This window comes from Prunus dulcis, chromosome 1 (assembly GCF_902201215.1).
Source record: "Prunus dulcis chromosome 1, ALMONDv2, whole genome shotgun sequence".
NCBI lineage: Eukaryota > Viridiplantae > Streptophyta > Magnoliopsida > Rosales > Rosaceae > Prunus > Prunus dulcis.
In genome coordinates, this window is record NC_047650.1 from 11,013,019 (window position 1) to 11,082,434 (window position 69,416).

The 69,416-nt window shown below is 36.8% G+C and overlaps 7 protein-coding genes and 1 pseudogene across 18 annotated transcripts in view; 5 read left to right on the forward strand and 3 right to left on the reverse strand.

The window, feature by feature from the left end:
* Positions 1-11,835: 11,835 nt before the first annotated feature.
* LOC117629566 (cullin-1) lies at positions 11,836-17,841 on the forward strand. Its single transcript, XM_034362091.1, has 20 exons — positions 11,836-12,201; positions 12,612-12,788; positions 12,900-12,999; positions 13,379-13,564; positions 13,844-13,891; positions 13,976-14,179; positions 14,272-14,349; positions 14,492-14,581; positions 14,690-14,770; positions 14,902-14,964; positions 15,064-15,099; positions 15,174-15,260; positions 15,349-15,498; positions 15,612-15,667; positions 15,762-15,882; positions 16,000-16,161; positions 16,270-16,413; positions 16,552-16,770; positions 16,865-17,032; positions 17,132-17,841. Exons 2-20 carry the CDS (start codon positions 12,649-12,651, stop codon positions 17,231-17,233), a joined length of 2,235 nt encoding a protein of 744 aa, XP_034217982.1. The 5' UTR covers positions 11,836-12,201; positions 12,612-12,648; the 3' UTR covers positions 17,234-17,841.
* A 2,536-nt stretch (positions 17,842-20,377) lies between these two features.
* Positions 20,378-22,372, reverse strand: LOC117614100 (protein SRG1). Its single transcript, XM_034342793.1, has 4 exons — positions 21,873-22,372; positions 21,534-21,781; positions 21,112-21,439; positions 20,378-20,862 (listed from the first exon to the last, which is right to left on the reverse strand). The coding sequence occupies exons 1-4, from the start codon at positions 22,128-22,130 to the stop codon at positions 20,614-20,616; spliced, it is 1,083 nt and encodes a 360-aa protein (XP_034198684.1). The 5' UTR covers positions 22,131-22,372; the 3' UTR covers positions 20,378-20,613.
* A 1,516-nt stretch (positions 22,373-23,888) lies between these two features.
* LOC117614693 (pentatricopeptide repeat-containing protein At4g15720) lies at positions 23,889-25,805 on the forward strand. The gene has a single exon (XM_034343582.1). The coding sequence runs from the start codon at positions 23,960-23,962 to the stop codon at positions 25,766-25,768; it is 1,809 nt and encodes a 602-aa protein (XP_034199473.1). The 5' UTR covers positions 23,889-23,959; the 3' UTR covers positions 25,769-25,805.
* A 222-nt stretch (positions 25,806-26,027) lies between these two features.
* On the reverse strand, positions 26,028-37,922 carry LOC117628849. 8 transcript variants are annotated; one of them, XM_034361427.1, is made up of 14 exons: positions 37,358-37,922; positions 36,146-36,218; positions 35,907-36,031; positions 35,427-35,819; positions 34,036-35,318; positions 33,307-33,740; positions 31,205-33,198; positions 30,952-31,109; positions 29,209-29,369; positions 28,807-28,964; positions 27,404-28,224; positions 27,181-27,292; positions 26,669-26,765; positions 26,028-26,348 (listed from the first exon to the last, which is right to left on the reverse strand). In XM_034361427.1, the coding sequence occupies exons 1-11, from the start codon at positions 37,466-37,468 to the stop codon at positions 28,006-28,008; spliced, it is 5,109 nt and encodes a 1,702-aa protein (XP_034217318.1). In that variant the 5' UTR covers positions 37,469-37,922; the 3' UTR covers positions 26,028-26,348; positions 26,669-26,765; positions 27,181-27,292; positions 27,404-28,005. The 8 variants fall into 8 exon arrangements, with proteins under 8 accessions (XP_034217318.1, XP_034217298.1, XP_034217320.1 ...); XM_034361407.1 differs by having other exon boundaries at positions 26,587-26,765; XM_034361429.1 differs by lacking the exon at positions 26,669-26,765.
* A 4,538-nt stretch (positions 37,923-42,460) lies between these two features.
* Positions 42,461-42,579, forward strand: LOC117616838 (annotated as a pseudogene).
* A 7,323-nt stretch (positions 42,580-49,902) lies between these two features.
* LOC117613974 (sucrose nonfermenting 4-like protein) lies at positions 49,903-56,473 on the forward strand. 4 transcript variants are annotated; one of them, XM_034342621.1, is made up of 14 exons: positions 49,903-50,093; positions 50,302-50,517; positions 50,654-50,741; positions 51,181-51,363; positions 51,790-51,924; positions 52,043-52,102; positions 52,594-52,683; positions 53,044-53,178; positions 53,892-54,036; positions 54,113-54,286; positions 54,709-54,772; positions 54,892-54,961; positions 55,326-55,440; positions 55,700-56,473. In XM_034342621.1, the coding sequence occupies exons 2-14, from the start codon at positions 50,393-50,395 to the stop codon at positions 55,789-55,791; spliced, it is 1,476 nt and encodes a 491-aa protein (XP_034198512.1). In that variant the 5' UTR covers positions 49,903-50,093; positions 50,302-50,392; the 3' UTR covers positions 55,792-56,473. The 4 variants fall into 4 exon arrangements, with proteins under 4 accessions (XP_034198512.1, XP_034198511.1, XP_034198513.1 ...); XM_034342620.1 differs by having other exon boundaries at positions 50,651-50,741; positions 55,700-56,405; XM_034342622.1 differs by having other exon boundaries at positions 50,430-50,517; positions 50,651-50,741; positions 55,700-56,405.
* Positions 56,474-57,288: 815 nt separating this feature from the next.
* Positions 57,289-58,688, forward strand: LOC117633943 (uncharacterized ENTR1 family protein). Its single transcript, XM_034367815.1, has 5 exons — positions 57,289-57,568; positions 57,640-57,794; positions 57,904-57,968; positions 58,081-58,182; positions 58,306-58,688. Exons 1-5 carry the CDS (start codon positions 57,459-57,461, stop codon positions 58,366-58,368), a joined length of 495 nt encoding a protein of 164 aa, XP_034223706.1. The 5' UTR covers positions 57,289-57,458; the 3' UTR covers positions 58,369-58,688.
* A 1,051-nt stretch (positions 58,689-59,739) lies between these two features.
* Positions 59,740-69,416, reverse strand: part of LOC117633929 (protein ALWAYS EARLY 3) — an 11,103-nt gene continuing 1,426 nt past the window's right edge. Inside the window, exons 3-20 of one of the 2 annotated variants that reach the window (XM_034367804.1) lie at positions 69,136-69,234; positions 68,983-69,045; positions 68,261-68,338; positions 67,167-67,356; positions 66,241-66,506; positions 65,776-66,148; positions 65,277-65,351; positions 64,505-64,692; positions 64,338-64,391; positions 63,599-63,928; positions 63,334-63,512; positions 62,939-63,221; positions 62,172-62,342; positions 61,456-61,614; positions 61,157-61,300; positions 60,798-61,013; positions 60,353-60,643; positions 59,740-60,126 (exon numbers count right to left, since the gene is read on the reverse strand). In XM_034367804.1, the coding sequence (XP_034223695.1) occupies positions 59,962-60,126; positions 60,353-60,643; positions 60,798-61,013; positions 61,157-61,300; positions 61,456-61,614; positions 62,172-62,342; positions 62,939-63,221; positions 63,334-63,512; positions 63,599-63,928; positions 64,338-64,391; positions 64,505-64,692; positions 65,277-65,351; positions 65,776-66,148; positions 66,241-66,506; positions 67,167-67,356; positions 68,261-68,338; positions 68,983-69,045; positions 69,136-69,234 (3,324 nt within the window). In that variant the 3' untranslated portion in view covers positions 59,740-59,961. Of the gene's footprint in view, positions 60,127-60,352; positions 60,644-60,797; positions 61,014-61,156; positions 61,301-61,455; positions 61,615-62,099; positions 62,343-62,938; positions 63,222-63,333; positions 63,513-63,598; positions 63,929-64,337; positions 64,392-64,504; positions 64,693-65,276; positions 65,352-65,775; positions 66,149-66,240; positions 66,507-67,166; positions 67,357-68,260; positions 68,339-68,982; positions 69,046-69,135; positions 69,235-69,416 lie in introns of both variants that reach the window. The other variant, XM_034367795.1, reaches the window with a different exon arrangement.

Genomic DNA, 69,416 nt, shown 5'->3' on the forward strand with positions numbered 1-69,416 from the left:
TCATTCATCTTAGGTTGAGAAGAGTATGATATTCCATGGTTTAGCTAAGGGGAAATTTCATGAGAATGCTAAATACATTATGGTGTCCGGCAAAGGATATGGTGACATATCTACCAAAGTATTCTTGAAAAAGCTTTATTATTACTTAAGGCTTCTGGCACTAGCCATTGTCAATTGCAATCCATATGGATTTCAAATTCTTTTTCATTACAGATTTGGTTCGTCTCACAAATCATTTGACAGCGTTAACATAGCCACCCCATACATTAGATTTAGAAAAATACAAAATTAATGTGGAAGGCAAAGATTTGATAAAGAATGTTGCCTCTGCAGCAAAAAAACTTAGTGGAACAAGATTTAGTTAATTGAACGACAATTGGGTTAGTGAGATAAAAACGATGTTGGAGATCAGAAAAGGCATAGATATTAATAGTTTGTATTGCAAAGGGAATCGATATTTGTAAATGGAGTTCTTGCCTAAGCAACTATTGTATACAATGCTTAAAGACTTATTTTGAGAATTAGAAAAATCTATTTTGACAATGTCGAAGCGTGATAAAGATGTCCCCGCCAACAAGAAGTTACGTTTGTCCCTTCACTCCATAGTTCAAGATTATCTTCAAGGAGACGTATCAACTCAACCAGAGTTGCAACCTAACATTGATCTCGAATTCATCGAGAAGAACATTAAGGATAATGAGTCAGATTTTGCCCCTCTGTAAGGGTTGTATTTTTCCATGTATATTGTTTGGCTCTTCTTTCTTTCTTGAGCCGCTCATTCCTTAAGAGATGTTGGTCTGTCTTCTTTTGAAAATAGAGTTATTCAAAGAATCTATATATTCTCAATTGGCTGATGTTTTCTTTGCAACTCACTCATGCATTGAAACTATTTTTCTGCTACACAAGTTATATTCTCTGCATAAACAGTTTCATAAAAGCTTTTGGAAAAACCATTTCTCTTCCTCAGCCAATGTTTAAACTCTTGAGGGTTATGTGAATGAATGCATACACATAAGTTCTTCCCCAAACTGATTTTCACTCTTTAAACGGTTGAATATTTCCATTGCTTTAATTACTTCATTAATGTTTCAGTTAGTTTATGTTACTTGTGGGTATGCGACTGGTTGTATACATATAGCTTTCTATAAGTACATTTACAAGATTTCGGCTGAACGTTTATTTATTCATTATTGTTATGTTGATTTAAACTATATGTTTCATGAGTCATTGCTTCGAGTTTAAATCATCACAACGCTCAAGTTTCATTTGTCTAGCTTAATTATAATTTATGATTGAGATAGATGAACCAGTGAAACCAAAACTCACTTCATACATCAAACTACATGCAACTTGAGCTTGGTGCTCTTGAGAGGATTTGCTGCTAAGAGATAAAGAAAAGGTGTTTGCTGAAAGGTTGGGTTGTAGCCACCTATAAATGATAGATTGAGCTACATCTTCTTTCATTTCTCTTGTATTTCTTAATTAAGTAGATTGGATCTCTCCTGGCTTGATGCTTCCAGTTTTTCATCCTGATGGGTTTTCTGGGTCAACAATTCTCGTGTGTTATTTACATTCCACTGTTACTATTTTTAATTTATTAACCACAAAATTGTTTGTGTTTGTGCTTATGTGCTTTAAAGAACTTAGAATCTAAAAAGGTAGGTTTTTGTCCCATAGCCTACTTTACTGCCCTTCTGTAGGCTTTTAGAGTTTAAGGCCTAGTTTTACACCTTCTCCCACATTTTTCAATACAAGAAAAATAAGTATATGTTGAGGTGTCCAATATTCTCGAGAAAGATGTGAATTTTTTTTTAATTATTAAAAAAAAAGAATTATGTCATCTAATCCTTTCAAGGAAAAAAAAAAAAAAACTTTAAATTCAATGCGCCTTCTAGAAGTAAGAGTTACACAGTCTTCAAGCATCACTTAGGCCGTAGGTTGCTGACCAAGCATAATACAAAACGTTCCTCCTCTGGCACAAATTCAGAGTTATGCATGTATATCCTTTTCGTTTTGTTGACGATCTATAAGCAATGCTTCATTGGTAAATCACAATACATAAAGAAGCGTGAGATTTATTATACGGATACTAACCAATTTAAGAGTGAGTACGATGCATATGGAGTAATTGATTATGTATTATGCGTGCTAATCCACATAAGGCTGAGTCTTAGGGTCATTTCCGACTCAATAGGTAAGGTTATTGGGCAATTTACCTTCGTGTGCGATGATACTCCTCACGATTGTTCTTCGAGTGCTGAGGAGATCGCGTCTTGTTATCGTATAGTCTGTACTAGTTTCAACAGTTGTGATGCATCATTCATCTTATTAGTTGAGAAGAATACGGTGTTTCACGGTTTAGCCCAGGTGAAATTTCATGAGAATGCTAAATGCATTATGGTGTCCGGCAAAGGATATGGTGACAGATCTACCAAGGTATTCTTGAAAAAGCTTTATTATGACTTAAGGCTTCCTGTAATAGCCATTGTCGATTGCAATCCATATGGGCTTCAAATTAACTTACATATTCAATAAAAATAAACCTCAATAAAAAAAAATACTCACTTTATAAAACTTAACCACAAATACTCACTTTCCGACCTAAAAGTAACAAAGTACCCTGCATATAAATACTTCAATATTGACCTTTTATCCCCTAAAAAATTTATTTGGCTAATGTCTACACTCTGAACACATCTTCTCTCATAACTCTCATAAACACAGCACGTTCAAGTTCATAATATCAATATGAGCCCAACTTTCCCAACTCTTTTATCCTCTATCTTAGTCATCCATTTTTTGAATGCCAAGTCTGAAGGTCATGCTCTAATTTCAAGCTTGTGTCCTCTGTCGTCCTCATCCTTGAACTAAATTTCTTTTCATCGACTGAAGTTCTTATCTTTTCAATTTCCACATGTAAAAACTTTGCTCTTTTGGTTAACCACTCGAAAGTTTGATCAGTCAACTGGTTGTGGTTGTATATATGTAGAATAACTCATTTTGTTATTCTTGTTTAATAAATTTGGAGAAAATTGAATCTAGATATTGATTGGGTTTATGAGTTTGGCTCTTCACTTGCAATTTCTACAATTGGGTTTCTTGTTTGCTATTTTCTGTATTCTTTTCTTTTCTTTTCTTTTTTGGGTTGTTTCAATTTGAATGATTTCTTTGTCAAGATACTCATTTTGTTTTTGTTTGGACAATGATTTGTTGGGTAGGATAGCGCTGGAGAAGTTAAAATTTGTATGAGTATTCGTAGTTTAAGAAGCTTTCATGGGTTAATGTGTTTCTGTTCTTTATTTTAGGAAAGGAAAGGTATTGAGGTTGCAATCGATTTGTTTACTATAGTTGTGTATTGTTGTTTGTTGTGAGTTTCGTTTTCATTTTTCTATATACATTTTTGTTTGGTTTATGGGAAAATTAAATTTTTTAGTTTTTATTTTTGCCTTGGTTGGTTGATTTGGTTTATATTTTCAATTGTATTGTTTGATATTTAAAGACGGTGTTTTACTGAATGCATTTCTATTTACAGTCGTTACAAGAAGTCAATATATCAACTTAAATGACGGAGGTGCATGCATACTTTCGTATATACCAAAATCCAAACAAAATACTCTAGTTAGTCATGGCCTTGATAGATTATACACATCATAGTTGATAATAACTTTTCTCTTGGAATTTTTATGTACTTGCCATTTCCATTTTGTAGGTTGTCCTCTGACAACCAAAGTAATACAATTGGTTTTGAAGGCCCATAAAGAAGTCATGAACTGGAAAAGCTTGCAGCAGTAGTTCTTGCTACAAATTGGGTTGCTTTGGAGATGTTGTTTACAACATAGTTTGTTAACAAACAACCTATGAGTTCAATTGTACTTTATCAGTTATAACTATGTTATTATATGGATTATATGTTGGAATTTTAAAAAGGTTTTAGTATAAACTGCTTAAATGCATATTTTGAGATTTAAAAAAAAAAAAAAAATCTATTTTGACATTGCCGAAGCGTGATAAAGATGTCTATGCAACAAGAAGTTATGTCTATCCCTTCACTCCATGGTTCAAGATTATCTTTAAGAAGATGTATCAAATCAATCAGAGGTGCAACGTAACATTGATCTCGAACTCATCAAAAAGAACATTAAGGATGATGAGTCGGATTTTGCAACTCTCCCACCTTTTTTAATACAAGAAAAAGAAGTATATATTGAGATGTCCAATCTTCTCGGTGAAGATGTGAATTTTTATATATAAAAACAATCGACTATACCATACATTCCTTCCACACAAAAAAACTTCGAGTACAATATGCCTACTAGAAGTAAGAGTTACACGGTCTTCAAGCGTCACTTAGGTTGTAGGTTGCTGACCAAACATGATACAAGACGTTTCTCCTCTGGTACAAATTCAGAGATATGTATGTCTACCCTTTTCGTTTTGTTGACCATCATTGGTAAACAACGATACATAAAGAACCGTAAGATTTATTATATTGATACTAACCAATTTAAGAGTGAGTACGATACATATGGAGTACTTGATGATGTATGTTACATGCTAAGCTCCATAAGGCCGAGTCTTAGGGTCATTTCTGACTTAACATGTAAGATTATTGGTCCATTTAACTTCGTGTGCGATGATACTCCTCATGATTATTCTTCTAGTGCTCTGGAGATCCCATCTTGTCATCGTATAGTCAGTACTAATTGTAAAAATTGTGAGGCATTATTCATCTTATTGGTTGAGAAGAATGCAGTGTTCCACGATTTAGCTCATGCGAAATTCCATGAGGATGCTAAAGGCATTATGGTGTCCGACAAATGATATGGTGACAGATCAAATAAGGTATTTTTGAAAAAACTTTATTATGACTTAAGACCTCCGGTACTAGCCATTGTCAATTGCAATCCATATGGGCTTCAATTAGTTTTTTACTACAAATTTGGTTCGGCTCACAAATCATTTGACAACTTTAACGTAGCCACCCCCGTACATTAGATGGTTGGGAGTGAGAACGCGACCTATACTAGGCCGTCGGGGCAAGTGCCAATCCCCGATGAGTAAGAAGACGTGGTAGTCGCTACAAAAAATGGGGCGCCAGCCCTGGCGGAGCGGCCGTCAGTGTAGATCTTGGCGGTAGTAGTAAATATTCAAATGAGAACTTTGAAGGCCAAAGAAGGGAAAGTTTCCATGTGAATGGCACTTGCACATGGGTTAGTCGATCCTAAGATACGGGGGAAGCCTATCTAATAACGTGTCTCGCGCGAACTTCGAAAGAAAATCGAGTTAAAATTCATGAACCGGGACGTGGTGGTTGACGGCAACGTTAGGGAGTTCAGAGATGTCGGCGGGGGCCTTGGAAAGAGTTATGTTTTTTATTTAACAGCCTACCCACCTTGGAAACGGCTCAGCAGGAGGTATGATCCAGTAGCTGGAAGAGCACTGCACGTCGCGTGGTGTCCGGTGTGGCCCCAGCAACCCTTAAAAATTTAGAGGACCGAGTCCCATTCAAGCTCGGTCGTATTCATAACCACATCAGGTCTCCAAGGTAAACATCCTCTGGTTGATGGAACAATGTAGGCAAGGGAAGTCGGCAAAATAGATTTGTAACCTCGGAAAAAGTTCTGGCTTTGAGGGCTGGGCACGAGGGTCCCAGTCATGAACCCGTAGGCTATCGGTGGACTACTCAAGCTGCTCCTGCGGGCCATCGAGTGTCTGCCAGGGGACAGACTAGGAGCATTCCTTTAGGGACTTTCCCCAGGCGTCGAGCAGCCGCCTCAAAACTGGTACGGATAATGCTAACGCAATGTGATTTTTGCCTAGCGCTCTGAATGTCAAAGTGAAGAAATTCAAACAAGTGAGGATAAACGACAGAAATAACTATGACTCTCTTAAGGTAGCCAAATGTCTCGTCATCTAATTAGTGACACTTATGAATGGATTAACGAGATTCCCGCTGTCCTTGTCTACTATCCAGCGTTCAGATTTAGAAAAATACAAAATTAATGTGGAAGGTAAAGGTTTGGGAGAGAATATTGTCTCTACAGCAAAAAATACTTATTGTAATAAGATTTTGTGAAGATGGATGACAATTGGGTTAGTGATATAAAAAAGATGTTGGAGATCGGAAAGAGCATAGATATTGATAGTTTGTGTGGCAAAAGTAGTCGATATTTTTCAATGAAATTATTGCTAGAGAAACTAGATTCAAAGGATTAGATGTAGAGGAATAGTATATATGCAAAGGCGTTTAGGGAGTGTGTTGGCTCTGCTGGAAGAGCTATATATTATTGTTACTTAAGAATGGTTCAAGCCGCAAACTAGCTGCTTGATATCAATATTGTGGACTTATTGTTTACTATGAGCGTTGTTAATTCTAGATAGAGTAGAAAAGTTAGATGTATTTGATTAGTACTATGGGGGCATAATCTAAAGCTTAGGTTAAAGTTTGCCAGTAATGGGCCGCTGGCTCGTCTATCTGAAACTTAACATGGTATGAGAGTGGGTTGATTGACTCGGCCTAGATTATTTGGCCTTTACCTTTACCCCTTACCCAACATGTGGTGTTTACATACTGGACTTGAATGTTTACCCTTACTCAATATGTGGTGTTCACATGTTGGGGTTAAATGATTGACTTCGATGTTGACTTGGCTCCACTTGTGGCCTACTATGTGGCGGTCTCCCGTGAGGAGGCATGTTGAAGAATATAAAGTCTCACATTGAAACCTTGACTAAATAAATAATTAAATACCCTGAATGCATATTGTAGTCGTGGAAAAATAAAGGTAGTTTTTGCACCACTAGCCACTTTACCAAACCACTTAGGGCCAATTCTCACATGTTTTGCTGAACATAAATCTTCCATTTCAAGTGCTCGAAAGTTTTCATTTGGAGGCTTCGTTTTTAGGGAGATTTACTATTATACCTAATATAGGAGCCTAAAGTATAAAAAAAACTCTATATAAAATGGACTTTAGAAACACATTCAAAACTCATTTACAACATAACAAAAAGGCTTTTAACTTCTTTTAAATTACAAAACTGCCATTGATTTTTTAAAACAAACCCAACCCAAAAACCTCATAAAAAAACCCAAAACACTCAATAGGGCATCAAAGTAATTTAATAATTAAAATTAAATTCAATAGGACTAGTTGTCATTTTTGGATTTTTTTTTTTTTAGGTTTGTTTATAGAAATTAAATAGTGTAGAGTTTATTTATTGTTTTAGTGTTAAGAATGGGTATATGACTAAATATCTCTTGTTTTTATTGACAATAGTGATGCTGATTGTGCACCTAGAGAAAATGAGGACATTTGTAGGTTTATTAAGTCACCATGACTTGGAGTATTTGTGCACTTGTGTTATATTTTTTTTAATATTTTCTTTTATGCTCTATCAAACTAAGTTTTAAGTAATCTTATCTTGATGGAAACATCGGGCTTGGGCCATTTTAACAGATTTAGGGCCCGTTTGATAACCATTTCAATTTTAGTTTAATTTTCATTCTTTGTGCTAGAGTATAGAACAAAAAGATGAAGAATGGAAGTGAGAATGAGAGTGGAGATGGGATTGAGAGAGAACGTGAGAGGAGAGGATGAGAGAGAAGTAACAAAAGTTAAAACAAAAACAAAAAACTGAAATCTATTTGAAAGTGTTTTCACCTTCAAGTTTTTGTTTTCACTTTTGTTACTCCTCCCTCTCATCCTCTCTCTCAATCTCATCATCACTTCCATTCTCACTCTCATTTTTCTCTATACTCTAGCACAAAAAATGAAAAATAAAAACTAAAATTGAAATGGTTATCAAACGAGCCCTTAATTTTCATGCTTGATTTGGGCAATTTTCTCTAGTATATTTCTTCTCTTTGAGTTTGGATATTTTGCCTAGAGTTTCGTGTGCTCTTATTTTGGGATAGAAATAAGTTCTGATTTATTTCTTATTTTCACTGAGTGATTTTTAGTTTTTATTGGTTTTATCCATTTTCTTGTAGTTGAAATTTTCACCCAAAAAATAGATGATGAACCACCAAACTTTATCACGAACCTCTTAGAGCATTTCCACCAGTTAGCCCCTTGCCATGGCAAGGGGAGCCCTAGGGCAGCTACTATTCATGTGAATAGTGGCTGCCCTAGCCCCCTCTAGCAAAGTGTGTTTCCAGCAATTTAGGCTTGCCATGGCAAATACTATTCATTTTTTTTGTTTTTTTCACAACTTTGTTTACTTAAACAATTAATTTGGATAATATTTTCGGATAAGATTTTTGGGTTCCCACGTGTCAATACTATTCATATCGGATAAGATTTTCGGTTTCAAATTTCAGATAAATTTCAAATTTCAGATACATTTCAAAATTCAAATTTCAGATAAATTCAAAATGTCAAATTTCAGATACATTTCGAAATTCAAATTTCAAATAAATTTCAAATTTCAAATTTCAGATAAGATTTTCACCCTTTAAGATTGCGCCGCGTGTCATATCTATCTGTGTACATTTTTCTATAAAACCAGAGGTTCAGCTCATACCTCCCACACCAGTTCTTCTCTACATTTCCATTTCTCATATTTTAGATTTCATTCTCCATTCTCAATGGCAGACATGCAAGAGGTTTTGGAGAGGCAAGAGCGAGAAACTAGAGAAAGAATGCGTAGACGAGCTGCAAGCAAAAGGGCGCAGAGAGAACTAGATGAGCAACTTGGCATAGCAGTTGCTTTGCTGGAGGAAGAAAACCAGAGTCGCCGTGGTTCACGAGAAGGCCGTGGCCCAAATGTGGACAGACATAGACATTCTCGGGGTAAGAATCTTATGGAAGATTATTTTATCTCACAATCTCTGTACTCTGATGTTCATTTTCGAGGGAGATATAGAATGCAACCCCATTTGTTCAATAAAGTCATGCATGATATTTGCAATTATGATGAATATTTTGTTCAAAAGAGAAATTGTGCTGGAAATTTGGGACTTCTTCCAGAGCAGAAGTTCACAGCTGTGATATGAATGTTGGCGTATGGGTCATCTGCTGATCAGGTGGATGAGATTGCTCGGATGGGGAAGTCCACTATTTTGGAGAGCTTGGTGCGATTTTGTGATGCAGTGGAAACTCTGTACACCAGAGACTACCTCCGCAGACCTACGCCCAGGGGCCTGCAAAGGCTTCTCCAAAAAGCTGAGTCTCGAGGATTTCCTGGCATGATTGGTAGCATTGACTGCATGCACTGGCAGTGAAAAAATTGTCCAACTGCTTGGCAAGGGGATTACGGAAATAGAAAAGGGCAGAAAAGTATCATCCTGGAAGCAGTTGCTGGTTTTGATACATGGGTTTGGCACGCCTTCTTCGGAGTTGCCGGATCTCAAAACGATTTGAATGTCCTAGGTCAATCCCGGTGTTCAATGATGTTTTGAGAGGTGAAGCCCCAAATATCACATATGAAATTAACAATACCATCTACCAGACCAGGTATTATCTAGCTGATGGCATATACCCGAGGTGGACAACATTTGTGAAAACAATTCCACATCCCCGATCCCATAAGCAAAAATTTTTTGCTCGCTATCAAGAGGGGTACAGAAAAGATGTTGAGAGGTGCTTTGGTATCCTTCAAGCCCGGTGGGCTATTATAAAGGGTGCGGCACGTCTATTTGACGAGGAGGTGCTTAGGAGTATAATGATGACTTGTATCATCCTCCATAACATGATTGTGGAAGATGAATATGATTACGATGTTGATGAAGTGTATGAACCAAATCCCATGGACACGGCCCTAACACGAATTTATGAAAAACCAGTGGGGCCAAATGGAGAACCAGTGCAGCATGAACCGTTGGTTAGAGACGGTAGTTTCATGCCCCGTATGATTGATTGCTACACGGAGATGCAATCGTCGTATATTCATGAACACCGTCAAGTTGACTTGATGGAGCATTTATGGGCGGTGAAAGGCAATGAAGGTGAATGAAGTGAAGTGAAGATGTTTTTTTTTAATTTATTATGTTTATGTTGTATTTTTAGTTATGCTTTGTTTTTTTTTATGCTTTAATATTTTTAGTTGTGGGTTGTTTATTTTTTATGCTTTGGTTGTGGGTTGTTTATTTTTTATGCTTTGGTTGTGGTTTGTTTATTTTTTATGCCTTGGTTATGGTTTGTTTATTTTTTTTCTTTGGTTGTGGTTTGTTTTTTTTTTTTGCTTTGGTTGTGGTTTGTTTTTTTTTTTTATGCTTTGGTTGTGGTGTGTTTTTTATGTATGGAATGTTTTGAATAAAAAAGATTTTTGTTGAATATTTTCTTTATTCACTAAAAGAAAAGCAATACAACTAATAAAATAAAATACATGAATTAAACAAAACAAAAAATACAATGAAATCAAAGGCAAGTAAACTAAGACATGAAAGGAAAGCAAACTATTTTAATGGTTTTCATCATTTAACCAATCCGTGTTGCTAGGTCCATCGTCACGAAAAAGTCTTCCTCTCATAACATCCCTTCGTTCTAGCTTCCAAAATTGTTTTGTTTCAGGGGACATATGGCTTGTATCCATGGCCATGGTTTCCCGATTTTTTTTTTTCAATGTTTTGTTCGCGTACATACTCCCTTTCTTTGCGTACATACTCCCTTTCTTTTGCATATTCTAGTTGAATAGCCATATCGTGCTCTTGTTGTTTCAAGTCCATTTCAATTCTCATGGCTTGGTGCTTTGAAAGTTCCTCCAAAAATTTAGATGCATTCTTGCTAGAATTACTCCCTCTCTTCGCCTTCGCCGCCTTCCTCCCAATAGGCCTTGGCTCCTTTTCAATGGGTGAGTCTTGACTCATCGGGGAATCCATAGGTGAATCCGATGCCGGCGTCTCATGAAGTGGAGTCTCGTTCAAGACTACCGTCGGACCGGTTGGAATAATTTGGAATCTCTTACAAGTCTTCACCACCTCCCAACAATGGGTATGGTTGAAACTTTTTTTTCCCTTGCCCAGTAGCACCAAACCACATTTGTGCTTGCATAATCTATAAAAAAAAATTAAATGGAAATGCAAGAAACTTTAAAAAATATTGGCAATGCAACATGTAAAAAAAAACTAATGCAAATTCAATAAATTTTGCAACATGTATAAAAAAAAAAAAAAACTAGAGACATATTAACAAAATATATAAATTGCAAGAAACATTTAAATAAAAATTAATATGACATAGAAATTAATAGAAGGAAAATGACAAATAATTTACCTCATTGCATTTTCTCCGCATGGTTGTCCATCGCTTTTGCTAAGGCATTTCTCCATTTCGCCAACTCTTTATTAAGCTTTCCACCTACTGGATAATGCCATTTCTGCCAATTGAAAAAATGCTTGATGAATTTTTTTCACATATGAGAAAATTTAATCGCCCGTTACGGGATGACTAACTTGGACTCACACAAGCTAACATCTTCCATCATGCTCGGGAACCCATAATATGATAGACAAAAATCAACACAAAAAAAAATTCTATTTTTTTAAAAAAAGTTCGATTTTTTTTAAATTTTTTATTGCAGAAAAATTGGCCCGTTGGATTGAAGGAAAAAAAAAGAATCGGAGAGCAATAGGCTGCCAAATGTAGCCATTGGCGTACTGTAGCGCGTCGTTTGAAATTTTTTTTACCGTTGGCGCATGCATGACGCCAGGCTGGCGTCAGCCATGACGTGCCCTCGGCTTGCTCGGGCCGAACTCCACCTCGGGCCAGCCCAATCTCGTAGCCCCCACCTGCCTGGGCTGCCTTCTGCTGTTGAAAACCCATTTTTTTCCCAAACCCCCCAACCCGAGTCCACCGCTTGCTGCTAGACTTGCTCTTATCCTGCTGCCACAAACAATAAGTCCGAGAGGGGCTTTTAGACCCAAAAAAATAAAAAAAAAATAAAAAAAACATTTATTGAAAAAGGAAAAGAAGAACTGGCACCAGAACAAAAAAAGGAAAAGAAGAAAAAGCGAATTTAAAACAAAAAAGAAAAAATAAACACGATTGCAGAAGTAGAGGCAGTGGATCCGACACCGAAAGAGCTTCACATCTGAGATCACTTTACACCGCCAATTACCCAAACTCTTTTGTCACCCATTTTCCCCCTTTCTCATCAATGCTCTATCGGACTTCGTCGTCTTCGTTCACCCTCTTCTTCTAGCCCTCTGCTCCCTCTCTCTGTCTCCTCCGATTAGAGTTTCTTCGCTTCCTAACTCAGGTGAATCCGTCTACTTACTTGTGTATATCGTGATTCTTGATATTTATTCGGATCATGAATTCATTTATATGATTTTCTTCAACTTACTGTTAATTGTGAACTTGAGCTTGTCAGCATTGATTGGGGCTGTGTTTTTATCAATTTTGATGTTGGAGTTCGATTCGGGAGGTTTGGAGTCTTGAGCTTTGTTTGATTGTTGAGAAATCGTGGGAAATCACTGTTTTTGAAATCTCTCCTGTGTTTTATTGGCTGCCAAACAGAGCATTTAGGGTTTATGGTTCTCCAGCTTCAAATTAGAGGGGAAGTTGATTGAACTAGTCGATTTAGGGTTTATTGTATATCTTTGGTTTATGTATTGGGAAATTTGACTTTGTCTCAGTCTCTGACAATTCGGTGATTGAGTCTTGCAGATTTTCGTATTGCGGTTGAGAATTTGAGTGTGGGAAAATGACGATGAACGAGCGTAAGACAATCGATTTAGAACAAGGATGGGAGTTTATGCAGAAGGGGATCACAAAGCTGAAGAACATTCTAGAAGGATTGCCTGAGCCGCAGTTCAGCTCAGAGGACTACATGATGCTCTACACGTAATCTTTTATCGATTTTGTTGTGGTACTCATTGTCATTTTTGTTGGTTCTGTATGCTCCAAAGATTAATGTTGCTGATTGTGTTTTTGTTGTCTTTATTTTATTTGCAGAACCATATACAATATGTGCACTCAAAAGCCACCACATGACTATTCACAACAGCTCTATGACAAGTATAAGGAGTCTTTTGAAGAGTACATTACTTCGACAGTGAGGAAGCTTTTAGCTATTTTTGTTTTGTTCAATTCCCAACTCTTCCTACTGTGTAATATCGGTTGCATTGTTTACACTGTCACGAGCTCTGTTTTCTTAGGGTTTAGGCCTCAGATTGCATTGTTGTTTTGTTAAATTCCCAACTCTTAACCCTTTTTAAGCCTCAGATTGAGATTCTGTAATCTCCTGTCCTAGAACTATTAGAATTAAATTTATATTGATATGATATTCAATGTGATATGTGTAGTAAGGGCTAATGTCTGCCTTCCCCAACCCCTAGTGTTTGAGATATTGGACAATAGTTTTTTCCTTCTTTTCACTTACGGATGCTCTTCGTGATGCCTATTTCTAATATAATTTAATGTTATATGCTTAGGTGTTGCCATCTTTGAGAGAGAAGCATGATGAGTTCATGTTGAGAGAGCTTGTGAAGAGGTGGACAAACCATAAAATCATGGTTAGGTGGCTCTCTCGTTTCTTTCATTATCTTGATCGCTACTTTATAGCTCGAAGGTCGCTTCCTCCCCTAAATGAAGTTGGACTTACTTGCTTCCGAGATCTGGTAAGTCATGTTGGAACCCTTACTCATCTTAAATCATGTTCTTCAGTGTATTCTTTGGATTGCCTCTTGAACCATAACCCAAACTGACTTCCATATACCCATTTTGATACTCCCATGTTGATACTTTCTTTTCTCTACTATCTGTTCTCCTCCTTTATCCCTAACCTAATTTTAGTAAAATTTGAATGAAAGATGTCCTCCAACCATCCTTTCACAGCTTGATGAGATTTTGTTGTGTAATAGATTGTAATATGATGGACATATGATTGTGGTTTTCAGGTCTACCAAGAATTAAATGCGAAAGTAAGAGATGCTGTAATATCTCTGGTACGTTTTCAATTTTACCAGAGCTGCATGTCCTACTAGTGAAGTTGTGGAATAAATATAATTGACCGTATTTTTTCAAATCAGATTGATCAAGAACGTGAAGGAGAGCAGATTGATCGAGCTCTATTGAAGAATGTTCTGGATATATTTGTTGAGATTGGAATGGGACATATGGATCACTATGAAAATGACTTTGAAGCAGACATGCTTAAAGACACTGCTGCTTATTATTCGCGGAAAGCTTCCAACTGGATCCTAGAAGATTCTTGTCCAGATTATATGCTGAAAGTAAACTTCATTATGCTTGTTTTATCACGTTAAAATGTATATGTGTCTATATGAAATTATCACCAATGGACTTTGTTCTTTCGAAATTTCAGGCAGAAGAATGTTTAAGGCGGGAGAAAGATAGAGTTGCTCATTACTTGCATTCTAGTAGTGAGCCGAAGCTGCTTGAGGTTTGTACTTTATTATTTCTTTAAATTCACCTTGTACGTATATCTAGTCTTTTGGAAATTGTAATTCTAGGTGATTTGGAATACAGTTATCTGTAGAATATGAATACTGGCTGTTAATATTGTTATTATTTTCTTAATGTAGAAAGTTCAACATGAGCTGTTGTCTGTGTATGCAACCCAACTACTTGAGAAAGAGCATTCTGGATGCCATGCATTGCTGCGAGATGACAAGGTACTCTCTGAGTCTGTTAAATTTATGGATTTGTTGATTAGATCGAAGAAAATCAGAAAAACCAGACAAATGTTGCTTTCTTCTTATCATTTTTCTTCTGTGTTTTAGGTGGATGATTTGTCAAGAATGTTCAGGCTATTTTCTAAGATCCCTCGAGGCTTGGATCCAGTTTCAAGTATATTTAAGCAGGTTAGCGCTCTTCCTTTGTTTTTTTCTGGGTTATCTGGTGTGATATATATATATATATATATATATATATATATAAAATTTTCTGTCTTTTCCTTCATTTTCTAAACATTACACGGCGTGCCATGATGCAGCATGTTACTGCTGAAGGAACAGCCTTAGTCAAACAGGCGGAAGATGCAGCAAGCAACAGGAAGGTTTGTGCCCTAACCTTCATTTGGTATAGATTATTTGCGTATGTCACGGTAATCGACAGTTAATTGTACTTGAATGCTGACTTCTTGTTCCCCCCACAGGCGGAGAAAAAGGACGTGGTTGGTTTGCAGGAACAGGTAATTTCATGAACATTGCACATCTAGAACTTTTGATTTGCTTGAGTGAAAGCTAATATGATTGTACTTTTCAGGTTTTCGTTAGAAAAGTGATTGAGCTTCATGACAAGTATCTAGCATATGTCAATGATTGTTTCCAAAACCATACTCTTTTCCACAAGGTTGGTATTTTAACAAGGTATTAAGGTTCTTATTGTCTCTACTGACTACTTGTGCATGTCTGACGGTATTTTTTTTGCCAATCTGTAGGCCCTCAAGGAGGCTTTTGAGATCTTTTGCAACAAGGGTGTTGCTGGAAGCTCAAGTGCGGAACTACTTGCCACTTTTTGTGATAACATTCTTAAGAAAGGCGGGAGTGAGAAATTGAGTGATGAAGCCATTGAGGAGACACTTGAGAAGGTCTGGACTCTTGATGTGCCATTACATTTATTTATGTTACATAGAAATATTATTATTATTATTATTTATTTTGGATAAACAATATTCATTAATAAATGCCAATCAAACTACAGGTAGTGAAGCTGCTGGCGTATATTAGTGACAAAGACCTATTCGCTGAATTCTATAGGTATCACTTCTATTTTTCAAATTGCTTGATTTCAATCAAATATGTTTGAAACTAGAAAACATTAGATTAACTTTAGATGTTTAATTGATGGCAGGAAAAAGCTTGCTCGACGTCTTCTGTTTGACAAGAGTGCTAATGATGACCATGAGAGATGTATCTTGACAAAACTGAAGCAACAATGTGGTGGTCAATTTACCTCAAAGATGGAGGGGATGGTCAGTTGCATTTGCTAATCCTTCGAGAAATGTTGTTTTGAATGTTCTGTTCATGTATTTCTGGGTTGCTACTGGGGATCTGACCAAAGAAAGAAAAATTGGTTGTTTTGTTTGCAGGTTACAGATTTGACATTGGCTAAGGAGAATCAAGCCAGCTTTGAGGATTATCTGAACAGTAATCCACAGGCGAATCCTGGTATTGATTTGACAGTTACTGTGTTGACCACTGGCTTCTGGCCAAGCTACAAGTCTTTTGACCTCAACCTTCCCGCAGAGATGGTACACAGATTCTACTGAGAAAATTTGAATTTTTTTTCCTAATAAAATTTATATCTGCTGGGTTAAGTATCTGATGATGTTGCTAACTTCGTATCACCCTTGCTTTAGGTTAAGTGCGTTGAAGTTTTCAGGGAATTCTATCAAACGAAGACAAAGCACAGAAAGCTTACATGGATGTATTCACTGGGTACTTGTAACATCAGTGGAAAATTTGAACCCAAAACCATAGAGCTTATTGTGACAACTTATCAGGTGATGTGTTCAACATTTTATTCCAACTTTCCTAATCCATAGATCTATTTTTCATATTTTCTTTTTGGGTTCTGAGATACAGTTTCTAGTAGAGATTTCTATATTTTCTAAGACTGATTTCTCTTAATCTTACTTTAGGCATCAGCCCTGCTGCTATTCAATACCTCAGATAGACTGAGTTATTCAGAGATCATGACTCAATTAAACTTGACTGATGACGATGTTGTCAGACTGCTCCATTCCTTGTCATGTGCCAAGTATAAGATCCTTAACAAGGAACCAAATACAAAAACTCTCTCTCCTACTGATTACTTTGAGTTCAACTCTAAGTTTACTGACAAAATGAGGAGGATCAAGGTACTTGGATCTTTTCACTGTCTCGTGTTCTTTTCTTGTCTTTTAATTTTGTGGTTTATGTGAGTGATGAGTTATCACTGTGTTCACCATGCAGATTCCCCTCCCACCTGTGGACGAGAAGAAGAAAGTAATTGAAGATGTTGACAAGGACAGGCGGTATGCCATTGATGCCTCAATTGTGCGTATCATGAAGAGCCGTAAAGTTTTGGGTCATCAGCAGTTGGTTATGGAGTGTGTAGAGCAGCTTGGTCGCATGTTCAAGGTTTGTGTAGTACTTATTTTTCTGCCCTTATAAGATATTCAGATCTTTTTTCTTGGTTCTAAACCTTTGGTGTTTATTTCACTCTCCCTCTCCTTTCAGCCCGACTTCAAAGCAATAAAAAAGCGGATTGAAGATCTAATCACAAGAGACTACTTAGAAAGGGACAAAGATAACCCCAATTTGTTTAGGTACTTGGCATGATGTGGTCTAGTGGATTATCCTTGAAATGAAGCGGTACTTTTTTCTGCTATAGTTTGCCCAAGAAGTGGGTCAGGCGGTTGAAAAAGCACAATCACATGTAAATGCCGGTGCACCAGTTACTAATAGTGATTGCTTAAAGCAGGAGCTGAGACTGCTCTGTACATTTTGCCCTTGGAGCAAGGTATGGCTGGCTACTATAGATAGTGCACCCTTGCTGGAGAAATTTGTAATTGACTTCATAATACGGTCCAGTGTACCACAGGACTGTCTGGTATCTTTGTTTAATTACCGCGATCTCCGTCGTCCCATGACTACATTTTCCGTTAATTGTTTTTTCACCCCCACTGGAAGGAAAAGTGTACTTTCGTTCCCAGTATGTCCACTTGAGTTGTGCAATCTGACGATGGAATATAAAATTGATCAGGTGGATGCGTTCTTCTTTGATTGCGAAACGCATGGCTTGTAAACTCTGAATTTGTCTATAATCACCAGATGCTTATGCACTTGTGCTTCACGAGTTCTTTGGTCTGACTCGTGTATATTAGTTCCGGTGATGCTCTTTTTTCTTTTCTGAAGTTGATGAATTTGAATAAGAATTTTCTCAGGAATGTTTTCGTTTTTATTCAGAAAAGTTAGACTTGGAAGATAATAAAATCTCATATTCGGTAGGGATAACCCGTTTGGACTCTTCCGCGGATAATCCCAAAATTAAAAACCACTCATAATCTCAATCTGCAATTGGTTCCTCAAGGCTTAATGCTTGTGAGAGTTGAGTTAAAAAAATATAAGCAGTGGGGTTAAAAATGATTGCTAAAGGAGTTGATGTCATAATATTTGGCATCATTTCAACCCCGACATTGGGAGAGGTGGAAGCACCTTTCTCTGAGAGATTTGCATTGTTGGTCATAATATTTAGAACATGAGTGCTGTTTTGACCAAGTCGACACGCAATCAAATCTTAATATTATATAAGCACTGGTGGGAAGCCGAACAATTAGGTTACGCAATAAATCAATATGCATTAACGGGCCCAGTCTTTGCGTCCGGACGAATGATGCTAACATCATTTATAAATTATATGACAAAAAAAAAAAAAAAAAAAAAAAAAAAAAAGAAAGAAAAAAGCAGGCTTTTTTCAAGGAGGTTCAATGAATTCCCATACCAACAACATGCCAAAGTGCAGAATTTTTTCAAGGTTCAATGAATTCCCATACCAACAACATGCCAAAGTGCAGAATGGTAATGGAAGTGGAGCTAAGCAAAATGAGCGGTTCTCTTTCACAAAGGGAAAACCAGAAGTTTTTCTGATGAATGCCAATTTGGGTCCCCATCCCTACACTAGTTCTGAGCTTCCTCTTCCTCTCATCCCACTGGTGCTTACTTTTTTTTAAAGGCTGCTCATTCTCAGTACAAAATCACTTGTTTAATCATGTTTGCCATTTGCAACTCATAAAGTTCGCCAAACTTGGATTTTGGGACCAATTTGCTGAGATCACCCACCCACAATTATGCTAACCAAACAAAGGGTTTCTTTGAAAGGATGCATAATTGCCTCGGGGGGGAAAGAGGGGGTGAAGTTTCCACAACTGCTGATGGTAATGGCCAAGTTAGAAAGAAACAGAACAAAACTTGCGTGAGCACTGAGCACTTTTGTTTTTTTTTTTTTTTGGGGTTTGTAGAGAATGTGGTACCAACCTTCGAATCCAAGACCACTAGGAGTTAGTGCAAGCACACTCTGGTTATTAGTACTTAGTGCTTAGTGGGTTTCATTTTGTCGAAACTCATAAAATGTGGTTAAGCTTTGCTTTTCTTTTGCTCCTCAAGCATGAGTCTAGGCATAAGGTCACAAACTCAGACATTTTCTGTAAACTTACGGCTCTTGTCAATCTTTTTCTCTATAATTTATTTAATGGGTTTTCTGATCAATGTGGAAGGGAGAATTGAACTTAAGACATCTTCTAACAAATATCATGAGATTAAGAGTTAGTTGGACTTTTAGGTCTCCATTTTTTAGCCTTTTTTTAAGGATATGAACGATATTGGAGGAGGGGGGGAATCGAAACTAGGAGCTCAGATGCAGGAGTATATGATCTGAATCACTTGAATTACAAGCCTCTTAATGTCTTAAATAACTTGTTACCAAATGGTACTTCCTCACTCATTGACTATTCATTGATAAGAAGTTTGTAATAAAAGATCTATAGAGGGTTTGATGAAACTTAGAATAAGAACACTTATTGGCACTTTAAAAAAAATCATCATGCTTTCGTCCAATATTTATTATTATAAAGAAACTATACTTAAATAAGTGCATGATGACTTTTTTAAAGTGCCAATAATAGTTCCTTTCTGAATTCTTTGAAAATTACATACAACCATTAAATTGTATATAGAAGCAAATGGGAACAGATTCTTGAATGTGTACAAATGTCATCAAACCATGTCTTGGTTGGTTAATTAATTTATTCCACTAAACAAATTGCATCATCAATTTGCTTTTCTTAGTGACATTGTTCAAGTTGCATAGGTCATGCTTGATTTATTGGTCTGAATTTTCTCGCGCAGGTACTTCCTTTGCCAAGTAGGTCTCCAGCTTTGTTTTCACTTTAGCATTATTTTATTTACACAAAGAACTTTGTAGTGGGTACAGAGCAATTACAAGCAGGCAGCAAACAAACCTTGTGTTCCTCTGTTTACCTCACCTCTCATGTCATGAATGTTTGAGCTTAGCTCTGTGCCCTACTTGTTGTTAGCACTCACTTGTCATTTCAGCTTTGAATCAACCAACAAAAAAAAAAAAAAAAAAAAAAACCCATCACGACACAACTTGCTTAGTGCTTCTTCCTTCACCCCAATAATGTGAACAGAAAATTTTTCCAGACATTTCCCACCATTGAGAAAAAGCTCACCCTCTTTTCCCTTCAACAATGGAAGACCGATAATTGTTGTCCATTTTCTTTTGGTGTTTGGTCTTTGATTCCTCCATATGATTGCATTGCATGCTTCTTTTTTTGTATATTAAGAATCTTATATAGAAAACAGTAAAAAGTGACATTTTCCTGTTTGATTCTTGTTTCCTTGTGCTTACAAGTACTGCTAGTTCAATGAGGCCATCAAAGACACAGACAAATTGACAAGAAAAGCTTGTAAACACAAAGACCCCACGAGGCTTCAATTGATTGGTAGGCTTGTACAAATTGTGTTGCACATGAACAGTGCAGCTCAATAATTTGTACTTGTTTGACATACATAAGCGCCAACTAGCTTTTTCTTTTTGGGCCTGAAATTTACAAGATTTGGTGAACTGGGAACAGATTACAATGATACAGTGTGTACAGAGTTTAATAATGGGGTGGGGGACTAAATGGGGCCTTTTTTAACTAGTTTGAAATCTTGGCAAACTCCAAGGTTTTCTTGCCTTGCAACTTGTTGGTTACATAGTGTTTACTGTATTCTCCATGAATGTATCTTCTGTACTTGCATGGGTTGTTTTCATCCACCAGTTCTTCCATAGGTCCAAGCTCTATCTCATAGCTAGGAGCATAAAATGTCACAATTGAAAGGCGGTCTTTCTCCTTATTAGTCACTGCTCTGTGCTCCACACTCTTATATTTCCCATTTGTAAGAACCTGCATTTACTTTGATCTTAGAAACTAATATATCCCAGATAAATCAACGGGTCTAGCCCAGTGAAAAATAGCAGACTTGCAGACAATGGTTTTAAATTTGAATTCCCATGACACCTTGGGGTGTGTGTGTGAAAAAATCCCCCTTATCTTTGTAGTTTAGAGAATCGCTTGTATAAAAAAACAAAAATCATAGATACCAAAATTTGAAAAAGAAACTATAACAAGATCAAATTGAAGATATTTTCTCACTTCTGTGGTGTCACCAATGTTGATTATGAGTGCATTAGGGATGGGCTTAACAGGAACCCATCTGTCATCTTTGAGAATTTGAAGTCCTACTGACGTGTCCTTCCCCTGCTGCAGCACTGTGAGGGCACTTCCATCTGAATGTGGGCTTAGACCTAAAACAAGGTCAGGTCTTGAACATGGAGGGTAATAGTTCATCCTTATGGCTTGCACAGTCTCCCCAAACATCTTTTCAAACACATCACCTTTTAAGCCAAGGCCCATGGCTATGTATTTCAGCAGATTCTGGCACAGTTTCCTTACTTCTTTTGAGTAAACCTCTACAGTTCCACTTCAGTGGAAGAAAAAGGTTCAGAGTTTACACTTCAGACTTGATTAAAAACAAGAGACTATAATAAACTTCGAAGCATAGCAAAATTTTTTACCTGAACTTTTCTGGTTCTGTTGGCCATAACATGGGGTTCCTTATAAAGTTGGGTTCAACCCCAAGAGCAAACATGTTGCACCAATCCAGTTTTTGGTCCTCGGATAGCACAAAAGCCTGCCCATATCCCTGAACAGTCCCAGGAGCCATTGCATACTTCTTTTTCTCTTCCAAAGGTAGCATGAAGAAGTCCTTGGCCACTTTCTCCATGCTCTCAAGCAGACTCAGATCAATCCCATGATTTATCACCTGTCATGTACAGTCACCACAGATCATTAGCCTCCATTTGACCATGTTTTTCAAAGCCAGTTACATAAAAAACTTTAATGTAAATTTGTACCTGGAAAAATCCCCAGTGCTCACAGGCAGCTGCAAGCTGAGAGATTTCACTTTTGAGTTCATCTGTGCTTCCTTTTGAAAGCTTTGAGAAGTTGATTGTGGGAATGTCACTAGAGCATGGCATGGCAGGGGCCAGAGTTGGCCTCTCAGCCATGTCCCTTACAAATCTGTCAGGAATTATGGTGGGCTTAGTCTTTCTCAGTTCTTGAACATCATCAATGTCTCCAACCTTGATGGAGGAGATGGGTATTGGGGCCATGGAAGCACAAAATTTTTAGGCAACAAAATTAATCAAATTCTATTGATTGCTAGTTCTACTTGGTAGCTCAAGTGTTGTGGAAACCTGTATTTATAGGGAGAGAAAAAGCATAGATGTAGGCAGCTTTGTTTAAGGGGCTTCTATTTAATATTGGTATTGTTGTTGCATCAGAAATTGGTTGTGTGTTTTTGGGGACCTACATTATGCACTTTACAAATTAAGTCATGCATGTATCCCATTAGACCAGAGGCTCAACCATTTGATATTAACCAAATGGTATTGGTTAATATCAAAGTTTAGGTACGAAGATTTGATGGACATACTAACGGAGGTATGAAAGTTGTAAGAATATCATATTTTAAGTATAAAGTAGACACAAAAAAAATCTTCATATAGCAAAGTCCGAATTTCGTAAAACTTGCGGATAGTATAATGAAATTTACTCTATTTATTTATCTTCGTTATGAAACATGTGATGTGATGCAGTAAAATCTTCTTCTGAGAAAAAGGAATCTGACAGTGGTGGTAGTACACTCAATTGTCTGTTGTGGCAGAATTATATGGGAGGTAGTAGTAGGGGCCTGTCTCAATTGCTATTCAGATGCCTTCATTTTTGGCAGACCAAAAATACAGTCTTGTCATAATTTCTCTCTCCACCTCCTAAACTTACGAATAATAATTTCACATATATATATATATATAAAATTTTAAAAACATTTTTTTTTTTGGCAGTAATTTGCGGATAAGGAGGAATGTCTCCTTCCAGATGAAAGAGACAAATACTTTTCTATTTATTTTATTTTACTAATTTGGGTTACTCAAGGCATTGTAGTTTATAGGAGGCAATAACATACAAGAGGTCTTTGTGTTAGTTTTCGTTTTTGATTTGTTTTTTTTATTGTAATGATTCAACGTGACCTGAATCGGATTCTCTTGTTAGTCCATGACATGTGTGGTACTTTTTTCTTCTTTAGGGTTCGTCCCATTAAGTTGTCCTAAGAAGATTTTAACAAGACCACTGTATCATGTCACTCTTTGTACGTCTTTGGTTGTATGAATGAATTCTCTTTCTTGAAAATGGTTAAATTTGGTGAATTTGAAGAAACCATTTGGACTCAAAACCCTAACTAGGAACTAGATTTCAGTTTTACACATTTTCAAATTCTAAATGTGCCCAAGATGAAGTCCAAAAACATAATGAACAAAAAATTGCCCTAGCAAAATTTTAGAAAAGGAAAGTGGATGAGGAATTGAGGAAAACGTATAGGGGAGAAATTCCAAAGCATACATAAATGGACATGTATCTATTATACTATGCATCGCTGACTCTAATGGGTTGCTTTATTTTTTTTAGTTATGGACAGCAACCTACCTTTGGAAGATTGTGCATTCTTCTTTTCTGAAAAGATAGAAGACTTGGGCACTATCAATCAACCTCCAATTAAATGATTAATCTTGTTGTTTGCGCAAGCATTGTGAGCCGGATATATCAAAAGCTAAAGGCAAGGTAAAGTTTCACGTGCTTCCAACTCGGAATTTACTTTTTCTTTTTTGTCGTTGGAATAGATACTTTATTAAAAAAATTATAGAATATGGCACAATTCAAAATTTATCTGTTTACGCCTTAATTGTGTTATTTAACTTTATTTAATAAAATTTCTTTAATAAAGATATTTTTAAACAATAATTGAATTACGATCCCATAAATTAAAACTTTTCTCTTTCAAAGGCAAGGACAATATAACAGCTACGATCAATCCGTCGTCGTTTAGCTGTAATACGATAACATAACCCAGAAAGAGCTTCCATTGCGAGGGCGCGCGAGACAGATGAGAAAGCCGTTAAACCAAAATCTCATTTCTGCCCTCACCGCCTCCAACCTTTCCCGCCAAAATCAATTGTCACTTTCTCATCTCATACAACAGCTCCGGAGCTGCAAAGATTCCGATTCTGCAAAGTCGTTACATTCCAACGGTATAAAGTCTGGGTCTTTATACGACACATTCACCACCAACCATCTCATCAATTGCTATGTCAGACTCCAAAGAATTGACCTTGCAAGCCAGTTGTTTGATGAAATGCCTGAACCAAACGTTGTGTCATGGACTTCGCTCATGGCCGGTTACGTCGATACGGGTCAGCCCAGAATGGCTCTGTGGCTCTTTGGGAAAATGCCCGAGTGTTCTGTTCTGCCCAATGAGTTCACTTTTGCCACTGTGATTAATGCGTGTTCGATTCTTGCTCACCTTAGAACTGGCAAAAAAATTCATGCGCTTGTTGAACTTTTGGGATTTCAATCCAACCTTGTTGTCTGCTCTTCGCTGGTTGATATGTACGGGAAGTGCAATGATGTCGACCATGCCCAGCGGGTTTTCGACTTGATGGGTTGTAGGAATGTTGTTTCTTGGACTTCAATTATTGCTGCTTATGCCCAAAATGCACAGGGTGATGAAGCGCTCCAACTTTTCAGAGAATTTAATCATTTGATGTTGGAGCGTCCGAATCATTTTATGTTAGCTAGTGTTGTCAATGCTTGTGCAAGCTTGGGTAGGTTGGTTTCTGGGAAAGTTGCACATGGAGCGGTAATTCGTGGTGGTTATGATTCGAATGCTGTCATTGCCAGTGCACTGCTGGACATGTATGCTAAATGTGGGTGCGTTGAGTATTCTGACAAGGTTTTCAGGAGAATCCGAAATCCCTCTGTAATACCCTACACTTCAATGATTGTGGCTGCTGCAAAGTATGGACTCGGGAGAATGTCTCTTCAACTCTTTCAAGAAATGATCGATAGAAGAATAAAACCCAACGATGTCACCTTCATTGGGGTCTTGCATGCTTGTAGCCATTCAGGGCTTGTTGATGAAGGTCTCCAGCAGTTGGAATCTATGCATGAGAAACATGGAATAACCCCAACTGCAAAGCACTACACATGCATTGTTGATATGCTTGGTAGAACTGGCCGGCTTAATGAGGCTTACGAACTAGCCAAATCTATCCAAGCAGAGGCCAACCAAGAGGCCTTGTTGTGGGGCACACTTCTTTCAGCAAGTAGGCTTCATGGAAGGGTAGATATTGCAGTTGAAGCTAGTCGACGACTAATAGATTCTAATCAACAAGTAGTAGGTGCATATGTTACATTATCAAATGCTTATGCCTTTAATGGGGAGTGGGAAACTGCTCATGATCTTCGGTCAGAAATGAGGCGTACCGGGGTGCAAAAAGAACCCGGTTGCAGTTGGGTTGAGGTGAAGGATTCAAGTTATGTGTTCTATGCGGGAGATGTGTCATCGTGCGCACGGGGGAGCGAGGTTGTGACTTTGTTGAGGGAGTTGGAGGGAAAAATGAAACAAAGAGGCTATGTAGGAGGGAGTAGGGGATTGGTATTTGTTGATGTGGAGGAGGAAGCCAAGGAGGGAATCGTAAGTCTGCACAGCGAGAGATTGGCATTAGGTTTTGCGTTGGTAAGCATACCAAAAGGAGTCACCATTAGAATAATGAAGAACCTGAGAATGTGTAGGGACTGTCATGAGGCTTTCAAGCTCATTAGTGATATTGTTGAGAGGGAATTCGTTGTTAGAGATGTAAACAGATTTCATCACTTTAAAAGTGGTTCTTGCACTTGTAGGGATTTTTGGTGATGAACATCCGATTTCTGTGTATATCCTTAACAATCTCAATGGCAGTAGGAATATTTACTGTTTAATTAATTCCACAAAGGCCAAGAAACTTTGAAAAACCCATGAACAGATTTGAAAATGAAACAAAAAAGCACCATTTTTTTCTTCTCAAGTTGTCATTTTAATCAAATACCTGAGTGGAAACCCTGGGAAAATCTTCGTAAAAGACAATGCGGGTACATAATTAAATGAACAATGATAAGAACAAATAACTCGAAGGTTAAAGAAAGCCTGATAGCTCTATTATTACTTTAATCATTATTGTTCATGAATGATACATATTGCACAGAATTCTGGAGGCAACTCAGCATATGCTTTTTATTCAGCCCGCACTGAAAAGAACATTGAATATTGGAATAAAAACAAAAAAGCAAAAGTGTACAGAAAATACGTTATGTCAATAACAAGCAAATGCTGCTGCCTGCAACGAAGTCAAAGCACCCATATCCTCCTTCCTAAACCAACCAAGATACCGCTTTCATTGATCAAAATCATCACAATAACACCGCTTCAATACCTGTATGATCCATTGGAAAATATCCTGCTTCCCCATGATAAAAGAACAAATTTAACAACAATAATAATCATCTTAAAAAGGATGTCTTATCATTTCAAGGCAAAACTGAAATCAACTAACTATTTGCCTATCTGGTAAGACTGGTGTATTAAACCTACAGAGCAAAATAAAAATGGGCATTTTCAAATGACAGTAAAGTAAAACACCACTCCCCACGGCCCCACCCCAAAACCCACGGCCCCACCCCAAAAAAAAAACTTACTTAAAAGGACTTGCTACTTTTAGCATAACGAACTGGCTGTATATAATCGGACACAAAATCAGAGAGAGAGAGAGAGCACCACCATTGAATTACGGGCGAGTGATTAGTGAAAGCGGTGTATATGATCACCCTCCTCGAGGCAAGCTGCCTTAAAACCTATTGTTAAAAATTGTTGTGCACTGAAATTCAATGTAAAGCAGCCATAAGAGTTACCAACATACATAAGATCTACAACATCATGAAACATATTCACCAGAACCTCATTCCCTCATTATAAATATAACAATGATAACTCAAACAATCAAATGGCATATATTAGCACAATACAAGCTTCTAAAATCAACGAATGACACTGCATGAAATATCAGTGAAAAAACAGTATGAAAACCAATCACTAGAGTGCCTGGAAAACAATTGAGCATTTGCACTCAGTTACTGCATGTATAACTAAACTGTCCAAAATACTGCCACCCAATAAGCAAACCAATCTGACCAACACTAGGACCAAATAAGTGAATTGCAGTTATGGTTTATGAACACAGCATATAAATCTTCTTACTGAAAATTAAATAGCAAGTATATACTTGAACTCACATGCAATGACGGCCCTAGAGTGCGTATTCCATGTAGGTCACAAGTCTGAACTTCTCAGCAACTGCTCAGAGCCCAAGTAAAACAACCGAAGCTCTTTAATTATCACGGTCACCTACACTAACATAAAAAATCCCATGGTAAACTCAACATACTGAAAAGTTTATTATGGGAAAGAGATTTCCTCCATTATTGCCTATAGATGGTGAAGTAAAAGATTACGTACCTGAAGATTAAATTTCACATCCTTGGAAAGCTGGCACAATCTATACACAGAAAGCTTAAGCTTGATGATTTTCCTACAAATATAAAGGCAACCTTGTCCAAGAATTTGGTTTCCATTCCATCAAAATTTTAATAAATAGCAACAAAACAGAAAATGCTTGATAGAGCATTGACCAGTGACCACTATATCAGTAGTCAACCTCCTCAAAATGGTTGCCTAAGAGTATCATCCAATCTCTATAGATATTTTTTTTCTTTTTTACCCTCAAGCTCCGAATCACAGGAGCCAAAAAACAAAAATAACTTAACTATTACATAATCTCTGAGTTGTGCTGGCGAACAATTAATTCATTTCCTCTTTTTCCCAATCCATGAAAACTATGGGTGAGCATGCTGTGCCCTTATCCACGTCAAGAATAGAGTTAACTTGCAAAAAAAATACATTACAAAATTTGCTAATCAATCTCACTTTGTACACATGTACAGAAGGGCAATGAACTGTCAGTGACTCGCCTCTTTGCAGATTTCAAGTGACAGTCCACGTGGGCATCCTGCCTGCTTAGGAGAGAAACCATAAAAATGTCCAATATATACAGGGTTGACTTAGTTTCTAGCACCACCAAATTTGGATCGACTTATGGCCTCCATTGCAAGCTTAACCAGACGGATGAGTTCCTCTAAATCTTGGAAGCTGAAATCAATGACCCTCTTAATAGAACAAATACAATCATTCTTATGTGCATCTTCCAGGGTTGCGCACGCAACTGCAAAAGCATTCTGGGACTTTCTTGTCGCTTCCATTGCAAAATTTACATCCTGTGTCTGCAAAATAATACATACTAATCTTACCCTCTTGTAACACCCTGGTAAAACTATGTCAGACAATCATCTGTGCGTCAATATCTTACTGGTCCTACATGAGATGCCTATGACTTCATAATCCAACTAACCATGTAAAAAATGGAAGCAAAAGAAATCCAGTATGAGCATCAAAAGCCAACCAACTAAAAGTCATAGACCTGCATTAAATTGGCTGTCCAGAAAGAAAGTTCATATACCTGAAAATAATTTTCATGATAATTGCAAGTCACTCAAGAGGCTTGTATGTTTTTTTTTAAAAGAAAAAAAAGGGTCAACTTGGAGGCTTTCATGCATTAAAAGGTCTTTTGTCCGCTGAAACTCCAATAACAAACAATGGCTAATCTAGGACAACATGCACTAGCCAGTAGCTGGCAATTCTCATTCAGATTTCTCGACACTGACACTTTTATCCAGTATATATCCATGATTCATAGTACTGACTCCTTAGTCCTGAATAAGTGAATTTAATACCTTGAAAGAACAATTCTTTAGGAAGTTAACAATATTCATATAGAGACTGAGTGCAAGATCAAATCAACTTACAAAGTCAAGCAGCCTGACAAAATTCGGGCGGTTTCGAGCAACAACAACATGGGGTCCAGAAACATGAGAACCAGTACCCTTGGACAATACAGCCTTTTCTGCTATCACTTGGTTGTTCAAGTTATCCACATCTGATGCAGAAGACGATGGAGACTCACCTAAACAGTAAAGGGTTTTAAAAGAGAAAAAAAGTGTGAGTTGCTCGGTATTCCATTCTCAGCGAAAAGCAAGAGGAACTACATGATTGTTTGGAAATATCGATGTTTAAACTAGAACAAATACAACTTCAAATCGCAAGCATCTCCTAAGGAAAGAACAGAAATGAAACTTGGAAACAAAATCAAAAGATCATCACATAAATCAGCCAGGAATCCTGAATATATTCATAACCTGCTCCATTACCTGGAGGAGCTATATTGAGAGTAGCTTGCAACTCATGCCGATCTCCGTTTGTACTAGAATGTTTACAGTAAACCACCCTCATGTATGCCACCTCCATGCATTTATAGGCCAGGGCAGCGGAAGCCACTTCGTTGCGGGTTTCATATTCATGGGCACATAATCTGTGAATTCAAAAGGTTCAGCACAGAGCCAGGCACGGGTATAGCAACGAAGAAATGAAAACTTCAAAACAGTATAGTACGTTACATATTAAGTAAAGTTATTACATATTACATAAAGTTAAAAGAAACCATATCCAAATTAAAAGATAGCTAATTGGGCTATTGACAAGTCAAATAAATAATGAAGAACTAATATGAAACTCATAAAAATAAGCCGAATGTATCTATTATATATTAGAAATACACATATCCATATGCACATGGTCAAATTTAATAAGGGCTTGCATCTCAACTATTAGATCATATATAAGCAGCCGAGTGTAATGACTGAGACAGTCTCAGTCCTTGTTAGACACATCCATATATGCGTGTGTCTATAGAGAAACCCTCTACTTCTTAAGTCTAACTTGTTTCTCAATCGTTAGATCAGATATGGATAATTGAGAGGCTTGTTGCATGCAATACATCTCAAAAGTCCATTTTTGCTTTAAAAGCTAATAAGCAAGACCTCGTTTAAGAACTTTATTTAAGCACCCTAAGAGATATATATACTTCAAAGCGTTTTATGGCGCCTCACCACGTTGGGGCGTGAGCCTTTCATGCTTAGAAATATTATAATAAATATAAATATATATTATATATAATGAAAAACAAATAATTCAACAACTAAGGTTTGTCATTTAACCAAAATTCTATACCAATCAAGCAAAAAACATTATTTCAACAAGATCCACCAAACTTAAATTTAGGGGTGATATGGAACTGGTGCAAAATTCCCTTGAATATGCCGAAATCTATAACTATATGGGTGATACAAAATTTTTAGGGGTTTTAGGGATAATTTAGGGGGAAGAAGTCGCGCACAGCAAAGAGGGGAGAGAAACTCATGCTTCAGTCTGCGAGAGGAGAGTTTTTAAAAATTGAGTCAAAATGACGTTGTTTTGGCCCTGGAAACCTTTTTCTAAAATAAAAAAGGGGAACAAAACCCTAAAACGCAGCGCCATGTGCCTCCGGCGTGCCTCCAGTGTGCCTCCGCCACGCCTCAATTGCATTGTGCCCTGCTTTGGACGCTTCACTGCATTTTTCGAATGCCTCGCACTGAGGCATGCCTCAACACAGGCCTTTTAAAACATTGTTATACTTAGCTCTAGTAAGGATCTAAGGACGCAATCCTGAGCTGTTAGATCTCTTTTATAAACAAGATTAAAACACTGAAAATAGGGACAAAAATGGGCCGATGCAAGAAAAGCCGTATACAAGTTGCTTGGGTTTGGCTTAGAAAATGGAGTACCAAACAAGGCCAAGCATGGATTAACAAAGGTCGCTTGAGCTCTGATCAAAAGAAAAAACTCCAACAGTGGAGTAAGCATGCTTTGTGTACCTCACAGATTTGAAGAAGCATCTACTAGAGTCAAACTTATGAGTAAATGGACCCTCTTCAGTGTTAATATTTTCTTAAAACTCAAAACCCAACAAGTTAGTATTAAAGTCAACTCAATCAAGGAGAAGAGTTTCGACAATCTAATTACAGTATTAGAATGAGAAACAACTATGTTTCTTAAACTTAGGGCATTTAACTTACTCGCAAAGTTTAGCTGTAGTACTGTACACTTGCAACTGAGTCATATCTCCATGTTTGCCATTCTCACTACTGCAACTTTCTAAAAGCACGGCTCCTTGGAGAAACTTCAGAGCAGCTTGGAAGTAAGCCTCACTACTTTCGAAATCAAACCCAGAGTCCTACAAAACCATAGTATGGATTAAGAGAACAGAAAAACAACATCGTATTAATCCTGTAAAGATAAGCTAAAAGCCAAATAAGAACAAGAAGAAACCTTAAGATAATCAGCATAGTCTCTGAGCCTTTTAGCTTCTTTTAGGGAATTACTAGCAGTCTGGCCAGAGGAGCTTCTCACAGGACTTGACAAACTGACATCTGTTGCTCTCTGTTGATCAGGCATGAAGTGTACCAAATTGCAATTAATTCCATTCTTGTTAGCCGAAGTCCCAGACAGTTTTACTGACTTCGATTCATCACCATTGACAGTGGCATTGACTGGAAGCCCCTGAAACACCACTTCTCTCTCGGACCCTGCAACAGGTCGGGAGCAAAGAGATGGTGTTTCTTCTTTCCTTTCACCTTGGCAATGTGAAAACAATTGTGGTTTCCCGCTTCTTGGGTCATTTTGAATCTGACTGTCCCCATGATTCTGAATCAAGTTCTGTCGGGCACCCTTCCTATTAGGGCTCTGTGTAGCGCTAAACTTCACATCTGACACATCATATTCTTTTCGTCTCAGTTGAGTTTCCACTCCACTGTCACTTGACCCATTTCCTGCATTATCTCCCCGACTAACATGATAGTTATCATCCTTGACCTTGACCGACTTAGTGCTACACTTTTTAGGAAGATTGTGTCTAACATTATTCCCTTTTCCAAGAACAAATGCCTGATGATTGCGTTCAATCTCAGGCTCATATCTTTGACTCTTCTTCGAGTGATCATTCACTGGATCAGAAACTTTCACCTTGTTCCTATCTAAATCAGAAGTGCAGCTTCTAACATTGTCCTTTGACTGCAAACAGGAACCCTTGCCAGATTTCTGCACGCAAACTGCAACTTCGGTTTGCTTCTTGTTCTCTCTATCATCATCGTGGCAACGATCCATGCCATGCTGATTACTGAGGCACTGACCATGTGGTTCCAAACTATCATTACCACTAAGCAAATGGCTACCCCAAACTTCAGAAGAAGGTTTGGCTTTGACACTGAATTCACCATTAGCATCTATATCATGGCAGCCTACTGATGAAAATTTATGAGATTCAGGACGAGTACTGCAGGAAATCTTCTTCTTCCGGGTAGTCATAAATTTATCAATATTACCAGTTTCATCCCCATCCCAAAATCTTTTGGGAATATTTGATGGAGGGAAATCACCATAAACAGCATCATCTTTCCCGAAAGCATCTCCCCTAGATGAAGTAAGCCTGTCTGAATGGGAGGTCCTCAAAGGAGATGATGAAACTGATTCCACAGGTGAGCCTTTTACTTCTTCAAAGTTAACTCTAGTTTTATGGGAACCTGAAACCTTCGAAGAGCTTGAAGTGGCAGCCAAGGAAACAGACCCCAAATCCCTTTTTAATGAATTTACACCATCCAATGTTTGTTGAGATGCATTCTGTTTACTATGTTTCCCAGGTTGCTGGTCTTTCACAATACTCCTATCCTTTTCCATAGCATCAATTGAATGAACCTTTGTGCCTGACATAACAATTTGGGTCACTCTGTTTTTTCTGTTTGATTTATCATCTCCATTACTAGTACTGGACTCTTTACCATCAGTCTTTAAAATCCTCGACTTCTTTTCCTTCCGATATCCACTTTCACTACTTTCCTCCTTGCTATATACCTTCCCTTCATGCGCAAAATTTTGAAATGTCTCCACATTATTCTGAGTATCCTGCCAGTCTCTCATTTTCCTTTTCTTCATGGAACTATCGCCTCTACTGCATTTTCTCACGTCCAAAGACCCACCAGGGCATGACACCTGAGTTTGGTCTCGCAGTTTCTTTGCAGAAACTTGTGCTATGTCCTTCACTACATCCTTTGTAGCTTCAGAATAACAGAGGTCATTGTATTTGACGTCCTGACCACGTATCTGGGTCAGCAAACCAGTACTTGAACCAACACCAGCCTCCCCAAGGTCAATATGAGCATTCCGATTTTTATCACCATGCCACGTCTCTTCTCTCTTGAGTTTCTTTGAAGCTCCACAAGTATATTGATCAGCCCCATTGTATTTCAATCTTACTTTCTTGGCGTCACCTGCAGATATATAACAACCCAAATAAATAAATACAGGCACAAGTTACCTAATTTTACACAAATGTGTTATGGTGTTAGGAAATGGAAACTTCATAATGAATTACATACCTCCACTTGTGTCCTTCTCCTTCTGCTTAGTTGTGCCTTTTTCCATTCCCAAGTTTTGCAGCTTGCTCATCTGTCGAGAACCAGATTTCTTCATCGGATTTGATTCTAAAGGAGGCCGGTTTATGTCCTTTGAGCTTATACTTTTCACAGCTTCTTGAAGGTGGTTCTTTGTAGGGTTCAAGAGACCACTACCACTACCTGTATTGGGTATTTCCTTTAAACCATGTTTCTTTTTCCCTTGATTAGACATGGCATGAGAACTGAGCTTCTGGTGATTCTGATCAAGGTTTAAGACATCGACTGCAGGTACTGCAGATGCTGTTCCATTAGCATGAGCCTGCAGCTTGTTTAGACTTTCTGAAGATGGTTGGTACAATGCATTGAGTGCTTTTGTAGTTTCCTCTTCACTGATGTCACATCGGTTCATCCCAGGCCTACAGGACAGTGTCAATACTCAATACCACAGTGAAAAGGCACCAATACACACGCACACGTATGTAAATGTTATTATTTGATTATTTACACATAAACCCAAAGACTTAAATGTGTGTGTGTAAGAGAGAGAGAGAGAGAGAGAGAGAGAGAGAGAGAGAGAGAGAGAGATGAGAGAGAAAAGGCAAGCAATACATTATTAAATATTCAAGTTAGGGTCTGGCCGCAACCATAAATCAATAAATGTGATAGAGCAGTTGTATAATGCTCAAACCCAAGAATGAAAAGGAAGCTTACAGCCAATTTAGCATGCTACACAACCATTTCTCAGGGAGTTGCTCTGGCTTGGTACCAAAGGGTAGAAGCCGCCACTTCTGACACTTATCACAACATACCCAATTTTCTTCTATAACAATAGGAGCTGCAGCTGCAGCTGCAGGTACGACCTCTGAAGCAAGTCCATTTTCCATTGTAGGTTGGCACGAATGAGGAGCATCTATTGAAACTAACCTATTATCAATCTTTTTACCACTCAATTTTTCCTTTGGTTTATCCAAACATGCCTTCCATTTTACTTCAATATCATCAGCAGGTCTTTCTGCTAGATCCATTTTATTCCTTTGTTCCAAACTTTTGCCCCCAAATGAATCTCTTTGATTATCTATGACCTTATCCTTCTGCGACTTTAACTTACGAATTTTTCTCCCAGAAGGAGGAACACCATGACCACCACTCAATTCATCTTTTGGTACTACACCCATTTCAAACCCCAAGCTTTCCTTTGTTGAGACAGTAGGTGGCTTTTCATTGCTTTGATTTTCCTTTGACTTAATCCTGCCCTCTAATGATAGCTTTGCCCTCTTACCAGGAACATTAGTTTTTTCTTGCTCATGTGATGTACATTTCTTTCCAGCATTGTGTCTGTGCAGGTCTGGCTCTTCCTTGACTTTGGATACATCAGTATCATGTTGTGGGGCTGAAGTTTTGTAACCCTTGCACTTGCCATCATCCCTGAGATGAACTGGAACATCCTTCTGTTCCCAAACCTTTTCCGCTGAACCATACCTAGAATTTTGCTTCTCATTCTTGACACATCCCTGACCAGATATCGACTCCAACGATTCTTCCTTCATTAATTCAGAGGAAGAAAATCTTCCTTTCACTTCATTCTCATTGGCTTCCCTCGAAGCTTCTGATGTCCTACCAATCCCTTTCGGAGGGTCACCAACATCACATACTAAGTTGGACAAAGGTGTTGCTCTCAAGTCATTGGGCAGAAGCTCCTTGCCTTCTAGGGTCTCAGTTTCTGATTTCTTTTTCATAAGAATTCTCGTGCTATTCTTGATACCATTCTCAAGCTTCAACTTAACCAAACTTTCACCTTTCCCTGCTACTTTAATTTTCGTCTCCTTTGACACTTTCCTACTGCCCCGTGTGGAAACTGACTCCTCTACAGACAAAGAAGAATGTTCTTGATGACCCTTAGATGAAGGCACCTTTCTCTTTCTTATTAAGCAAAGAAGACTGTCATGAAGTGGTGATATCAACGCATCTCCAGGAACAGGGAAAGAAGTCATAACCTGTTACAACAACCAAAAAACAAAAAAAAACAAAAAATTGCCCATGAATGCAACCAGATCATAGTCCATCTACAGAAAGAGGAACTGCACTAAAACATCTGACCTTACCTGAATAATGTTAGTGGGAGACTCGTCCACAGTCACTTGAGATGGAGGTGGCATATCTCCACTTTCCTCAGGGCTGTTCTCCAAGGATGAAGATGGGGAGTTAAGCCCAAGACCACTATAAATTGCTACATTCTTCTGAGTTGTGTTATCAGAGTTCATTTTGATTCGAACCTTCAGTGTCCTTAGATCAGTTGGATTGCCAGGTTTGTTTAAAGTTTCATCTTTCAAGGAACACCTCTCAGCTACTTGAGTAGATGGCACACATGAATCCTGTTTAACTGAAATGTCCCGATGGGGGACTCTTGAATTATGTGACAACTGAGCACTGTTAGCAGTACCAAGCCTCGCAGTTGGGGGTGCACTTGATGAAGCTTTCAAATTCTGAGTAGCACCCTGTATGGTCACATAACCCACAGTGCTCAACTAAAATATACTCCTTCCTACCAAATAACAAATACGAAGAAATTTTTTTCAATATACCTCCATTGAACTTTTAGGAGATCTTGATGTGTTGTAGCTTTTCTGCGGTGTCTTTGGATGAGACCAAACGGCAGAAGACCTTTCATAGGATGGTAAAAATGAGCCATATCCACCATATTTTGGCCCTGACAGAACAATAAAGTCAATATACCTGATGAGCTATTAACAACTAAATTTTCAAGTACAAAGATGAACTTAGCTTCACTCTGTGATCTATTACTTTCATGTATGTCACTTACCCAGACTCTCAGCAAAAGCCCCGCCCTCAAAATCCTTCTGGAAATGGCCCAGAGCATGTTGAAGTCTCTCATCCTTGCAAAAATCAGAAGGTAGTGTCATTACATACATGAGATCAGAAATATGAACAATAACCAAAATTTCTGTAATTGACAGCAACAACAGGTTTTGCTAGGCACATATAGCGTAAAAGAAGAAAATCCCACTTCAACTTTTCTTTTCTTTTTTTTTAAAAGAAGCCAATGATGTGAACTTGTTTTGGGATACTGATATCAATTTACTGCTTATTTTATCAACATAATTGGCAACCAATAAGGTTGAGTCTTGAGACTGTCCTGGAATTTTTATTTTATTTTCGTGAATGGTAAAATTGATAGCCAAGAAAACAAAAATGAGGAAATAAAAACAGAAAGTTATTAACTTTCATTGTTCAGAGAAACATTTGGCACACTGAACTCAATTCAGCTGCTCAGGATTTGGAAATTTATAGGGGGGATTAAATACTTTGTTCTATCAGACACTGAACAAAACAAGTATTGAGTTCAAATTCACTTTTGTTTTCCTTGGATCAACAACCAGATAATCATCAATAATCTATGAAGTATCAAAAAAGAAAAGACAAAAAATGAACTTAAAAACTCTGAATACCAGAATTTATTGTACATAAATGATAGCTACAGAACGCCTCCAGAAGTTTACTACAACAATGTTGTTGCATAATCAATTATTCAACATTCGGCCAGGAATGTGCACTTTTCCTATACTTATATCAGAAAATAATCTACATTGTTTCCAAAACCAGCAAAATATCCAGAAACTTCACTGGTAGTTTCCAAAGCCTTTTGCATATTACGCCCCATTGGAATACAGCACAAACTAAAGCAAGAGTTTTAAGAATCTTAGTTATTGCGTTTCGTATTTGTTTACTTTCCAAGTGATCAAAAGTTCTACTTCACCAAGCCAAACAGTTGTCTGCAAGTCTAAGATTCCTGTTTTAACTCAATTTCTTTGTTATTCTTATATGTTCTTGGAAACGAAAACAAGCAGTTACAATCCACCATTGTATTTAATTTACAGATATATCAAACAAAATAGAAACTCAGTCTTAAGAACATTGTTAAGATGACCATTGTTAATTAACTCCAAAGCTGTTAAGCAAAATTCCGACGAAAAATTCAAACTTAATTGAATCAATGACACAAAGATGCCCTTACAATGTAAGAGAGATCGTTGTCCGGGTCAACGTTTTCCTCGTCATCCTTGTAATAGCAAGAAGCCTCGCCTTCTTCAAGCTCAGTATTATTCTCCTCCATCTCCAACCCCATCAAACCCTAACCCTACCCCTCCCTAACCCTAAAACCCTAACCCTAACTCCTTCCACAACAACCTTCTCTAAAGTCCAGCATCAGTCCAATTCCCAGAAAACGCTCGCCGACCCACCAAAGCTTTCACAAAACCCAACAAAACCCAGAAACCAAATCTCCGATAACCGGCTCTTACAGTGGAAATTTCACAGGCCCTCTATGAAATAAATCCCCAAAAATATCAAATAAAAATTAACTGAATTCATTTATGTTAAAACTCTTTCCCTTGAACACGACGATCAGGTTCTGAGATCGACGGTGGGATTGGGCGGACCGATCAGTGCTGAGTATTGATTGCCTGCAACGGGTTTAGACGGCGAGTAATCGTATTGATTCGATTTTACGCACACTGCCTCTCTTCTCTTGTTGCTCTATAATTTCTTTTGTATTTTATTTCTGTGCAGCACAAGGAAGCCCAACACCAAGAGCCTTTGCTTTCTTTGTCTTTCCCCTTCTGTCTATTTTTATTTTTCTTTACCTTCTCTTTTTACCTTAAATTTATTTATTTCTAAGGCTATGTCTATCGAGAAAAATTTACATGTAACGGGATGTATCGTGGCGGTATTCGAAGCCTATTATATATTTGCCATGTTGAAAAATTGTATTAACATGTTAGAAAGTTAAAACACATCACAATGAGTTATTATCTCAGAATAGCTCTACCATGTATCTAGTATAGTTAAGTTTTAGCCCAAAAATTGAAAATTGAAAATAAAAAACTTTTTTTTCTTTAATGATCAAGTATATAATTGTGGCGCGTGAAAAAGTGAGGGTGCGTGCCAATACATGATTGCTTAGCGACATTGTGTAATCAAAACTCTCGGAAGTCGGAGGGAGGAGACAGGTTTCTGAAGGAAACGGCGCCGTTTGCCACTTGTTTGCTGCGACTCTTTGCAAATACTGCCGCAAACTTGTGTGTTGTGGACCTTGGTTTGGGACCTTTGGACTGGGACATGTTATGTGTGCTACATAAGTATCATGCATTTGTACATTTATAAAGTCAAAGATAACTTGCCTTTTTCTTTTTCTGTTGTTGGACGCATAATTTAGCATTATATATTACCTTAAACAAATTTTTAATTATGAGAATGCTAGCTATTTTCTCTTTACAACTTATTTTCTTATATTTTCCTTTTTTTTCTTTTTTTTGCAATGTTATATTATAATTATTCGTATTAAGGTCATTCTTCAAGAAATATTCATAAAAATGATGGATTGAATTGAACATCGTTTGGCCATTTTGATTAATAGTGTTTCATCAAAACACAAGGTTATTTGGTCTAATCATAAATGATTATATCAATTCCATATCAACATGGATAGAATTTCAAGCGGTTAATGTCATTTTCTCCAAACCTTTTTGGTCTATCTTCATCAATACTAAATCCAGCGACCATAGTATTTTTTTTTTTTGGGTTAATTATAATTACTAATTTGATGAAACAAGTGTTTTTTATTTTATGTTCCTTGTTGAATAATTTGTTTGATAATCCTTTATAATATTTAAAATATATATATTGATGAGTAGTTTTAAATCTGCTATTAATATATATGGTCCAATTCTTTTTATATATTTTTGTTCAATAATTTGTTTTAGGAGGCCATATTACTAATTTTTTTAAAGGGCCCCTGAAATCTCATAGTCACCACTAGCTTGAATTTGAGACTACTGTTCTACAAGTCAATACCCTTTTTTATTTGGCTAGACCCCATTGACTTTTCATTATTATTTTAAGTTAAAAGGAAATTTAGGATTGAATGGTTTGTTGTATTTATTCAATTCTCCAAAAAAAGGTATTGATAGTACAATGGTGTAAACCCTAATAGAGTAAAACAAGGAAAGTAAATATTCCAAATTATAAGATATCTATACAAAAGGGATATCAATCACCTTTATTGGTGCGTAGATATCTCATATGTCCAACTTGTCAAGTGAGTCATGAGACACCTTTGTTGATACTGCATGCGTCAATACATCTGTTAGTTGTTCTTGAGATTTCACAAACGGGATATCAATCAACTTTCCAACAATCTTTTCCTTGATAAAGTGTCGGTCCACTTCAACATGTTTAGTTCTGTCATGTTGAACTGGGTTGTTTGCAATACGGCTATACTCTTTAAATAATCGAATTTATTATATTTAAGGAGTATAGTATTTGAATTTATTATATTTAAACAATACGGCTATACTCTTTAAATAATCGAATAGTAAGGCAGCTATACTATTTAATATTGTAATTTATTATATTTAAAAAGTAATACCGTGTGGCTATACTATTTAAATATTCAAATTTATTATATTGAAGGAGAATAGCCATGTGGCGTTACTCTTTAAATATTCAAATTTATTATATTTAGAAAGTATAGCCGCGTATGTATATTATTTAAACAGTCCTGATCTCTTGGACCCCTGTAGTCCAAGAGATTTATGGTCAATCACCGTTGGATGTAAATTCAACGGTTCACTTATTTATGACTTGAATCGGGTAATAATCATTTATGCAATATTGCATTTATATATATATCATTTTGAACCATTGGATTAATATCCAACGGTGGGTGACCACAATCTCTTAGACTCCTGTGGTCCAAGAGATCGGGACTGATTATTTAAATATTTGAATTTATTATATTTAAAGAGTACAGCCGCTACGGCAATACTCTTGATATATATACATATAGATAATTCCTTCCTTAAGTATTTGAGTGTGACTATACTTCCATAGAAAATTTTCATGGAGATCTACAATACTTGATCATAATCATGTATAGCTTTGTCAAAGCAACGTCGGGATTCCGTCAAAATTAAGAGAAAAGCTTGTAAGAAAAAGAAAGCAAAAGTTTTTTGAACTTTATCACAATTTACGCTTAGTCATCTATCTTAATACCACAATGCATGTACGAATTTCCATTAGTGTAATTATCGTATGAGCTAAAAAAAGAAACAGAGAATTACCTTTGCATCTTGCTAATCAACTGCCATAAATTTTATCACACGTGCTCTACGTGTAATCCATAATTTTCCCACCAAAATATTTAGAAAATAGATAAATAAAAACAAAAACAAATTCCCGTATAATGTTACTCTTAATTCTATATTTTGTATTTCTTATCTCTGGGAATTATTGAACCTCATATGTAAATATTCAAATTTATTATATTTAAGGAGTATTTTAATCAGGTGGATATACTCTTTAAATAATTGAATTTATTATATTTAAAGGGTATAGCCGTGCGGCTAGACTATTTAAATATTTGAATTTATTATATTTAAGGAGTATAGTCGCATGGCTATACTCGTTAAATATTCAAATTTATTATATTTAAAATAGTATCGCCGCCCAGCTATACTCTTAAAATAATTCAATTTATTATAATTAAAAAGTATAGCAAGGCGGCTATGCTATTTAATATTCTTATTTATTATATTTAAAAGGTAATACCGCACCTATTTAAATAGTCAAATTTAATAAATTTAAGGAGTATAGCCGCGCGACTATACTATTTCAGTGTTCAAATTTATTATATTTAAGGAGTACAGTCGTGTGGCTATCCTATTTAATTATAATTTATTATATTCAAAGAGTATAGCCGTGCTGCTATACTATTTAAATATTTGAATTTATTATATTTAAAGAGTATAGTCGCACGGCAATACTCTTTAACTATATATATAGTCCCCTTCTATTCAATGATCTCTCAAATAATTTTATTTGAGGGACACCATTTAGGGTCTCTTACGAAAAAAAAAATTTCAATAATTCAAACCATTTATTTTTTAACTCTACATCCATAGATCATCCTAGCAAAAAATTTGACAAATCGGAAACCATTTCGACATTCAATTGTGTCATAAAAAATTAATGAACATAAAGCTTCAAGAAAGTACTGAAATTTCAATATTTCAATTGAGTGGTCTAATTATATTAGATTCAAGTTATTTTTTTGTAGAGATAATCTTTGAATGAATATCTACAAAATAGACAGTTTGGATTAGTAAAATACAATACAAAATGGGCTCTACAAGGTTGTCCCTTAAATAAGCTTATTTGAGGGATCTCTTGCTTCCTAAAGTATTTGAGTGTGACTATACTTCCTTAGAAAATTGTCATGGAGATCTACAATACCTGATCATAACCATGTATAGCTTTGTCAAAGCGACGTCTTGATTTCTACAAAATTAACAGAAAAGCTTGTAAGAAAAAGAAAGCAAAAGTTTTATGAACTTTATCACAATTTACGCTCAGTAATCTATCTTACTACAATAATGTCTGCATGAATTTCCATTAGCATAATTATCGTATGAGCTAAAAACACGTGCGGCTATACTATTTAAATATTCAAATTTATTAAATTTAAGGAGTATAGCCACACGGCTTTACTCTTTAAAGCATATTGGAACAAGCAGATTGGCAGGCAATGCGTGTGGCGCAAGGTTGGGGTGGCGATGGCAATGTCTGACAACCCATGACATATCACGCGGGGGATGTTGGATAGGCAACCCATGGTCATATGGCATGGATCAGACATGGCCTATATACCTTTATGCGTTATAAGCTAACAAATGTCATTATACCAACTTACATGCACCGAATCTCATCAAAACTATGAAGTTAAGCGAGTTTAGGCGAGAGTTGTACTATGATGGGTGACCCCATGAGAAGTCTTCATGTTGCATCCCTATGCATTGTTGAAATTTTTGGTTTTTTTGTTGTTGATTTTTTTGTTCAATTATCTTTGGGTAAGCCCCATAGCCGATTGGAACTGGCTGATTGGCATGCCTGCACGTGGCGCAAGGTAGGGGTGGCGACAAGCAAGTCCTGAAAGCCCATGCCATTATACGTGACAACATTTCATGTCATGCGCGGGGGGAGGGGGGGATGTTAGATAGGTAACCCATGGTCATATGGCATGGCTACAACATGGCTTATATACTTTTCGTTATAAGGTAACATATGAGATCATACCAACTCACATGCACCGGATCCCATCAGAACTCTGAAGTTAAGAGGGTTTGGAAGAGAGTAGTACTAGAATAGGTAACCTCTTGAGAAGTCCTCGTTTTGCATCACTTTTTTTGTTTTTTGTTTTTTGTTTTGTTTTTAAAGTTTCAATTGTCATGGGCGTTTGCTTTCCGTCGTCTTCATATGGCTGTTGTTTTCTTTCGTGACCCCTTGAAGCTAGTCTCTAATTAGCTAGGCACCGGAAAGGAATGAAAATGAAAAAACCGTGGGACCGACGCATTGTTGAAATTTTTTTGGTTTTTTTGGTTTTTTTGCTCAATTATCATTGGGTAGACTGAAATCCCATGCTTGTCACGAGGGGGGTGTTGGATTGACAACCCATAGTCATATGGCATGGCTACAACATGGCTTATATACTTTTAGGCGTTAAGTAGGTCATTTGTGAATTTGGGTTATGAGTTTTGTTCATATTACAAAAAGATGATATCCTCTCGAATTCTTTGAGCGACTGCACATCAAGGTTCTCTGTTTAAGATTTCTTTCAAGTCAAGTTCATGTGCAAAAGGTCAATAAGGTTCTCTCTTTGATAATTTTCTATTGTTGACTTTGTTCTCTATAATCAACACCACAAGGCATATGCATGCATGTCATGTAGCAAGCCTTCGAGTGAAGTTCTTTTCATTTTAAGAGAATAAAAAAGCACATCTCTATTGCTAGTTATGATATATTTAATATCAACATGTTCATATTGAATTTTTTTTTTTATCATCTATAACTAATTCTTTTCTTGTTGTTTAATCCAATTACATATAAATAAAATACATTGATTGTAGTAAGTTAGATCATTAAATAGTAAAAAATATTGTACCTTCCAATTGTTGTATCAATCTTTATATTTTTAATGGATATGTTTTTTTTTCGTAGATGGGTGACAACAATGAAGAGACTCAAGTTCCTGAAACCAAAATTGAGGAGGATAACAATCCTACACCAACTGAAAATGATAGTAATCCTGCAGTAATTGAAAACAACAACACATAAGCCACCAGTTCAACTCAAGATGCTGTGAATAAAAGGAAAGGTAGATTTCCTGCTTAGGAACATTTTGAAAAGAAAGAAATTTGTGGTCAAATGAAAGCTGTGTGCATTCATTGTGAGAATAGCTTAGGCGCAAATAGCAAGAATGAGACTAGACATTTACTTGATCATATTAAGTCTTGTCTTTATAAAAGACAAAGAACTAAAGATCAATCATTGTTGAATCCTACAAAGTCGAGTGATTAGACCGTCAAGCTTGGTACTTATAATTTTGACCACGACCATGCTAGGAGGAGACTTGCAAATATGATTCTTTTTCATGAATATCCATTATCCATGTTGATCATATTGAATTCAAGATGTATCCCAATGCTTTGTAACCATTATTTAAAGTGTGTTCTCGAATCACAATCAATAAAGATATATTTAAGGTTTTTGATGTTGAGAGGGAGAAAATAATGAAGTTGTTGGATACCAACGTAAGTAGAATTGCCATTACAACGGATATGTGGACATCAAATAATCAAAAGAGAGGATTCATGACTATCACATCAAATTTCATTGATGATGCATGAAATTTACAAAACCGACTAATAAGGTAAATTTATTATATTTTTCTTATTTGAACTAGTAATACTCTTTTCTTTTTTTTAAAAAAATAATTAGATTGTGACTTATTTGGTTTTTATTGTAGGTTTATATATGTTCCATGTCCACACATAATGGATGTACTTGCTGATGCTTTATTGGAAGCATATTCAAACGAAATCTTGACCGTAAGTTGTCAACCTTAATTGTAGATAATTGTTCTATAAATGATTCCATGATTGCGATAGTGTTAGATAGGATTTGCTCCAGTTCACTTATGTTAGGTAGACATTTATTCCACATGCGGTGTTGTGCTCATATTCTGAACTTGGTGGTGAGAGATGGCTTAGAGATAATTAAAAAGAGTATTGAGAAAATTAGGTACAATGTTGCATTTTGGCTAGGAACCCAAAAAGGAGAGGAGAAATTTCTTGAAGCGGCAAGACAGTTGAGAGTTTCAACCTCCAAAATGTTAGAACTTGATTGTAAGACTAGATGGAACTCTATGTATTCCATGCTTAAGACTGCAATGATATACAAAGATATTTTTTCCTCATTTGAAGCATTGTGAGCCGTTGTACGAAAAAGTGCCCAGTGAAAGTGATTGGGCAAAGACAAATGAGCTTGTTGATAAATTGGCCATGTTTTATCATGTGACTGTGCTTTTTTCAGGGACCAAGTATCCTACTGCCAATCTTTACTGTAAGAATATTTGTGCTATTAGATTAGCAATTTATGATTGGCTTAATTCTGAACAAAAAGAGGTGCAAGCAACGACATTACATAGTATTGGGATAAAATGCATGGTTTGATGGGAGTTGCAAGTATTTTGGATCCAAGGTATAAGATGAAACAAATTGAATTTTTATGCATTCTAATATATCCAAACAATGCAGCTCAAGAGATTAAGAAATATAAAGATATTCTCTATAACTTGGTCAATGAGTATCAATCAAAATCTCAACAAAGTTAGCATGTGCAATATGAATCTTTGATTCCTACTTCTTCATCTAAGCCATCTATGCCTAAACTTGATTTGGTAAAGCAATTGGATGTGTTTGTTTCTCACTCCACTACCGATGGACATGTAAAATCTGAGCTGGATTATTATCTAGAAGAGTCTCTTTTACCTAGGAATGATGATGATAATTTTGATATATTGTGTTGATGGAAATAAAATGGGATCAAATATCCTACTTTGCATGATATTGCTAGAGATATTTTGGTCATTCATGTATCCATAGTTGCTTCAGAGTCTTACTTTAGTACTAATGGAAAGATTATAAGCCCTCATCGTAGATGGCTTCATAAAAAACAGTAGAGGCATTGATGTGCGCTCGTGATTGGTTATGGAGTGAGATAAGAGGTATTGAAATATTTTTGTGGTTATATTTTTCAAATGAAGTAAAACATTTTATTACTGTTTTCTTTTTTTTCCTTTTTCTTTTTTTTATACGATTAGCTTCAAGCTCTAATGAGAACGAAGCTAGAAGAGTCACCGTTCAAGATGAGGAAGTTGATAATAATGAGGAAGAGGTAACATTCTTATATTTAATAGCTCTTTTTTTTTTTTTTAAAAAGGATTTTTCTTATATAATGGCCAGTTTATCATTTTCTTTTAAATAATTGTAATGTCTTTATCTTATTTATTTATTTTTTTTTTTTTGTAGGAGTCTACCATTGAAACGCAGAACATCACTTTGTTTTTTTATATTAAAGCTATGAATGATGAAGCACAAGAGAGTTCATTGAAATTGTGAAGTTTTATTTGATGACAGAATATTGTTAATAATTTTTTGGGATTGGTTTTCTAATTTATAACTAGATGGATTTGTTGTGCTTATTGAAAAAGTTTTTAAAGATTTGGATTGAGAAATTATTTTAAGTTTTGTGTCCTCCTTCTTTGCCTTGCTGAGAATTTATTTTAACTCTACATAAGATGCTTTTGATAAGAAACAAGAAATATCTTATTAAAAACCAGGAAGTGGGGCGAGTATGTGTGGCACCTCCCCGACGGGGACGGGGACGGGGAAAGGGATTCCCCAAAAAGCCTAAATTGGGTGAAAGGACCCGCCCCGAATTTTCCCAAAATCCGAGACGAATCCTTTGGAATTCCGGACATCCCCCGATGCCGGGCCCACTTACTAAAGACCGAGACTTTCTGCCGAAATTTCGGCAGAGTCTCCCCTATAAATTGGACATTTTCCAAAATTTATACCTGCATAAAAACACAATTTATATTCCCAACTGGCAGCATGCACAATATAAATTCATGCAATTTACATAAATGGCCTTCGGCCTTCCAACATTTCAACAAACTACCAGACACACTAACAAAACAATTCATGCCTCGAATAAGGCGGGCAATACATTCAATAACGACTAACTAACATTTAGTCTGCGGCTGCACCTAATAACCTTAGGCTGCCTACGTACCCTCCTAGAGGGATCAAGCCACACGTAGTTCTCTTGTAAAACCTAATTCCACACTTAGGCAATACCTTAATCCGTTTTCTCTGTAATTCACGTAATCTCCCCATACGCCGGTACTACCAACGCCACGTATGGGGCCTATCAACACGCCGGATAACCTACGCCACGTGCGACCATACCATACTACCATAATATCTCCCCATACGCCGGTACAACCAACGCCACGTATGGGGTCTGTCTCAACGCCGGATAACCTACGCCACGCGAGACCTGAACATCATATCACATATCTCCCCATACGCCGGTACAACCAACGCCACGTATGGGGTCTGTCGACACGCCGGATAACCTACGCCACGTGCGACCTCAACACAGTATCTCACAATCTCCCCATACGCCGGTACAACCAACGCCACGTATGGGGCCTGTCATATCACAAATCTCCCCATACGCCGGTACAACCAACACCACATATGGGGTCTGTCCGCACGCCGGATAACCTACGCCACGTGGGACCTAACTTTCACTTGATGGTACTCGTAGTGAATCCAAAATCCGGGGAGGTACTTGAGGTAGTGCATATAGCACTCCAACTGACATTCTAGACTCTGTTGTACCCTTGTACAACCATATAATTATATTTTAATTCTAATATTGCGTAAATCCCAACAACAGTCTAGCACCCGATAATCCTCATGGGAAGGTGAGATTACTTCGGGAGACTCACGGTCAACCAAGGGTCAAACTACCCTAACCCTGGTCAAACGAGCCCACGGGGACCACGACCTCCAAACTCCGATCCGAAAGTTCCTATGGGTTCTATAAGGTATAGGACACTCGTCCTGCAAGTTTGGTTTAGATCGGACGGTCGGATCGCTCACGATCGCACGACCTAACGGTGAATATAAAATATAATCTTTAAATTATTAAATCGGAACATCCGGGGCTCCGATTCACGATCCGTGAATTCCTCCACGATCCTAAAAATACCTAGTTTAACATATATTATTTTCGAGACCATCCAACGGTCCCAACCTATCGAACCCGGATAACGCCCGATAGGCGATATCCGTTCGATAGTCAAACGACGTCCGAATTGAGATCCGCAAAATCCTACGCGCTCGTGACGGCACGAGGACCTCAAAACTGCCCAGAGACATGCCACCACCCTCGCCCACGCGCCGCCACACGCGCGGGCAGACCGGGTGTCCAAAGCGATTACGGTCCGTCGAAAAATCTTGGAACCGAGACTCCAAACTCCTACCCTAGGTAAAACACCCCATTTGGAGTCACTTTTGTTCTTGGACAACCCCCAAAAAGTGGCCGGAAATGGCCAATCACGGCGGCCGAAGTTCGGCCAAATTTCAATTCGAAAATCGAATTGTCTACGCTACAAATCGATCAATTCCTACCCAACCATCAGCTAGAGCATGCAGAAGGGATGAATTTCCATACCTTGATCGCCAGAAATGGCGGCCGGAGGAGGGAGATCGGAGCCGGCGAAGTTCCGGGCGAAAATCGCCATTTTCCGGCGGCTGGAGCGGCGGCCGATGTCGGGGGAGGGCTGGGTCGTGACGCCGAGGCCGAGCCGGTTCTTTTGGCACCGGTCCCGACCGCAGCCGCGGCCGGTGGCCGGAGATACGAGGAGAGAGAGAGAGAGAGCCGACGGGAGAGGGAGAGAGATCGCGGGAGAGAGAGAGAGAGAGAGAGAGAGAGAGAGAGAGAGAGAGAGAGAAAATCAGATTTTTATAAAAAAATCCCATTTTGAAATATTTACGGTTGTGCCACTGGGTTTCTTTTGACCATATCTCTCTCGTTACAACTCCGATTCGAGCCCACTACGTGTCTATGAACTCGTCTCGATACGACCTATCCAAAAATACAAGTCACGGTCCCAAACTCTCTCTGGTTAAAAATATGACTAAAATACCCTTAAATAATTAAATAATTAAATAAGGGTTAAATTTGGGGAAATTTGGGGTCGGGGTGTTACATTGGGGATTGGGGCCGGGACGGGGATGGAGAAGGAGACGGGAACGGGGATGGTATTTCCATACTCGACCCCTAACCGACCCGTTTCCATCCCTACACCTAATTCATGATTTTGATCCTTGGCTAATTCTTTGTCGAATCATAGGTTATTGTTGACAAGGTTATATATATATTTTCTTTTTTTGTCATAAATTGAATCCATGAGTGCATTAACATCTATGATCTTCTCATGACTATATATATATATATACAGTCCTGATCTCTTGGACCCCTGTAGTCCAAGAGATTTATAGTCACTCACCGTTGGATGTAAATTCAACGGTTGACTTGAATCGGGTAATAATCATTTATGTCATATTGCATTTATATATATCATTTTGAACCATTGGATTAATATCCAACGGTGGGTGACCACAATCTCTTGGACTCCTGCGGTCCAAGAGATCGGGACTGTATATATATATATATATATATTGATTTTCACATTCCCCTTTTATCCACTTACATTGCTTTTTGTTTTTTTAATACTTTTACTATAATATACAAGAGAGTGTAAGTGGACAAAAGAAAAGTGGGAAAATTAGCTTCCTTTTTATTTTATTTTATTTTTATACAATTGATATTGAGAAGGGGGATTTTCTCACACACATTGTCAAGATATTATCGGATTTGAACTTGAGACCACTAATCTGAAAGTCAATACTCTTTTTTGCTGGGTTAGACCTCGTTAGCTTATCATTACTATTTTATATAATATTTTAACAAAATTTCATGCAATTTACAAGAAGCGCAAACCATATGCATTTTGCACCAAACCTCCAATTCATAGAGTTACTATACTTTTTCTGACTAAAATCTATAAATATAAATTTTTTTTAAAGAGCAAAACATGAAGTTTCCAATATTATCACATATTTTTGTCGCCTAATAAAATGTGACATTTCTTGTTCGGTTGGATTCATCCCACATTATTAATTGTAAGAAATGACTACATTGTTTGCACCAAAAAAATACATATATATTATAATTGAGTGGATAAGATGGAATTTCACAAATTTTATTTATTATAGTAAAAACATATTCTTGTTACCTTAATGTACACTTATCTTTTTATAAGTTGATTGGATAAGTTGGTATTTATTAAAAAAGAAAAAAGAAAAAAAGAGTTACAGTTTAAACTAAAATTTGCTACATATTTTTCTATCCGTGCCACGTGTTAGCAGGACAAAAAAACTTCAACGATATCTCACGCCGTCCGAAATCTTTCAACAGTTTTTACCAGTTACCTCCACAGAGTCGCGGTAAATTCCCGAGCTCTTTGATGTTGTAATTTTTTAAAACAAAAAAAGAAAAAAGAAAGAAAGAGAAAAACACATCGTTTTATGATTTTTTAACATCACTATCGGAGTTTCTGTCTTTTAGGGTTCGAAATTAGATTCGATCGTGTCGCAAGCCTTCTCGATTTTCTCACCCGTTTTTAAATTCATCCTAATTATTTCCGCTAGGGTTTCGTTTTCACTTGCCATTTTCGTCGATTTATCGAAATGGAGGGCGTTCCGCTGCTCTAATTGGTAGGTTTCTGCCCCCAATCTTAACGTGGGTAGGGCTTTTCCGGTACAATTTTAGCTTATGCAAGTAAAATCGCTAGAACTTTTTGAAACATTTTGTTGTGTTTCTTATTAGAGTGAGTTAAATTAGCTGAAATTTTGTTTCATTTGGTCTGATTTTGGTACCATCTCCATGATTTTTAGCGTAATTTGGTTGAATTTGTTTTTACAGTAAATAAAATGAGCGGGCATGTCGTAGGGAGTTTATATTGCTTGGAGGGTTAATTATTTTTGAGAAATATTTATATAAAATTTGGGGGCAAATGTTTGCTACCAACATGGATTCGGCGCGGGATGTAGGTGGAGCTCCAAGCACGGTGTTGATCCCAATGCGGTTTGTGTGGCCTTATGGAGGCAGAAGCGTATTTCTCAGTGGTTCATTTGCACGGTGAGACTTGGAGTTTTTGGTCCCAAATATTATTACTATTTGGAATTTGATTTCATGTGATTTGCTAGGCTGCTTTTATTTAGTTAAATTAATTCGTTTGTTTCTGAGTGTTTCTAAATGGGATGTTCTTCAGCAGGTGGTCTGAACTTATTCCTATGACGCCGGTTGAGGGTTGCCCCACTGTGTTTCAGGCTATTTACAGCGTAACGCCTGGATATCACCAGGCAAGTTTTTCCTATTTGAATTAAAGCATTTGAGTTTTTGTTGTTGCATGAAATGATGTGCTTTCACCTTTGAGGCGAATATGAGTAATAGTGTTAATGCTGACATTTTTAAGTCTACGAGATATGGCAGTTGATATGAATTCTGGGCAATTGGCACGCAGATGTACACATGAATAGATAGGATTAGTATATCAATATGACACAATTTAGAATGGAGCATTTCTTATTCTTTTGCAGGCATGCTTATGTTAAGTGGATCACCATTTTGGGATTCTATGGGTTGGAGTGATTGAATGCGTGAAATTTTACTAAGCCTAATGGATGCCTGTCATTTGATTTTAGAATGCTAGTACAAGGATGTTCTACATTCACATTGATAAGACTTGTAAACTATTTTCATCGTAGTCTTACTAACTTGCACATGTTTCTTTTACAACAGTACAAGTTTTTCGTTGATGGAGAATGGCGACATGATGAGCACCAACCTTACGTGAGTGGTGAATATGGGTTAGTGAACACCGTTCTCTTGGCTACGGATCCTAATTTCTTTCATCCAAATGTAACCCCAGAGATAACTTCTGGATCTAATATGGAAGAGGATACTGAGGCCTTTCGGCGTTTGGTAAGACTCATTCATTCCTTATCATTTAAGATTACAGTTACCTGGAAAAATTTAACCTCTTTCTGTTATCCTGTATTTCCTTAAGAATATGGTGAACTCAGAGGTGCTTTAGCATTATTCCATCCATGGCTGATTGTGCTTTGAGAAACTAGGATGCTCAAATATCTATGCGTTGCTAAGTTTTGCACATTTTAAACCTTGCAGAGAGTCTTAGGAGCATGGTCTGAGTCACCTTTTTTCCCAAATAAAGAAAATTATGTTTTAACCTAGGAAAAATCGCGGGTGTGGTGTTTCTTTGGTCATTCTTGTATTTTAGCATTCATTTATGCTCCTTTAAACTGTGTTTATTTATCTATTTATTTTCAGTTCTTTCTTCTTCCATGAGTTATTATCAATAGTGGACTGGGATTCTGAATTATAATGCAGGTCCGGATTACAGATGGTAATTTAACTGATGTAGTACCGAGGATAACAGAGGGTGATCTGCAGGGCTCTCGTCATCGTATTTCTGTCTTCTTGTCTGCACATACCACTTATGAACTACTCCCCGAGTCAGGCAAGGTTTGGATGTCTTTTCATTGACCCTCCTTTATGCATTCTGCATTTGGTTGTCTGTATGAATTTGATTAACTATGAATTAGTTCCGCTCTTCACTTTTTTAATCACTTCAATTTCACAGGTTGTCGCCTTGGATGTTGATTTGCCTGTAAAGCAAGCATTTCATATATTGCATGAGCAGGTATATACAAAGGAAAATACTTTCTCATTTTTTATTGAGCCATGCTCTGTATATTTGATTTTTCGAAGAGGAAATTGATGCATTGTAGTTGATTGTCATTGTCATTTTTTGTAATGGGCGTTGTGGTAGTTTAAAGTAACTTCTATTCAGTTATAAGTTATAACTGGAGGATCCCTCAAGGTATCTTTATAGGTCCTTGGGCATTGATGCCGTAAGAATGGAAAAGCTCCAAAATGTAGTAATTGGTGTTTTTTCTTTAGGGCCCTTTGTTCACATGATTCCAACCTTTATATATAATTGTTAGTGTTGATCTTTTATTTGATATTCTCATGTCATTTTTGTAAAACAATTTCAACTAGGAAATTCACCCAAGCTCTCCTAGTTTGTTGCCAAAGTTGCATGCTACCTTGCTTATTATTTTTGACATGCTTACTTGATGCTGGTATAAAGCTTGCATATGCATATTTCTGAACCAAGCCTTTTTTTTCCAGGGAATCCCTTTGGCGCCTCTTTGGGACTTCAGCAAGGGACAGTTTGTTGGAGTTCTAACTGCATCGGATTTTATATTGATATTAAGGGAGGTATGTTTGCATCTGAAATGGTGATTTTTTTTCCCTACTGGCGAGTTCTCCAAGATGCAAATTTTTCATTGTTGTTATTTTGAATTCTTATCCAATTCAGACGTATTAATATGAGCCCACCAGTCTCCTATACTTTCATTTTTTGTAATGTATATTCTTAGAAAATTGTGAATCAGACTGTTGTTAAACTTTGCTGAACTATTGATATGGTTATTTTATTGGCTAAATACTGGTTAAGTAGGACTTTACTATTTAATAGTTTTATGTAAAATTCTTTTTTCACACATTATGTGCTGATATTCACATTTTGAGTGATGTATGATACTACTTAAAGTGGCTAACTTACCTTTTATCTTTTAGCTTGGGAACCATGGGTCTAATTTGACAGAGGAAGAGCTTGAAACACATACAATAGCTGCATGGAAAGAAGGAAAAGCATATCTAAACGGACAAATTGATGGGCATGGGAGAGCATTGCCAAGGCGTTTCATCCATGTGAGTGTTTTGCATGACATGTTTCGAATCTCTGGCTTAAAAATGCAATGTGGACCAGTAACCTTAAAGAATACTTTTATAGTGTGTGCATTTGTGCTTTGACGTAAACATTCTCATAGTCATATATATACACTCTTGTTTGAGAGTTTGACTTGCTATTCTAATGCGTGGTGATGCATAGTTTGACAACAGAACATACCAGATATCTTGCAAGAGAACATTACCCTATATATAATTTATGCATTTCATATTGCACACAATATTTGTAATCTTTTATCTTAGGCATTCATGCATTAATAAGGTCTATATGTGTCCGTGCATATGTGAAATTATTAGTTCAAGATCTTCTTTAAAACATACATGAAGAAACTCATTTTTTTCATGCCTTAGAGAATTGCATCTTGAGCACAGACGCAGTCTACCTTCATCAGTTGCACAATGGAAATTTGTGTATGACCATAACAAGAAAAACCAATGTCAATGCTGAAATTTGAAACGATATGGTAGTGCCAGAGACACATGAATGGGCTATTTTACCACCTTAATCTATACTGTCTTGTGAGCCCATATGGTAGTTAGTTCCACTTGTGTTGATAAAATTTGCTTTGATGGTTCATTTATGAATTTGTCTCTAGGTTTTTCTCACTGTTCATGTAGTTCTTTTTTTCATTAGAATAATGATCATTCTTTGTTCCTTGGCTCTCATTTTGCAGGCTGGGCCATATGATAATATGAAAGATGTTGTTTTGAAACTTTTGCAAAATGAGGTTGCTACGGTTCCAATTATTCATTCATCTTCAGAAGATGGCACATTTCCACAGCTATTACATCTTGCTTCGCTGTCTGGCATTTTAAAATGTAAGCTTTCCAGAATCTTGTTATGTAAGACCATATGTTTGGTTCTTAATTGGTGCTGATGAATCTTAATTTTCAGGTATTTGCAGGTACTTTAGGCATTCTTCTAGCTCATTGCCCATACTTCAAGCACCAATATGTGAACTTCATGTGGGTACTTGGGTTCCGGAAATTGGAGAGTCAAATTGTCGGCCATTAGCAATGTTGAGACCAAGTGCTTCACTTAGTGCAGCATTAAACTTATTAGTGCAAGGTAAGCTTTGTGTTTTGATCTATAGCTTGGATGTTTTAAAGTCATGATGCAGCAATTGCATATACATAGGCTGCCTTGTCCAATGGATAGTGCACAAGATACATGCATTGCGTTGTCATGTGTTAGGCCTGCTCTTGTCAAAGTGGAATCAAGTTATCTTAAGAGGTCTTGGATTTAAGGATTTTCTATGTTCAATTTTTTGGTCATGAATGCATAGGATGGATGACTTTATATGTAATTGGATTTGGGTGGAGGTGTGAGTTTAAGTAGCATCCAAATTTGAGAGAGAGAGAGAGAGAGAGAGAGAGAGAGAGAGAGAGAGAGACATTTAGATTTATATTCCCACATCATGCTAACTCATACTTTTTTGCGTTTGCTTCCCACATCATGCTAACTCATACTTTTTTGCGTTTGCTTTGCAGCTCAAGTAAGTTCAATACCTATTGTTGATGATAATGACTCTTTAGTGGATATATATTGTCGGAGGTTAGTTGTACTCTATTTGTATTTGATTACTGATTTTTGTCTTGATTCATTGTATTTAAAAATTAGCAGGCTTTTAATGAACCATTAGTGATATTTCTCCATTCACATCTTCTTTACAGTGACATAACAGCTTTGGCTAAAGATAGAGCATATGCACATATTAATCTCAATGAAATGACTATTCATCAGGTAATTGCTGCAATTTTCTTCCCCCATCCCTGAACATATTTATTTCCTAATGTCCATACATTCTTGTGTGCGTCATGAATGTCTTGTGGAGTGAGAGTTCTTCAGATGTGCCAGATTTCTGATCAATTATTTATTTTGGGGATGGGGAGATTTAAGGTCATTATTTTGAGAATTATAAGTTGTGGTTTAGTAAGGGGGGTTTTAAGATTTGAGGTGGCTCTTCTTTCAGTTTGAAGGATTTTTTTTCTCCTTGGCATTTTCTCTACATGTTTATATATTTTGGTGGAGGAGATGGTCTGAGGTGTTTTGGCTTCAGAGAAGCTTCAAGGGATGTCATTTAGTTCTGTTATTTTTTTCTTTTCAGGCATTGCAGTTGGGACAAGACTCTTATTCTCCCTTTGAACCAAGAAGTCAAAGATGTCAGATGTGTTTGCGCTCTGATTCGCTGCATAAAGTGATGGAGCGATTGGCCAATCCAGGTATACTCTTATTTCTTCCATTTTTATTTGGAACCATCTCCTTTTCTTTCAGGTAAAGACAGTAGTGTTGTGATGTTGAGTAAAGGTGTAGTATCCTGATCATATAGAGCACCATTTGGCCAGCTGATCTTTCCAGAATTTTTCTTTTGAACTCTGAGTCCAATCAGTAGCCGTGTGCTCTTGTTCAATCTTTGGGTGGCTCCCTTGATAACTTAAAAGATCTCCACCCGCTGAACTTCCCTCATAATTTGGATTTCAGGTGTCAGACGACTTGTCATTGTGGAAGCTGGCAGTAAGCGGGTTGAAGGCATTGTTTCACTGAGTGACATTTTCAAGTTCTTGCTTGGTTAGCTCCTCAAAGTTGTAGTTGAAAATGGCAGAGGGGGTTTGTTCAGTGGTTCTCGACGCCACCAATGTCTTCCCAACTGTTCATTAGAGGATCCAGTACCTTACACGGTGACTTGGTCTGGTTTCATTCAAACATACAATTGGATTGGCCTCTTTGCTTCGCCTAGTTTTTTAGAATTTTAGGCTGAAGAAGTGGCCTGTAAATTGCGAGGAATTCGTTTCCTCTGAAATTTGTTGGTCATCCCCCACCCTTTATTATTTATACATTGTGCTGCTGATGTAGATGCGATGTTACTGAATAGCAGGTTCCTGTATTAGTTTTCTGTTGAAATTAGGGGAAAAACTGCAGAAAATGATGCAGTGGAGGAACGCAATGAACAATTGAAGTTATTGGGTTCTATGCTTGCTTGTTGTCATGTAATTGGTTTTTAGGTTCATCCATATCTTCTTGTGGTTTGATCTTCTTCAGACGTATTGTAAGTGGCAGGCAAATGGAGAACTCAATAAAGAGAACCATATCATGCTGTGTATCTGTAAGTGTAATGTTGATGAGATTGTGGTATCAGGGGTCGCATCTTATCATTTATTTGTAAAATAAATAAATAAATTAAATTGGATCCTCCTAAATTCTCACAAATCTAGCTGGGATTTGATACCTTATAAAAGAAGTTTGTTATTGTTGTTATTTTTGCAACTCATTGTAATATTTTCTTTGGCTGGAACTCGTGTATTGATACAAAGAAAATCTTTTAAAAAAATCAATGAGGTATAAGAGAGTAACTCTTTATTTTTTTTTTTCTGAGAACTAATTTTAAAAAAAATTGAAGAAAGTCCTTGTATACAATTAATAATTTTCTTTTTTATCGATTGAGTATAAAAGATTTAAATTCGGAATTTCTTAACGTTGGAAAAAGAACCTGAGCAGGTGGGTTTCTCATACACGTGGGACCTATTTATATTAGAGAAATGATCAATAATGTGGTTAGTAAAATGTAGTCCAAATAATATCACCCTATACGAATGATATATAGAGACCGAATCCTTAAACGTTGGAATATTCAAATATCCTGAAAATACTCATGCTTAATAAAAACTAGCCTCTTCGCACATATTTCCGGGCTTGCGAGAGGTTTTTTTCTTAAAAAAAATTATTTTATTTTAGAATTAAAAGAATTAATGAGTAATTTTGTTTTATAAAAATAGGATCCATTATCTGATTTTTCTTTTAATTTCTCTATAAAAAAATAAAAAAGCAAATTCCACATGAGTAATGAAGGAAAAATTTGAAGAATGAGGAAGCGGTTTTGAGTAGAATTTTTAATCTTTAATTTTTATAATGTGTAAAAGAAACAAATTGGGGGTTCTAAAGGAAATTATTATGTTTAAATATAATTTACCTTTTTTTTGTCAGAAAAATAATTTACCTTTTGGAGGGCTTATTTCCGCGCACAATTAGAATATGAATATCAAAAGTCATTTTTAAAAAGTTTTATTTTTCTTTATTATTTAAGAAATGGGAATTTGAAAGCTCTGATTAGGAGTGACCCAAAAGGGGCCAAAAAATCAAAATTTAAAGGTTTGATTTGTGTTATTTTTTATCTGAATCGGAGTTGTGATTAATCACCGGCCGGCAGAGAGAGAGAGAGAGAGAGAGAGAGAGAGAGAGAGAAATGGTGAAAGAAAGAGGCGAAGAGTTGAGCGAAGAAGAAAAGAGAGCTTTAAGAGGCAGCAAATTCGCACCTCTCCCATCGTTACCCCCTCGTTCCCAACCCCAACCCAGGTTTGTTTCTTTCATCTTCTTCATCTCTTGTGCTAGGGTTTTTATTTATTTACTAATATATTTATCTATAGGTTGGCTCATCCTGGGGGTCCATTGACGACGAATAAAGCAGCGGCCTTGGCGAAATTTCTAGAAAGAAAACTGCAGGATCCCAATGGATTGGACAACATCAACCCGCATCTTGTGGAACGAGCTGTCCAGAACGCCAAACGCACCGTTTTCGCCAGTAAACTCCACTCTCCTCTTCAATTCAGCATCTTATTAACTACCTGCATTTGCTTTAATCACATTTGATTAATTTAAACCCGGTTTTTTTTTTTTTTTGGGTTAATCAGGTGGGGCATCTAATTCTGGAATAACCATACGACATGTTGACTCCTTCGGTGATTATGATTTTGAGGTGATTTTTTTTTTTTTTCTTCTTCCCCAAGTTCTGCTTCCATTTTGATAAGAATATCAAGATTGTCTGACCTCTTTGATTGTTTTTATGAAATTTGGTGTAAAATATGCAGGACTCTCTGCAACAAGAAGAAAATGTGGAAAATTCTGAGCCCAAGAAGCTGAAGAAAAAAATTAAGAAGAAAAAGAAGAGTGAGAAGAAAAAGAGGCAAAAGGTTAGTAAGTAGTAACTCATCAGAGGGAAATGTGCCATTATCATTGATGGTTTTTTTTTTTTCTTCATGAATTGTTTTGTTCTTTTGTTGCCTTTTTTGCTACTAAATTGTGTTGAGCTGCAGATAATGGAGGACTCTGGTTGTGCTGTGGTAAAAAAGCCTAAAAAGAAGAAGTTAGGATTGTGATTACATGAGATTATGGGTTTATTTTGGTTCCTGGAATTAGATAGAGGCTTCAAATTCAAGGCTAGTTGGAAGATTTGAGTTGTACAATTTTGTACCAAATGTTGAGGGTCAGTGCAAAGCCATACAAAGAACATTTGGATTTGTTTTGTTCTTCATTGCATTGATTGTTTGTTATTGTCAGATTGAACAATTTCAGCTTTGTACACTTTGAATGAGGGAATATGAGGGGGATCCATTTGTCTGATTGATGCATGGATTTTCCCTTCTTTTTTCTTCTCCCTTTAAATGAGAATGTTCCTGTAATGTGCGTGCTTGTAGAACTTCATACTTGTTTTGAGCAGTGAAATCAACTGATCTCAGAGCATTTGTATTTTGGATAAAAGTCACTTTTGGTCCCTGTGGCACTTTAACCACTTTTGACCTCGTAGTTTCAATTCCGTCAATTTTGACCATGTCGTTTCATATTTGTAGCAATTCAAATACAAGTTAGTATTCCCATCTATTTCTTTGATGGTGCAAGGGGTAATTTTGTCAACCCAAAACCCTTGAGCATAAAAACTTATTTGAAACTCTCTTCATTTCATATTAGGGCTTGAAATTGGCCATTTGGATTTAGGATTCTTAAAAAATTTGGATTAGTGGTTGAATTTGAAGCCCTAATATGAAATGAGAGTTTCAAACAAGCTTTTACGCTCAAGGGTTTTCAGTTGATGGAATTGCCACTTGCACTGTCAAAGAAATTGACAAGAATACTAACTTTTCTTTCAATTGTTACAAATACGAAACTACAATGACAAAATTGACGGAATTAAAACTACAAAGTCAAAAATGGTTGAAGTGCCTAACTATAGGGATCAAAAGGAATTTTTGGCCTTTGTATTTTCCATCTGTTCGGTCCATCCCAAGCGGATAATTACTCACTTTCAGTTTAGCTTCATTAATCTTAATACCATGTCTGGGAGTTGGAAAGAGAAGAGAAAGGAAAGGAAGGATAATATTTTGTTGCAAACTATGCCGTTCAATTGGTAATTTGGACTACAATTTCAAATGGAAAATTTCCCCACCAAAAATAAAAAAAGCATTATAGCGGAAAATAGAAGAAAAAAAGCATGAATATACTCCATCAATAGTTAAGAATAATCTGATCCAAAAAAAAAAAAAGAGTTAAGAATAAGATTGACAAATGTTAAATTATTTGGTAGAAAATGCTTTTATTTTAAAGAATTTAATAGTAAAACAGATCATATGAAATGATAAGGATTACACTAATTTGGTAGAAAATGCTTTTATTTTAAAGAATTTAATAGTAAACAGATCACATGAAATGATAAGGATTACACTAATCAATTCCTATGGATGGCAGAAAGGAAATACGGAAAAAAAAATTGCAATTACCATTATTATTTTTTTTTTTAATAACAGACTCTTTTACAACATTTATATTTTATACTATATACGACCTCGTCACAAAAAACAGCATGAACTTCATGTGCTGATAATGTTTATACATACAAAATGCTCAAGATACCTCTATACATGTATTGATTCTAGTGATAAACCAAACATTGAACATTAAATATTTAGGCAGAGTGACTATGTAGGAACGAGCGCCATTATCTGATTCCTAATAATGCCCATGCACTTCTGTATTTCTCCGTAAACTGAAAGGTTGTGGGGGCAAAATGGCTGCAAATTAGTAACGGCATGATCTAATACCTGGGCGACATCAGCTGGCGGAAACTGTCGTGCTGTACATGTCTGCAATTTGTGTGGTAAAAATCAAAATCCAAGGTTGTAAACAGATATAAGCTTCCTATCAGCATAACAGTGAGGTATAAAATGACCATTGAAACAGGTAATGACTTGATAACAACAAACAAATCATAAAACAAGTGGAAAACACTTGCATACAAAAGGTGCCAAAGAGGAATAACCATGGGAGGAGATTTACCACAGCAAAATAATGCAACATATATTTAATTACCTGAATCATCATAAAAGCTGCTACACAATTTACAATAAGGTCTGAAAGGAGTTTTTCTTCACTTTGGTTGGATAGGTTATTTGACTTTGGAGGATCATGTGCACACCCAGTTGCCAATGGTTTTGATGTACAGGAATTTAACTGATCCTGGGAAAACGGAATTGGATCTGCAAGGGTAGTGGAAGATCCCATTGCTAGCATGCCAGCATCATCTGAGAGCCGGTTACTTACAAAGTCTATAACCTCCTCAATTTTGTCAAAGTTATTTTCCTTCCTCAAGGATGAAAACGCCTGAAATAGTAATTAAGATGACATTGTTGTCAGAGTACAAAAAGTAATTAGCGTTCAAGCAGTAAAGTTGCCATGATAGATTTGGTCATATCAACAACTTCCTAGAAGGCCCCCAGGACATAGAATAACATAGCACAAAATGCCCTTTCCACACCTGCATAGCTGCATCAACCATTTTGTGAGCTTTTGCTCTTGAACTTTCAACAATTTCACGCATATGAGATGCCGATTCTTGAACATCACAAGAATACCCATAGGAGTTTGAGAGGCTACCAGGGCCACTTAAATTGTCCATGGTCTTCACAACTGTATGCGGGGAGCTCCCTCTATATGTATTGCGTTGTCTCAAGCATAAAAGGGCAGAAGAAACCTGCACATGAAAGGAAATCAGCTTCCTTCTCTTTGCTCTCTCTCACTCACTCTCAAAGAGTCACTTGATTGCTGCATAGTTGTAATCAAGATGCCACATGATAGAAGGAAAGGGAATGAAGCAACAGATGGGACGATGGATACCTGGTCATTGACTTGACTCAACTGTAAGAGTACTGCAGCATATTCCTTTTTAAAGGGCTCAGAATCCCTGATAGAGTTGTCTTCATCTCTTTGGTTCTCAAACACCTCATCATTCATGCGCCTCAACTCAGACACCACGGCTTCCTACAAGCTTCAACATGATCTGTCAACTCAGTTCTCAAATACCCACATCGACAGGAGTTGAATAGGTACAATCACTCGTTTCCCTTCAAATACAAGACATTTTTCCTATCGCTAACACCTAAAATTGATATAGAATTATGTATTAAGAACTTCACCTTTTTGTCAAGTGCGCGAGTCAACTCATATATAGCTTGCACATCAGCTTCTTTTGCTTGGGTCTGTGCAGGAATTGAAGGCTGATAATTTGCGACTTGAGTACTAGCAGTTTCACCAGGCCCAACTTTAGCTTGCACATTAAAACTTGATGACTTCACCTAACCAAAACATTTCCTACTTAGATAATAGCATATAATTATTCTGCATTTTAATGTTTTCTATTAAAGATACAGCAGCAATGTAAGGTCAATGGTTCAAGTAGTCAGCAAAAACAAATGACCAACAGAAACAATGAATCCTAAAAACATGAAGTGAAAAGCATGCGGGGAATAGCAATACAGTTCAAGTAACATGAACACAATTCAATCCCTAATAAATGGCAGATGTTCAGTTTCAGTCTGGACCAAATCACAAATTTTAGCAGTTCTCTTTATTTCTTTCTTCTTTTTTAGAGGAAAAAAGTGAACTTCTTGTTGTGTCATCAAGGCATTGATATGCTTGGAAGAATGCTCCTCTTATAAATGGGGGCAGTTTCATGGTCATGACAATATCAGATACTACAAGACGATGCTTGAACATTTAATATTGCCAAATAACGGACAGACAGGCACCTATTATAAGATTACAAGCCATCACAACTAACCCCTGTCTGCTTTGATGATTTATTGATACGATGATTTGATGGCAGAATATAACCGGGAACACCAGTGCTCACCAGCTTGTCACTAGAGGAAATCTTCATATATCCTTTAGTCGTTCCTTCTTTCAGTTGTTCATTAATCTTGAGCTCCTTAAGGTTCTCAATATATCTGTTGACAGTGACATTGTGCTTTCTGAAAGAAGCAGGTAAATTTTCTGCTGGATGTAGAGGCATGCAATCAACATCCTGTGATGAAAGTCAATACACCATGCCATTAAAAAGGAACAACAGGAACTACAAACAGATCCTATATCTGCTAGCGTTCAAACAAGGGTAACAATTGTAAGCTCTCATTGAAATGAAAATAAAGAAAGAAAACACAAACATGCTGTGAGAATTAGATTTAGTGCTGTATGAAACAAAGAAAAGGATGCAACATGGTTTTTTTTGGCCATTGATGCAACATGGTTCAAAGGCATAAAAACTCTTACAGTTTCTTGATTTTTTTAATAGAGAAAAAGAAAATATATCCAATATAAGAACAATTTCTAACCATTGAGAAAACAGGGGACTATCCAAGTGGTGCCAACAGAAAATTTCATCCATAAAACTTCCAAATTATTACTTCAGTTGAATGCTTACAAATACTTATGGCAGTTATCCCAACCGCTCTTCAGAGGTACTAAATTTCAGAGATATCAGAACCTCCTTCCCTACTTTCCCTCCAGCCTCTATTGGCCACCAAAGAAAGTTCCTCCCATGAAGGTTTCAACAAAATGAAATATTGTCCTTAACAAAAATACGTAATTATGTCAAAAAATTCAGTGAGGGAAACAAATTACCATGATATATTCAACCCCTAGTTCAGGCTGGTCAAACTGCACAGAACACCTACTATGGTCGACGGTTAGTACAATTCCATTGTGGATCTCTCTTGCCCTGGGATGAAAAGCAATGACATGCTGTCCAACTGATAAAGGACGAGCTAAGTCAGTCGGAAGTCCCTCCCTTGTACCAGCATTAAGTTCAGCATAATGCGTTCTAACAGATTCCCGGTACTGATTAAGCTTCTCTTTTTCTTCCTTCATAAACTGTTCAGAAAATCTCCGTGGTCTGCCAAGGGAGCTGCATCAACAAGTACCAACAACAAAATTTGCAGAGATTATCAATCTGAAAGGCAAGTCAAAACTGGCCAAACAAAAAGTTCCAGTCAAAGAAGCAGATCAGGGACATCTACCTCCTTATTACACCCCATTCAACACGAGTTAATCTTGGAACATGACCCAATCCAACATGATCCAAGTATTCCACAAACTCCCTTTTAGCAAACCAAGGGTAATCAATTGCACTGTAAAACCATTCAAAAGCACACCATCTCCGCACTTGATACCGAGATAAGCAATTAGAAAGCTTTTCCTGTAAATGTAGATGTACAATTATATATGAAACATAATCAAATATTCAAAAAATTCAGATGGCAATATAAAGGATGACACATTTACCTTAATATTTAGTTCTCTGTTACGAAATGAAGGACCCAGTTTATCAGGTTGGTCATCTAAAATACTCTCAGGAGACTTTGTATCCTTCTGTATTGATGATTTCTGCATGTCCATCTCCCATTTACCCTTGTTTTTTGTAGGTAAGTTGGCCGGGTTTGCAGATGGAACTTGTACAGTTGATAAACCTGAATTGTTTTCTTCCCTTTTACGATCAATAGTAGAAGATGCATTCCATAAAGTCTTCTTCACCAATTTCCCTTGCTTTGGGTGCGTAGTATAATGTGAAGATCGTTTACCTTTACTCGCGGACTTCTTCACCTCAACTGTAGCCTGAAACCAATTATAAATACCAAAAGTCAAAAGTGATTGTAGGCACATGAAAATTATAAAGAAATCAAATTGTGATTTGTGACTACCATAAGAAATGACATGAAACTTTTGAATAATTTCGATCTAAAGACTACTGAACTTCCAAAACAGCAACATATAAAGAAAGTTTCACCATCTGCTCTGTACAAAAAACATTTTTTAAGGGATCAAAAGAATGTGCCATTACCTTCTGAAGGTAAGTATGCTAAGCCTTATTTCTTGGTAGCAAAAAAAGCAAAAAGAAAAAAAGAAAAAAAGGGAACACCTTCTAGACTTATAATTAATAACATCCAGACTTTTTTAAAACAACTGCAGAGTCATCTGTAAAGTGAAAACACTGCAAAAAAGTTAGGGTGAAAGGACCCCATACCTCAATCTTTTCATTGTCACTCGCATAGCAGTCAGTTTGAGCTTCATTATATATCTGCAAATAAATAACATCATACATGGTCATGCCATAGCCAGACGGACCATATGGGGTAACACAAGTAAAGCAAAACTAAAGGAATTTGTAGGAAAAGTGTTATCTGTCCTTACCTTAAATGACAATGACTTCTGTTTTCCTTTTTGCAGCCCACTGTTAGACTGATGAACTCCCTCTCCGAGTTTGCCCAGTTTAGATGTTTTAAAAACAGCATGTTCAACCCCAGGAATTGGACGACTCCCTTTCAGTTTAGACTTGTTAGCAATATTGAAATTGTCTTCCTTGACATGTGCAGATGACTCTAAAAACAGAACCAACAAGAAATCAAAGGTTGAGTCAAATACATCAGTTAGCAGATAAAGAGGATCTATAAAGTAAACTATAATACCGTTAACATCACCCCATGTTTAACTGATTTACAATCCTCAAGAGACAAAATACATATTGCAGGAACAAATTGATACAAAAGACCCCTAGAACTATTGATAAGCACTAAACAGTACAGCTAAAAAAAGACAAACACAGCTTTATTCAAGCATGCAAAATGTAATTCAAGTTAAAATCTTCATGACATATACAGAGGCTTTGTTTCTTATAAGAGAAAGATAAAGAAAGACTGATGAGAAATTAATAATTCAAATGAAGCCTCTGTATTCAGAACCCCTTGATAAGGTACCAGGTAAGCTAGCTCTAACATGACAAGAATAAGAATGTTTCTGAATTTTGAAACTGAATACTAGAGATAAAAGGAAAAAATGAAAGACATAAACTGAACAATAATGAATTATATAAACCATAAAAGAAGGACATGATAAGAGATAAAACCCAAAGTTCCTAGCAAAATAGTGGTAGAAAATTGTACTTGTCAAAACACAAATGTTTTACCTGTATCAGCAGCTTCAGGCATCATCAAGGATAGATCTGCCAGAGTTTGTAGTGCATCAAAGGGAGAGCCTTCATCTGCATGGAGAGAATAGTTAGAATGAGTAATATCTGGACATGCTTCAACAGATTGGAAGACAGAGCAGTCAAATTTAAGATCATATCAAAAATCAAAGTGGAAAAGCAATGCACACCGATCATCAATACTACAATTTCCAAACGTGCTGGCTTGTATACAATCTAGATAATCTTCTAAATGGTTGGATATGCACAGAAAAAGAGAAGCCAAAAATAACCCAGATGATTGTCTCAAAAAGAAATACAAGAAAACAGCAACACAAAATAAAACTACCTCAACTGTATCTGTACTACAAACCATAAGTACCAAACTGGAAATTGCGAAGGAAACAAGTTGTGCAAAAGCATATCTAAATACCAGTTATAGAGGGAAAGCAAGGTATGAAGGAGGGAGGGAGCTTGGCTTAAATATTTGAAAACATACCTCCTCCTATCAGAGCTTTTTTACTTTTCTTTCTTGTATCCTTGTAGAAGGACCTAGCACTTTTTGCAACTTTAGTATCAAGTTTTCCTTTGATAGCACCTAATTTCTGTCCTTCCTCTGTTCCACTACAAGCTTCTTTTATGTCCTCAACATGTTTGTTTTTACTCTCATCAACTTCTTTCTTCTTTACAAAGTATCTCTTTCTTCTCTGCTGAACTTCCAGAGTACCAGTCCCTTCTCTACCCATTGCATACTTTTCATTTCTGTCATAGTAATCATTGTCAGCTTCAGTGCTACCTAAGCTTAATTCACAACCGCCCTCATCCACTTCACAACCATGAAGCCTGGCATTGGTCACTTCTGATTCTACACACTAAATGTCAGAAACAATAATGAATGATTAAATTATCATGTTGAAATAAGTCTACAAAACCAATGAAGCTTTCTTTTAAATAATAATCTTACCATCCTTTCACCATTCCGAACAGGTGATGGTGTAGTGCCTCTGGCTTTTCTCTTAGGCGTCCAAGAAACTAAGGGAGAACCACCTCTATGCGAGGCCTCAGTCAATGCCAATGCTATCTCATGAGCAACATCATTATTGTTAGCATCTGCATTGAGTTTTAAACCTTGCCTGGCAGGTGAAGAATACTTTCTACTAATATCTTGATCATTCGAATATGCAACAGGGACTCGAGGAGTCCTTTTTTTAACAGCATGAGGCCTTATTCCTGAAACAAATTCAAAACATATTAATGGCGGCACCATTAAAGAGAACATATAATGTAAAATAGACCCAAGGGGGGACGATGGAATTTTTGAAGTAGAACCAAGAAGAAAATAGAAAAGTGAGAGAGAGAGAGAGAGAGAGAGAGAGAGAAGTGAGGAGTAGAATAAGAGCAAGAAAAGTTAATCTCAATTCAATAAAACTCTTGAATTCCATTACAATAGACCCTATTTATAGAGGTAATCCCGCAATAGTAAAATACGTTAATAAATGACTTAATCCCTAAATTCTAATTTTTATAAATAAAAATTAATTAAAATAAACCGGTTTCCCACTTTTGCTCCTACACCAATTTCTTGTATCCACTACCAATTTCTCTTTTCCAAAGACAAGGGGCAAACATATATAAACAAGAAGCAACAATTGACATTTTCCCACCAAGTTGCACTATATTTTCCTATGAAGTATAGAAGCTTTGCTTTTAAATAATAGTGAGAAAATATGACTCGAGCAGCATAAAAAGGCAGCAGCAAAACTGCTTCGGTTCCAAGCCACAAATGAGTAAAAGATAACCACTAAGTAAAAAACAAACGAAAAAAAGAAACGCAAATTATACATGTGCTGACCCAGACACACACACACACAGATCACAAAAATTTCCCACCTGAGCGCCTATTCTTCAGCAGTGACAAGCAGTCACTAGTTGATGCCATTGGATGGGACTCTGAAAAATCTGGAATATGTCCTTCTATTCCTTTTGAGGACTCACTCCGAAGTTTTGACCTTGCATGCTTTTGGGGTTTCCTAGAGGTTTCTGCATCCTCATTGTTTTCTTGTTCACTGTCACTTCCTCCCTGTAAGGCCAGATTCCTCTATGTGAGTTCCATGTGGATCTTTCCAATACATAGCCCAATTGATATCAACAGAAGAGTATTACTAGATCATTAAACTCATTAATAAACTAACACATATGCACATGCTCACCATAAATGGATATTTCTTAAAGAAGGAACTTCATTACAGTTTCCTTTAGCAATATAACCAACGCCAGGTTTTCATTTCTCCTTAGAAAAAAAATTATATTAACAGCTAGGAAATGCTTCAGTGAATAGAAATACTGATGAAATTCAGACCAGTGAATTTCAACTATTCCTTAGGTTGAAGAACATGTTTAACCAGCCAACCAGAAAACAAAATAAAAATTATTTATAATCGGTATCCCTTGACGTTCCTTTCTTTATCATTTTTAAAAGAAATGGAAGCTTTATTGCAATGAAGGATGCAATTATAAAGCAGGGGACAAGAAATCCTCTCTAATAGAACAATACAAACAGATCCTCATTTAGCTACAAAATTAACTAAAGAAAAGGCACTCCAATTTGAAAAGCAAACTACGGTTTGGGGAACAAGGAGTATAAGTTACAGCCTACAGGAGACAATCCAAACCTCTGGTCAAAGAAATAGCAAGGGCCTGCACTATTGCCAAAGAAACCTTCTTCTTTTCTTTTTGTCATAAAAGCCTCCTTTTTTTCCCCCTTCAGTCAGCTACTTTTTGTTTTCATGTTCTTAAAGATTTCATGGCAAAAGGTACAGTTTCCCTTCCCCATGCAGTGTTTGCAGAAGTACCAAAACAACTAAACATGGATTTGCACAAAACAAATTAAACCATTTTGAAGTACCAAAATATTACCCACAAGAATAGTTCCTAGAAGGTAAGTGCACAGATTGATCTACAAAACCACAAACGTTCAATCTTACCAGTACACAGTAGTGGTCAGTCATCATTGCTATTAGGCCAACCACAGAAGCAACGCCCTCAGGAAGAGATAAATAGGCCTGAAAATATAGAACAATCCTGAGTCACCCACATGGTACAAATAGGTTATGATTAAAACATAGAAAACATAGGCATTTATTAATCTCTTGAGGAAACGTAGATAATTCAAGATTATGGCATCAACAAAATTTGTCAAATTCTAAACACAAAACTTAAGGACTTTACTGATTCTATAACAATTCAAATGTTATTTTACTTTCATATTAGCTTGGAAAAAACTCAAAGAACGAGACTTCATCCAGCATTGACTGAACTCCGTTGAACTGATTATTATGTAGTTCAAATTTTCAGGGAAAATATCTAATTTACAGAGCTCAACAAATTAAAATGGTGCCCAATCTTATACATTGACGAAAATTAAGATCAGATTATTCAATTTTTCTATAAATAAATAAAAACTTAAAACCCCATGCAATGGTGGACTTGTCACAACTCGGAAACGGCAGAGTTATGTGAGGAGGCAAAAGCATTCCACTATGCATAGAATTGCACACACTGGGGATAGAAGGAATTAACCATGACTATACCAAATTTTTTAGACATAAAGTTTTATGCATATGTTTAGACATAAAGTTTTATGCATATGGACAAGATAGTGTCCAGTAGTGTTACAAGATAAAATTACAGTATATCCCACACATACCTTATTCATAGAGTAAAGGGCCTCCACCATTTCCACAGATCGGTGACGAACTACAGAAGCCACCTAAAATGAAAAATTATAAGTAAATTAGTAAGCTAACGGCTGGACCAAACATGTTAATCAAGTGAAGAGTATCATAAAATTTGTACTAACCTTCTTCCAATCTTTCCCATACTTACGATATGCTTCATAGAAATTCTCTAGCTCTTCCTTGGTCCATTGAGGCCCTAACATGTCAGACAACTTTCTCTTCTGCACATGAGAGGACAGGGGGAAAATGCATACAGAACTGGTTAACAATTACTAATTTTAAGCAGTTCTAATACTTCAGAAGAAACTCGAGGTTTGCTATTTGAGATCTGCATGTACATAACGATACGTAAACCAATACTGATAACATAGTAACTTCCTAATCCTAGAATGGCAATGCAAAG

Coding starts and splice junctions, on each gene's coding strand:
- LOC117614693 (XM_034343582.1), top strand. CDS start 23,960: ATGAGAAAGCCGTTAAACCAAAATCTCATTTCTGCCCTCACCGCCTCC.
- LOC117613974 (XM_034342620.1), top strand. CDS start 50,393: ATGTTTGCTACCAACATGGATTCGGCGCGGGATGTAGGTGGAGCTCCA. Junction 52,684..53,043: donor TTATATTGATATTAAGGGAG/GTATGTTTGCAT, acceptor TTTATCTTTTAG/CTTGGGAACCATGGGTCTAA. Junction 54,962..55,325: donor ATGAAATGACTATTCATCAG/GTAATTGCTGCA, acceptor TTTTCTTTTCAG/GCATTGCAGTTGGGACAAGA.
- LOC117628849 (XM_034361429.1), bottom strand. CDS start 37,468: ATGGGGTTGGAGATGGAGGAGAATAATACTGAGCTTGAAGAAGGCGAG. Junction 33,741..34,035: donor TGTAGCATGCTAAATTGGCT/GTAAGCTTCCTT, acceptor ACTGTCCTGTAG/GCCTGGGATGAACCGATGTG. Junction 31,110..31,204: donor ACTATGCTGATTATCTTAAG/GTTTCTTCTTGT, acceptor ATGGTTTTGTAG/GACTCTGGGTTTGATTTCGA.
- LOC117614100 (XM_034342793.1), bottom strand. CDS start 22,130: ATGGCCCCAATACCCATCTCCTCCATCAAGGTTGGAGACATTGATGAT. Junction 21,440..21,533: donor ACAGAACCAGAAAAGTTCAG/GTAAAAAATTTT, acceptor CTTCCACTGAAG/TGGAACTGTAGAGGTTTACT. Junction 20,863..21,111: donor ACATTGGTGACACCACAGAA/GTGAGAAAATAT, acceptor AAGTAAATGCAG/GTTCTTACAAATGGGAAATA.
- LOC117629566 (XM_034362091.1), top strand. CDS start 12,649: ATGACGATGAACGAGCGTAAGACAATCGATTTAGAACAAGGATGGGAG. Junction 14,771..14,901: donor TTTCAAGTATATTTAAGCAG/GTTAGCGCTCTT, acceptor GCCATGATGCAG/CATGTTACTGCTGAAGGAAC. Junction 15,883..15,999: donor CCTCAAAGATGGAGGGGATG/GTCAGTTGCATT, acceptor TTTTGTTTGCAG/GTTACAGATTTGACATTGGC.
- LOC117633943 (XM_034367815.1), top strand. CDS start 57,459: ATGGTGAAAGAAAGAGGCGAAGAGTTGAGCGAAGAAGAAAAGAGAGCT. Junction 57,569..57,639: donor CGTTCCCAACCCCAACCCAG/GTTTGTTTCTTT, acceptor ATTTATCTATAG/GTTGGCTCATCCTGGGGGTC. Junction 57,969..58,080: donor TCGGTGATTATGATTTTGAG/GTGATTTTTTTT, acceptor TAAAATATGCAG/GACTCTCTGCAACAAGAAGA.